General features: G+C 44.9%; 3 protein-coding genes and 1 long non-coding RNA gene across 5 annotated transcripts; all 4 read right to left on the bottom strand.

The window, feature by feature from the left end:
• Positions 1-10,604: 10,604 nt before the first annotated feature.
• Positions 10,605-12,461, bottom strand: LOC121544407 (protein transport protein Sec16A-like). The gene is made up of 6 exons (XM_045209012.1): positions 12,022-12,461; positions 11,385-11,602; positions 11,223-11,279; positions 11,019-11,118; positions 10,744-10,917; positions 10,605-10,624 (listed from the first exon to the last, which is right to left on the bottom strand). Exons 1-5 carry the CDS (start codon positions 12,269-12,271, stop codon positions 10,745-10,747), a joined length of 798 nt encoding a protein of 265 aa, XP_045064947.1. The 5' UTR covers positions 12,272-12,461; the 3' UTR covers positions 10,605-10,624; position 10,744.
• A 55-nt stretch (positions 12,462-12,516) lies between these two features.
• Positions 12,517-17,195, bottom strand: LOC121544406. 2 transcript variants are annotated; one of them, XR_005996099.2, is made up of 5 exons: positions 17,112-17,195; positions 14,500-14,814; positions 14,245-14,314; positions 13,975-14,080; positions 12,517-12,553 (listed from the first exon to the last, which is right to left on the bottom strand). It is a non-coding gene; the product is annotated as an uncharacterized LOC121544406 (long non-coding RNA). The 2 variants fall into 2 exon arrangements; XR_006657595.1 differs by having other exon boundaries at positions 13,975-14,314.
• A 32,085-nt stretch (positions 17,196-49,280) lies between these two features.
• On the bottom strand, positions 49,281-52,553 carry LOC121544488. The gene is made up of 6 exons (XM_041854414.2): positions 52,470-52,553; positions 51,938-52,024; positions 51,723-51,795; positions 51,467-51,536; positions 51,197-51,302; positions 49,281-49,901 (listed from the first exon to the last, which is right to left on the bottom strand). Exons 2-6 carry the CDS (start codon positions 51,950-51,952, stop codon positions 49,281-49,283), a joined length of 885 nt encoding a protein of 294 aa, XP_041710348.2. The 5' UTR covers positions 51,953-52,024; positions 52,470-52,553.
• A 4,732-nt stretch (positions 52,554-57,285) lies between these two features.
• On the bottom strand, positions 57,286-58,356 carry LOC121544405 (protein transport protein Sec16A-like). The gene is made up of 4 exons (XM_041854346.2): positions 58,025-58,356; positions 57,863-57,919; positions 57,658-57,758; positions 57,286-57,556 (listed from the first exon to the last, which is right to left on the bottom strand). Exons 1-4 carry the CDS (start codon positions 58,208-58,210, stop codon positions 57,514-57,516), a joined length of 387 nt encoding a protein of 128 aa, XP_041710280.2. The 5' UTR covers positions 58,211-58,356; the 3' UTR covers positions 57,286-57,513.
• Positions 58,357-60,812: the final 2,456 nt, after the last annotated feature.

The raw sequence follows: 60,812 nt of genomic DNA, 5'->3' as shown, positions 1-60,812 counted from the left end.
AAAGTACTCTTTACATTTTGAATGCTTAGCAGGACAGGAAAAGGGTCAAATTCACACAATTATCAAGAGAACATCCCTGGTCGCCCCTACTGCCTTTGATCGGGCGGACTCACTAAACACACATGCTTCATTTGTAAATGATGTCTGAGTGTTGGAGTGTGCCCCTGGCTTTCAATAAAAATAAAATAAAAAATTGTGCCGTCTGGTTTGCTTAATATAAGGGATTTGAAATGATTTGTACATTTACTTTTGATACTTAAGTATATTTGAGCAATTACATTTACTTACAATACTTAAGTATATTTAAAACCAAATACTTTTTGACTTTTACTCAAGTAGTATTTTGCTGGGTGACTTTCACTTTTACTTGAGTCATTTTCTATTAAGGTATCTTTACTTTTACTCAAGTATGAGCATTGGCTACTTTTTTTTTCCACCACTGGAAATAAATTCACTAGGCCCTAATCTATGGATTTCACATGACTGGGAATACAGATATGCATTTGTTTGTCAAAGATACCTTTAAAAAAATAAGTGGATCAGAAAACCAGTCAGTATCTGGTGTGACCACCATTTGCCTCATGCAGCACGACACATCTCCTTTGCATAGAGTTGATCAGGTTGTTGATTGTGGCCTGTGGAATGATGTCCCACTCTTCTTCAATGGCTGTGCGAAGCTGCTGGATATTGGCGGGACCTGGAACATGCTGTCGTAGATGTTGATCCAGAGCATCCCAAACATGCTCAATGGGTGACATTTCTGGTGAGAATGCAGGCCATGGAAGAACTGGGACATTTTCAGAATTGCATCATGGGCTGTGCATTATCATGCTGAAATATGAGGTGATGGTGTCGGATGAATGGCAAGACAATGGACTTCAGGATCTTGTCACGGAATCACTGTGCATTCAAATTGCCATCGATAAAATGCAATTGTGTTCGTTGTCTGTAGCTTATGCCTGCCCATACCATAACCCCACCGCTACCATGGGGCACTCTGTTGACATCAGCAAACCGCTCGCCCACACGATGCCATACATATGGTCTGCGGTTGTGAGGCCGGTTGGACGTATTGCCAAATTCTCTAAAACGTCATTGGAGTCGGCTTATGGTAGAGAAATGAACATTTAATATCTGGCAACAGCTCTGGTTAACATTCCTGCAGTCAGCATGCCAATTGCACGCTCACTAAAAACTTGAGACATCTGTGGCATTGTTTTGTGTGACAAAACTGCACATTTTAGAGTGGCCTTTTATTGTCCCCAGCACAAGGTGCACCTGTGTAATGATCATGCTGTTTAATCAGCTTCTTGATATGCCACACCTGTCAGGTGAATGGATTATCTTGGGAAAGGAGAAATGCTCACTAACAGGAATGTAAACAAATTTGTGCACATCATTTGAGAGAAATAAGCTTTTTGTTTGTATGGAACATTTCTGAGATATTTTATTTCAGCTCATGAAACATGGGACCAACACTTTACATATTGCGTTTATATTATTGTTCAGTGGAGAATATAATTGAATAACAATATACTCTATTCTATCCTATCGTGGCGCAGTGGTCTAAGGCACTGCATCTCAGTGCTTGAGGCGTCACTACAGACCCCCTGGTTTGATTCCAGGCTGTATCACAACCGGCCGTGATTGGGAGTCCCATAGGGCGGCGCACAATTGGCCCAGCGTCGTCCGGGTTTGGCTGGTGTAGGCTGTCATTGTAAATAAGAATTTGTTCTTAACTGACTTGCCTAGTTAAATAAAGGTAAAATAAAAAAATTAATTAATTATTTGATTTCTATAATATATTGTTTCTATTATATGTTGAAGTAATTTAAAATACAATTTTTTGGTGGTTTAAAATCAGAAAAACGTCCTGTTAACAGCCAAGTAACATTTTTCAGGGACCTTTATTTTGAAAAGCATCTGTATGATCACGTGACCTTAATGTAGCTAGTTTCACAATTCTGCACAGTAGCTAGCTATACATGGTAATGGCGCCCGCGTTGAACTCTAGCAAGAAGACAATTATCTAGCTAGCTAGACTAGTTCAGAAGACTTTAGTGTTTTTAAAAGACACAGGCCTACACACTAAAATATTTCTGGGTTTTAGACATTTGTCTTCAAAAACAAAAGGGATTGGAAGAAAATCGGATTATTATGACAGGGCCGAAGAAGAGTCGCAACGGAGAAGACATCACCGCATTTTATTCTAACTACGCTGCCAGTTGGTAGAATGGGCAGATTAGCTCACAAGCACAACTGAGCAGTACATTTAGCTAAATCGGCTTGTACCTTAACGTTAGCTACTGTAAATAACTATTTTAGTTAGGTAGCCAACATTAGTTAGGCGGCTAATGTTAGTATAATGCAACCTCATGCAAGGTTTTGATTCACCCGTCTCATAATCATAACGTCAATGTAAGACATATAGCAAGTGTCATCAGTGACTTAGCTAGTGTAGTGTGCAAGTTATTTCACAAGTTTTTCCCCACATTTTCCACCAAACAGACAATTGACCTGAACAACACTTTTACTTTAGATGCGCTTCAGTTTGCTGCAACTAACGTGATGTCTGTGCTTTGGTAGTCTCGCGTTGCCATACCTCCAAAATCACGTTGTTGTCACGCCTCCGTTTTAGGGAACGCCTCGATCACACCGACCGTGTCGTTCAATTTTGGTTACACCAGAAGTACATTCATTTCCAATGGAACGCTGCTTTTGCCTTGCAGCATTGCGTTTCATGCCTCGATCACACTGATAGTGTTTTTGGCGCACACATGACGCAGCATCATCTGGATATGTGTGCAACAAAAGTTCAACATTCACCTTCTGCTACCATTTCTGTCTAGCCGTCTACACATACGGTTTGATGCATACAGTTTGATAAATCTAACACAGAATGCACTGCAACTGCCTCTGCAACACAATGCTGCAAGGCAAACACAGCGTTCCATTAGAAAATAATGTACTTCTGGTGTACCAAAATGCAAGGCACTGTTGGTGTGATCGAGGCAAAAGAGGCAGTTGTAGTGCATTCTGTGTGGTGCATACATTGGATTTTTCGAACATACAGTTGAAGTCGGAAGTTTACATACACCTTAGCCAACTACTTTTAAACTCAGTTTTCACAATTCCTGACATTTAATCCTAGTGAATATTCCCTGTCTCAGGTCAGTTAGGATCACCACTTTATTTTATGAATGTGAAATAAATGTGAATAATAGTAGAGTGATTTATTTCAGCTTTTATTTCTTTCATCACATTCCCAGTGGGTCAGAAGTTTACATACACTCAATTAGTATTTGGTAGCATTACATTTTAGTCATTTAGCAGACGCTCTTATCCAGAGCGACTTACAGTTAGTGAGTGCATACATTTTTCATACAGCATTTAAAAAAAAAATTTGGGGGGGTGGGGTGGTTTGGGGTAAGGGGGGGGATAGAAGGATTACTTTATCCTATCCCAGGTATTCCTTAAAGAGGTGGGGTTTCAAATGTCTCCGGAAGGTGGTGAGTGACTCCGCTGTCCTGGCGTCGTGAGGGAGCTTGTTCCACCATTGGGGTGCCAGAGCAGCGAACAGTTTTGACTGGGCTGAGCGGGAACTATGCTTCCGCAGAGGTAGGGGAGCCAGCAGGCCAGAGGTGGATGAACGCAGGAAGAGCAGCTCCGTCTTGCCAAGGTTCAGCTTGAGGTGGTGATCCTTCATCCATACTGATATGTCTGCCAGACATGCAGAGATGCGATTCGCCACCTGGTTATCAGAAGGGGGAAAGGAGAAGATTAGTTGTGTGTCGTCAGCGTAGCAATGATAGGAGAGGCCACGTGAGGATATGACAGAGCCAAGTGACTTGGTGTATAGCGAGAATAGGAGAGGGCCTAGAACTGAGCCCTGGGGGACACCAGTGGTGAGAGCACGTGGTGCGGAGACAGCTTCTCGCCACGCCACTTGGTAGGAGCGACCGGTCAGGTAGGACACAATCCAAGAGTGAGCCGCGCCGGAGATGCCCAGCTCGGAGAGGGTGGAGAGGAGGATCTGATGGTTCACAGTATCAAAGGCAGCAGACAGGTCTAGAAGGACAAGAGCAGAGGAGAGAGAGTTAGCTTTAGCAGTGCGGAGAGCCTCCGTGACACAGAGAAGAGCAGTCTCAGTTGAATGACCAGTCTTGAAACCTGACTGGTTTGGATCAAGAAGGTCATTCTGAGAGAGATAGCAAGAGAGTTGGCTAAAGACGGCACACTCAATAGTTTTGGAGAGAAAAGAGAGAAGGGATACTGGTCTGTAGTTGTTGACATCAGAGGGATCGAGTGTTGGTTTTTTGAGAAGTGGTGCAACTCTCGTTCTCTTGTGTCACACTCTGGCTATGGACTCGAGTTGTTGTGCCAGGGTGTGTTTATTTCGGTGTGTTTTCGTTTTCTATGTTGGGTAGTCTAGTTGTTCTTTTTCTATGTGTACCTGAGTGACTCCCAATCAGAGGTAACGAGTGTCAGCTGTTGGCTCGTTGTCTCTGATTGGGAGCCATATTTAAACTGTCGGTTTTCCTTTGTGTTTTGTGGGTTCTTGTTTCGTGTTGGTTGTGTTTGACCGTTTACTGTCACGTTACCGTCTTTTGTTGTTTTGATCGCGTTTCACTAATAAATGAGTATGTTTGCCTGCAACGCTGCGCCTTGGTCTACTCCTTACCCTGACGTTCGTGACAGAAGAACCCACCTTAACCAGATCAAGCAGCGTGACGAGGAGAGAGGATGGACGTGGCAGGAGATGATTGAGAGTATGGCAAGAGGGAGAGAGGCCTTGGCCGCGGGGAGAGTCCCCCAGGAAATTTTTAGGGGGGGGCTCACGACGTCGGGGCAGCAGGTGTACGGGGTGGAGTGGTGCAAAGCGCTGGCAGAGAAGGCCGCCAGGTTATGGGGGCCACTGGGCACAGAGGAGAGGGAAAGTGTGGAGGCACGGCGAGAAGTACTGGGGTGTGTTACCAGTCCGGTCCGGCCCGTTCCTGATCCCTGCGTGGAGCCAGTGGTGTGTGTCCCCAGTACGGTCCGGCCTGTTCCTGCCATTCCCACCAAGTCAGTGGTGCGCGTCGTCAGCCCAGCCCGGCCTGTTTCTGCCATTCCCACCAAGTCAGTGGTGCGCGTCGTCAGCCCAGCCCGGCCTGTTCCTGCCATTCCCACCAAGTCAGTGGTGCGCGTCGTCAGCCCAGCCCGGCCTGTTCCTGCCATTCCCACCAAGTCAGTGGTGCGCGTCGTCAGCCCAGCCCGGCCTGTTCCTGCCATTCCCACCAAGTCAGTGGTGCGCGTCGTCAGCCCGGCCTGTTCCTGCTCTCCGCATCGAGTCTATGGTGCGCGTCGCCAGCCCGGTTCGGCCTGTTCCTGCTCCCCGCACCAGGCAGATGGTGCGCGTCGGCAGCCCGGCCCGGCCTGTTCCTGCTCCCCGCACCAGGCAGATGGTGCGCGTCGTCAGCCCGGCCCGGCCTGTTCCTGCTCCCCGCACCAGGCAGATGGTGCGCGTCGTCAGCCCGGCCCGGCCTGTTCCTGCTTCCCGCATCGAGTCTGTGGTGCGCGTCGCCAGCCCGGCCCGGCTTGTTCCTTATCCCTGCACCAAACCTGTGGTGCGCGTCGCCAGCCCGGTCCGGCCTGTTCCTGCTCCCCGCACCAAGTCTGTGGTGCGTCTCGTCAGCCCTGTCCGGCTCGTGCCTGCTCTCCGCACCAAGTCGGTGGTGCGCGTCGCCAGCCCATTTCGGTCCATTCCTGCTCCACGCACCAAGCCAGGGGTGTGTATCGTCAGCCCGGTCCGGTCCGTTCCTGTTCCACGCACCAAGCCAGGGGCGCGTGTCGTCAGTCAGGCTCCGGCCAGCGGGGCTAGACAGGACCAGGAGTACTTTGGGGGGTTGGAGAGGAAGTGGGGATCAAGCCCGGAGCCGGAGCCGCCGCCGAGGAGGAATGCCCACCCAACCCTCCCCTGTTTGCTCGTAGTTAGGCGCGGTCGCAGTCCGTGCCTTTAGGGGGGGGTACTGTCACACTCTGGCTATGGACTCGAGTTGTTGTGCCAGGGTGTGTTTGTTTCGGTGTGTTTTCGTTTTCTATGTTGGGTAGTCTAGTTGTTCTTTTTCTATGTGTACCTGAGTGACTCCCAATCAGAGGTAACGAGTGTCAGCTGTTGGCTCGTTGTCTCTGATTGGGAGCCATATTTAAACTGTCGGTTTTCCTTTGTGTTTTGTGGGTTCTTGTTTCGTGTTGGTTGTGTTTGACCGTTTACTGTCACGTTACCGTCTTTTGTTGTTTTGATCGCGTTTCACTAATAAATGAGTATGTTTGCCTGCAACGCTGCGCCTTGGTCTACTCCTTACCCTGACGTTCGTGACATCTTGAAGACGGAAGGGACATAGCCAGCGGTCAAGGATGAGTTGATCAGCGAGGTGAGGTAAGGGAGAAGGTCACCGGAGATGGTCTGGAGAAGAGAGGAGGGGATAGGGTCAAGCGGGCAGGTTGTTGGGCGGCCTGCCGTCACAAGTCGCAAGATTTTATCTGGAGAGAGAGGGGAGAAAGAAGTCAAAGCATAGGGTAGGGCAGTGTGAGCAGGACCAGCAGTGTCATTTGACTTAACAAACGAGGATCGGATGTCGTCAACCTTCTTTTCAAAATGGTTGATGAAGTCATCCACAGAGAGGGAGGATGGGGGGGGGGGGGGGATTCAGCAGGGAGGAGAATGTGGCAAAGAGCTTCCTAGGGTTAGAGGCAGATGCTTGGAATTTAGAGTGGTAGAAAGTGGCCTTAGCAGCAGAAACAGATGAAGAAAATGTAGAGAGGAGGGAGTGAAAAGATGCCAGGTCCGCAGGGAGTCTAGTTTTCTTCCATTTCCTCTCAGCTGCCCGGAGCTCTGTTCTGGGAGCTCGCAATGAGTCATCAAGCCACGGAGCTGGAGGGGTGGACCGAGCCGGCCGGGAGGATAGGGGACATAGAGAGTCAAAGGATGCAGATAGGGAGGAGAGGAGGGTTGAGGAGGCAGAATCAGGAGATTGGAGGGAGAAGGATTGAGCAGAGGGAAGAGATGATAGGATGGAAGAGGAGAGAGTAGCGGGAGAGAGAGAGAGAAGGTTGCGACGGCGCATTACCATCTGTGTAGGGGCAGAGTGAGTAGTGCTGGAGGAGAGGGAGAGAGAAAAGGATACAAAGTAGTGGTCGGAGACTTGGAGGGGAGTTGCAGTGAGATTAGTAGAACAACAGCATCTAGTAAAGATGAGGTCAAGCGTATTGCCTGCCTTGTGAGTAGGGGGGGACAGTGAGCGGGTGAGGTCAAAAGAGGAGAGGAGTGGAAAGAAGGAGGCAGAGAGAAATGAGTCAAATGTAGACGTAGGGAGGTTGAAATCCCCCAGAACTGTGAGGGGTGAGCCATCCTCAGGATACTGTGACAAGTAAACATCTTATCCCCTTTACTTTTGGTTTTGCGGTCGGCGCAGGGTCAATTTAGAAAAATCATGGGTGTTGTGTCATGATATTTTCATCTGATTGTCAAACAAATCACTTCAAAAAGTAGGCTACCTGCGCAGGTCGATACACCATAATAATTCCATAATAATGTAGCCTACTATAATTAATTTACTATAATTTACTATTAGCTACTTTCACCCCTAATTTAGTTTCTGCTTATAATATTATAATTTACGACATTGGGTAGGCTGTTTGTTTGTCAACTATAGTTTGATACATGCAGCTGCTCTTCTGTCATAACTTGTTGCCCCAGAAGACTAAATAAAGTAGTGCTCAAATTAATACATTAGTAATCTAGTTAACACCGGTAAAGTTGTCTGTTTTGTTTAGGGACCGGGGAGAAAACACAATAACTCCAAAACAGTGGAAAGCTTGGTGCTGTGCAAAATGTCCAAATGTCATCAGTTTTACCGGTTTTAAGGAATGAAAAGCTGAGAAAACGACTGAAACAAGACTTCAGTTCATCTTGGGTGCATATTTTATGTTGTTGAAATACTGTCTGCTTGCATAACAGTTTCAAAGATAACACATTACACGCACATTCACATTTATTCAAGAGATGCTGAAAGAAAGAAATCATATTTCTCCACTCCTGTTCCCGAGACAAAATTAACATTTGTTGTATAATTTCAATGCAAGAAATTCATAATTCTGCATGAGTTGATATTATGCTACGTGAGAGGTTCAGTTTAATTGTCATAATGACTCAAGTAACATTGAAAGTCACCCAGTAAAATACTACTTGAGTAAAAGTAAAAGTATTTGGTTTTAAATATACTTAAGTATCAAAAGTAAATGTAATTGCTCAACAATACTTAAGTATTAAAAGTAAAAGTATAAATCACTTCAAATTCCTTATATTACGCAAACCAGACAGAACAATTTTCTTGTTTTTTAAATTTACAGATAGCCTGTGGCACACTTCAACATTCAGACATCATTTACAAACAAAGCATGTGTGTTTAATGAGTCCACCAGATCAGAGGCAGTAGGGATGAACACCTGTTCTCTTGATAGAGGCATGTTCCGGTGTAGCTCAGTTGGTAGAGCATGGCACGTGCAATGTCAGGATTGTGGATTCGATTCCCACGTGGGACTAGCTCGAGCAAAGTATGAAAATGAATGCACTCACTACTGTAAATCGCTCTAGATACAAATGACTGAAATGTAAATGAATTGGACACTTTTCCTGTCCTGCTAAGCATTCAAAATGTAACGAGTACTTTTGCATGTCAGGGAAAATGTATGTAGTAAAACGTACATTATTTTCATAAGGAATGTAGTGAAGTAAAAGTTGTAAAAAAAATTGCAATATTAAAGAAAAGTACAGATACCACCAAAAACGACTTAAGTAAAAATACTTTAAAGTACTATTTAAGTACTTTACACCACTGGGAGGTTATAGGCCTACAGTCAGTGTCCGTATTTCAGTTACTATTCCATTTAACCTATATGAGTTTAAATGAGGAATATTCTGTTAATTGATGGAGCAGGCATACTCATGAGTGGGATATCAAAGGTGCATAAAAACAGCTTATCCCGAATAAGACCTTAAGCTGGATATGAGCAACTATTCGGAATACTGTGCACATTTAAATGTGGTCAGTGTCAGTCATTATTTTGGTGTATGGATGATTATGGTTAGAGTCTTATATTTATACTATGTTGAGACAGGATCTGATAGCTGTTACATACAAGGTTTTTGTAATGACGTAATAAAAAAAATATATATATAATAATTGAAAGATGACCTTCAGCTTTTCAACAGAGAATATTCTTATGAGAATACATGCAACAGTGAGCTCACAATGTTAAAGGCCCAGTGCAGTCAATCACATACACGTTTAACAGATATTATTGCGGGTGTAGTGAAAAGCTTGTGTTTCTAGCTCCCAACAGTGCAGTAATATCTAACAAATAATATCTAGCAATTTCACAACAATAAATGCAGTTTTTCCTGTGTTTTGTATCATATTGTACAACAGCTAATGAAACTAACACTGTAAAAGTTATTTCCTGATAGTTGCTGGTTGAAAACACAATCTACACAGGACCTTCTAATCAGCAGGTTTTGCATGGTTGGAGTTTTGGCTTGCCTGGTGACATCACCAGGTGATATAGGTTTATATAGACCAATAACAAAGAGCGTTCCAAACCTCTGCCAATAACAGCTAGTTTTCAGATTAAATATTCCCCCCCTCCCAACTCAGACCACTCCCAGATAGTCCTAGCAAAATTTTTGCCTGAGAAAGTTTATTTTACTAAAAAACGATTTGTTTCTTTTTGACCATTTTAATTGTAAACTATTACAGTAAGATACTTAATTGTTACCCAGAAATGATTTGATATTGAGATAAGAATGGCTGCATTGGGCCTTTAATGTTCTCTAAAATCTCTTTGGATGCATTTTCTGGGAATCAGACTCACTGTAATTTATTCATCTCACATTAATTTACTGCAGTGTTTGTATTGACCTGCTGTGTGTTATAAAATTGAAAAATGAATAAAAACAAATGGCCATATACACCAATGCTTGTGCTGTGACAGACTGGAGATTCAAATTCTCACAGTCATCTTTCAATGCTCAGTGCTATTCGGAATCCTTGGGACGTCCCTTACTCTAAACCCTAACCTTAACCCTTACCCTTACACTAACCTTAACCATAACCCTTACCTAACCCTAACCATTTTACATTTCAACTTCAATGGGGTAAGGACGTCCCAAGGAACCTGGATTGCACGGACCATCTCTCAATTGTGCTCACTCGCCTTGGCCTTTCAGCAATTAAAATCAACTGAGTTAACCTGTGTCTACAATCACCAACCATGTGCCCTCTGAATGAAAGAATAATATTGTTTCCAGTCAAGCAGATGAGTTACATTTCCTGAATCAACCAATGAGACAATAAAACCAGTGTCATTAGATGGGTTTGTTGTGTGTCAAATATACTTGTCTGTACAGTATGTAACGTAAAGCAATGCACAAGCAATGAGCATGGTAAATTATGATAGAACACATCAAATTAAATTGAACATGACGACCCGAAGGAGAGATATAATTAAAAGATGATCTTTTAATAAATGTTCAATGCTGACGTTTTTTTATGCTGAAAAATGTATGGTGAATTTGCCTGTTGGCCTGTTGGACAAAAAGAAAAATAGTTAACATCCGTGCTACTTCAGCCTTTTGCTATGTTAAAGTAAAAGCTCAGTTAATGATGAATGGATACATTTTGGAAGGATTTTCCAGATTCATACATCAGTAGGGTAGAGTGTCAGGTGGCACAATCATTGGTGCCATAAGGTCAAAGTGTGAGGGAGGGAGCAGGCCAGAGAGCTGTCGAGGAAGTGGTCCAGGCCCCTGGCTTGGAGGCTTTGAGTTGGTCCCATCAGTGTAATGCATTGTAGGGTATCTGCTGCCCCATAGACCTGCTGGTAGTGGGAAAGGTGTTAGCAGGAGATCACCAGGGAAAGCTAGGATTGGCTGACAGATTCTTGGAGTTAAACCACATGTAGTCTAAAACAATATTCACCTGCTTTCATGGAGTAAGGATTCACTCCTTTGGGGACACTGCCAGGGTTCCCCTGAAATCCATACATCCCCATCGGTGGAGTTGGTGGTACAAGCTTGTTCTGTAAAACACATCAACACATTTTCTAAATTGTTAGTAACATTAGCACAGTTGAAATACAATGGTCTTTCACTGCTTTTTATTGAATGTAATTTAAGTGTATACCTCAGCCTTGGGCTCAGTTTTGTCAACCCATCTGTGCAGAGTTGGATCCCAGACAATCTGAGGAAGAAGATATTAGCAATGTGAAGCAAGCCAAAAATGAAAAATGAATAATCCACCCAATTGTCTCTACATAGAATATACTGTAAATAGCAGGTTCCTTACAGATCTGTCTTTGTCCTCAGGTAGATGAACCTCCTTCTTATTAACTTGTCCACTCCCAAAGACCCAGCTGAGCCAGCTTCCACTGTTCTTGTGAACAGCAGGGGTCTCGGGCTCAGCCACCGGCCGGCTGCCAGTCTGGCACTGAGGGTTGGCCTCGGAGTGTTCTGGCTTGGTGATGGACATCATAGCAGGATGCTCAACATATCTAAGCCGGACATCTGTAATAAGTGGGAGAAGTCAGGCGACTCTGCTCATGTCACCATACAGAACAATCACTAGCTGACAGGTAGGAACGTCTTGCTCTGATACTCTGTTACAACCCAATCTTAACCTCCAAGCAGTCACAGGGATTACTGGAAGGTAATATCAGAAAAATCCCTGCGATATCCTGGAGAGATTGACTGGATTACGAAAATGTATGCACTCACTACTGTAAATCGCTCTGGATAAGAGTGTCTGCTAAATGACGAAAAATGTAAATAGAAAATAGAGCTAAACCTGTTTTATGTAGAAAATGCATGAAAGTATTACAGCCATACACTCACATGAGCCATACATACACATTTGGTCTGTCACAACTTATTCCCACGCTATCACAATGGCAATGTCTTTACTTATTAGATAAGGCTTAAATGACCTCTTCTCTTGGAATAGAAATCCACAGGTGGAGTACACACTCCACCATCCCATTTCCACAGTGGTGCCAACATGGGGATGATGGGAGGTGGTTGTGGATGATTGTTTCCATTCTCCACAGGGACACTGGCTGTGGGGAGGATCCCCTCCCTCTGTGCAGGAACACTGGCCTTTGGGAAGATCCACTCCCTGTGAGCAGGGACGCTGGCTGTTGGGAAGATTCCCTTCCTTTGCGCAGTGACACTGGCCATCAGGAGGATCAACTCCCTCTGTGCAGTGATGATGACTGCTGGGAGAATCCCTTCCCTCTGTGCAGGGACACTGGTTGATTGGAGGATCCCATCCCTCTGTGCAGGGATGAGGCCTGATGCTCGGAGGATCTCCTCCCTCTGCGCAGCAAAGTTGGCTTTTGGGAGGATCCCCTCCCCCTGCCCAGCGATGTTGGATGTTTCCCCCCCCCCCACTCTGTACAGCGCGATGTTGGATGTTTCCCCCCCCCCACTCTGTACAGCAACGTCGGCTGCTGGGATGATCTGCAGGTATAATATAGAACACATAGTAATTCCCTAAAATATCAACCACTTGCAATCTATAACATCATTGTCACATACACTGAGTGTGGAAAACATTAAGAACACCTGCTCTTTCCATGACATAGACTGACCAGGTGAAAGCTATAATCTATTATTGATGTCACTTGTTAAATCCACTTCTCAGTGTAGATGGATTGAGGTTAAAGAATAATTTTTAAGCCTTGAGACAATTGAGACATGGATTGTGTATGTGTGCCATTCAGACGGTGAATGGGCAAGACAACATTTTTAAGAACCTTTGAATGGGGTATGGTAGTAGGTGCCAGGCGCACCGGTTTGTGTCAAGAACTGCAACGCTGCTGGGTTTTTCACGCTGAACAGTTTTCCGTGTGTATCAAGATTGGTCCACCACCCAACTCAATATTATGAAGCTGTTCTTAATGTTTTGTACACTCATTGTAGATCAATCCCAAACATGTACATTCATTTGTACGTGTACTGATACTGTAAATACACAAATTACATTAATGTTATCTACAATATATTATAATACCGTAAGCCTCTTTGCTGCGGGGGATCTCCTTCTACAATTTTGAGTGGATGTTCTTCATTTTAGGCATATTCCGCTGTGTTTTGTATTTTTGTTTATTTAAAAAAATATGTGTTTGGAATGGCACTCTTAACTACAGGAGATGATGCTGTCATAAAGCATTTGATGTAAGTATGTAGGACAATTACCCATAATGCTCACTGACTGAACATTTAAAATTACCATGGCAATTATTGACACATTCACGTACTATCGGAAACTTGGAACCTCAGAGTTAAAATGAATATAAGTTATTTGCGTAGAGTTTCCTATTGGTTGATTCTGATACTTCACACGTGGGAAAATTGGGATCAGAAATGTCAGAGTTTCCTAGTTCCGACTTGCACTTGAACGCGACATATGGTGAGGGGCCTTCTATGATGTAGGGCAGGTCAGCAACCACATTATTTTACTGTGCCCAGTCGCACACAGACTTTTATGGTCCCACACGTTGCCACCAATGGATTCAAAATGAGTAGCCTAACAATTATTTACATGGCCCCAGTTACATTTGCAACCAAATTATTTTTCTGAGAGAAATCAATAATAGTTGCACACAAATGGTAACAGTGAGCAATTCACAGTGAGCAGTGAGCAAAATAACCATAGATGGGAAGTTGACAATAGCTTATTAGTAGCATAAATAAATTGTATTTCTATGGTTGCAGTCCTCAAAGATTGAATTGCATTGAACTGAATTAATCAGATCCAATGATTTACCGCCCGTAGGGTGGGGTACCGCTAGTCATCATTATTATAATCACCATCTCAATCATTATCACCATACCATCATATACTTATTCTTCTGTATCTCAGACTCATCTGGCACTACCTTAGATATGGCAGTCTGCAACTCAATACACTGCCCCTGCATGGTGTTCAGCTTCCCCTGCATGTGGTTAATCGACTGCTTAACATCGTTCAGCAGGATCTGAATCCTATAGGAAATCAGGTGGTTCAACATACTGAGGTGATGAGAGGCTTCAGACAATGCCCATTGGACCATCTTTAGGATTCTTTCTCACTTAACACCAATCTTATTAGGAATGTACCTTTGTGCAGAAGATGTTACTATAGTGTTATTTAGAAGAAAAAAGTGTACTTTGTCAGGTGCCGAAGGGATGACGGGATGTCTCCCTGCTCCAGTGAGCTCTGTTGGCAGGTCTTGTTCACTGTTGGAGGAACGTGAGCCAAATTAGAGGAAAAATATCTATGGTTGTTCAGCAATGAAACATTCATGGCATTTGGGGGATTGTTCTTCCCTGGGAAAAGAATAACAACAGCTGGGGTTTACTTTTTTTTACTAGATAAAGTGATACGATACAATCTTTAAACCCATCAGAAGTGTAGTGCTTACCTCCATGAAAACATTTATTTTGGGCAACATTGTCCCAATTTTGACCACTAGTTCCAACTTGTGATGCACAGATCTTGATGAAACGGTCAAGTCAACATTTTGTTAGACATTTCAGAGATAACATTAACAATTGTACATGAGACAGTGCCTCCAGATATTGCAATCCCAGTTGGTCCTTCTGAGGTATGTAAAAAATCTGGTGTGTGAGTACTCACATGAAAGGTATCCATGATTCTAGATTAAGCCAATCCTCTATGTGATAACCATCCGATGGGTCAGCAATGGAATGATTGCAGGCTACTTTATGTCTTGGGCCTTTATGAATCATTGAAATACAAGTAATATTGTGAATTTGTAATGCATAACTGCCATGGTAATATGGAATATTCCATCAATGAGCGTTCCAGTGGCCATGCTGTTTTTGGACTATGAGACCCTGGGCTATATACTATGATGAGCAAATAACATGCATAGATTTTGCATTACCCATTGAACGAGTCAGTGTCAACTGATTATTCGCAAAAATAGCAACTTTATATTCCTTCCTGGACACTGACTCGTGCAATGCGTAATGCATAATCTATGCTTGTTATTGTCTCATCATAGTATATAGCCGAGGGCAGGGGCGGTGTGTTCATTAGGGCGATATGGGCGACGCACTGCCAAACGGGAAAAGGAAGGGATTTTTTTTCTAATCAATTATATCACGGCAACAGTAGTTATCAGTGTTCTAATCTAGACGTCTGATCTGCCACTAAATGTCCAATCAGGCTAAAGTCGTGCTTCAAATGGCCCCGCCCCTTTTGGGGCGATTTCAGTCAGGTTGAAAATCACCCCAGAAGTATCTCATAGCCTGTCATGTAAAATCTTTTTTTTTTTCAATACAATCTCTATGGGTTTCTGAGGGCTTGCACTTACGCGCTTTCGTCATACGTAACATAACCATGAACGTAACTAAGAAAAGAGCGGGTAGCAGCGTCAATCAATTCACGTACTACTATCAAGATGGCTAGCGTTCAGTGCAACTCGATTGTCTCTTTGAAAGAAGTTCACATCAAAGACCATTCAAAACGAGCTACTGGAGTGTATGCTAGCGGTCATGAGGGAACATATTGTGGAGGAGGTGAAGTCGGCGAACTTCGTAGCTATCCAAGCTGACGAGACCACGGACGTTTCTACACAGACACAGCTGGTGCTTGTGCTGAGGTACATAGATAGCAACCACAAAGTGCAGGAGCGCTTTTTTGAGTTCCTTCCCATCTCGGAATCAACCTCAGTCTCAATCGCCAGTGTGCTTTTGGAGAGACTGAACGGTCTTTTTGCCGACGACGAGAAAGTCAAACTGTGGTGCACTGGCACTGTACCAGGTTCTCATGAGCTACAACCTCCAGGAGACGTTCTCTGAGACTGTGACTCTGTTGAACATCCTCATAACTACTCCCATGACAACAGCTGAAGCTGAGAGATGTTTCTCAACTTTGACACGAGTTAAGACATTCCTGCGAAATTCAATGGGCCAGGAACGTCTGAATGCACTGGCCATGCTTTCCATGGAGAGGGAACTAGTCCTCAGCATGCCTGATTTCAATGAGAAAGTCATTGACAACTTTGCTGCATTGAAAGAGAGAAGAGAACAGTTTCAGTACAAGTAATGTAGCCTCTCTCTCTCTTTGTCCCTCCCTGTCTGTCTCTTTAACACACACACGCCCAAATCAGTTCACAGTTGATGTTGTTTAAAAATAGTTATTTTTCATTTTTAAAAAAGTAAAAAAATAAATAATCTGTTCATGTTCATTTTTACAAATCTATACAATTGGCCAGAATATGGTTGTTCATATTTACAAATCTATACAATTGGCCAGAATATGGTTGTTCATTTTTACAAAGCCATACAGATAGCTGTGTTTACCTTTTCTATAAATTATTTTCAAATTCTGTTTTCAGGCAAAATGTCTATCACTGTTCATTTTCACAAATCTATACAAGAGGGCAGAATATGGAAGTCTATAAAAATTTCTTATTACCAATAACTTGCATCAATGTTTTCAGTAGCCTCTATCAAAAGCTCCTGCTTGCTTGTTGTGAATTATGCTCAGGTGCACATATTTCCAATTCAACCATGAGGCAAAAAATGTGGTAAAAGCTCTTGTTGATCCTGCAATCTGAACAAATACCAAGATGCTGTATTTTCAGCTGATATTTCATTTGTTTATGGAAATGCATATTGTTTATGCAGTGTTGAGGAATGTGAAAGAACACCCTTGATTATTTTAACTGTGATAACTTATTTTGCTTTTGTAAGCCAACACTTTTGAGATCAGTCAATAAATACTTCTGGCATTGACTTATATGCTGCCCCTGTCTTCATGTTGTTGCTGGACATATCTTTTTTTAAATGTGTGTAGGTCACCTAAATCATCAGAAAAATTGCCCCCCCTGAGAATTTTTTCAGGAGCCGCCACTGGCCGAGGGTCTCATAGTCCAAAAACAGCATTGGCCATTGGAATGCTCATTCAAAACAACTAATTTTTATGATTAATCACTTGACTTGAGTATTTTGAGTTCGGAACTAAAACATTAAAAGTAGGCTATAGCTTGACGCATATGCTTACCTTGGACAAGCGTATCCAAAAGGCCTATCCAGTCGTGCGTGAAGATACCGTTAGGCAGATAAAACCGCAGGACCGTTTGAGACACGCTCGGTAATGTGAATCTGTCAAACTGACGTAAAAGCACATTTTAATTTATATAATTCATACCGTTGAATGTCCTGCAAGCCAATCAGAATCGAGTTTTAAACAATAAGGGTTCCGTGGAACGTCACAAACATATTAGGCCACTTGCGTCACAGATTACAGTCAGGTGAACATGGGTTTAATAGAATGACTTTGTTTTTCCCCAGAGGAAACTTCAGGGAAATCTTATTTGGCTATATGTATATGCACATCGTATTGAATTGAGATTACATTTACTGCAACACTGAAACTATGTAGCATAATCCTATGAGGATCATATGTCAAATGTCAGAATCATGGCACATGAAAACATAATGAAACTGACTGTGTAACAGTTGTTAAAGTACTTTGTGAATTTCACAATGTTCATATATTAATATAGCATGTTGATTTGTTATTATGCATGCCTGCATCCTGGGAATAGGAGAGTGTGTACTTACGTTTTGCCCTGCGTGCTCAAATAATTTTTATGCACTTTGAGAGGTAGGCACGCTTTAGAAAAGTTAGATTCCTTCAAGCACAAAGTCATACACACAGTGTTTTGTTCATGAATAATGTTGTATATTTAGAGTTTACTCATGAGTGGATGGTATTGTTAAGATGCAATTGTAATTTTTAGGATGATATTAACATGGTTACTAGCTAGCTAAGGTATTGTATGTGTGAACATGGCTAGCTCCTCGACTGATCCCAGTCCTTTGTATTGTGCGTCTATGTTGTAGAAAGAGGCGACAATGGGCAGAACATATTTGTGCTCAACAAATATTTTGTCTTTTCTTTTGGATGCAGAGAGAATTCTGATTCATTAAAACAGCCTGATCTCCGAAGTCCACGTCTATAGTCCCAATCAATCACACACAACGCAGAGATACAGCCGTGCAGTACAGTGCCGGTTATGGGGCATTCTAGACCCGGATTCATCGTTGATCGACGTCAGCTCAATCACCGCTGCCCTGCTGCTCTAGAGACTCTGTTTACATCATTAAGGTACTCCTGCCGCCTTGTGGCAAAAAGCGAATCTGCAGTCTATATTCTCTCCTGTTTATTTCTTTTCTGAAAACGATGTATTGAGAGTGCTGTTTATGGTTAACTAATATAGAAGTGTGTTCATCAACAGAAATGTTAACATAACATTAGTGGTTTAGTGACATGGCATCTTTTAATGGTGATGATGAACCCAAATTCACTGCTGGGAAGGGGAGGTTTTTCTCATACCCTGATCAAACACCTGTAAAGCGTGTAGGTGCAGTAGGTTCCCCCATGTTTTGCTCCACTAAAAATACTGATGAAAGCCCTTCATCTAGTGTTAATCAAAATGCCCCTGTAGATGGTTTAGCTGAGCTGGTCACTCAGCTAGCCCAGGAAATAGGGAGCTCCATTAGGAGGAAATACAGAGTGGCAGGTCCAGCACTCATGAGCCACCAGTAAGTACAGAAAAGATAAGTGATCATCACTCAGAGTCAGCAGGATATGTAGACCTCAGTAAAATGAAGTTCATCATGCAATCAGATGTAAAGGAACCTCCTACATATAGAGGAGATGGTACAGACAAATGCTCCATTCATGAATGGGAGGAGTTGATGAGAATATACTTGAGGAGGAAGAGATGTCCTGTTGGGGAACAATCGGATGAGATGATTAGTCGATTATCTGGCAAAGCAAGAGACATGGTAAAGATAAATTTACGCAATGAGACAACTGTTAATCCTAAAGAGAAGCCAGAGATTGTATTTGACATTCTGAAACAGAATTTCAGCGAATTGGCCTACTCATGCATGCCTTTAGCTGATTTTTACAATACTAAACCTGTACCCGGAGAGGCTGTTATGGAGTATTGGGTTCGATTGAACAAGGCCGTAGATGTTGCTGACGAGGGTCTTAAGAGACAAGGTAAGAAGATTGACAGTTACAACTCAGATGTCGTCATGATGTTTGTAACATACTGCCCCGACCCCAAACTGGCAGCAGTATTCCAATACAAGTCTGCTGAGAAATGGACTGCGAAGTGAAGTACAGGAGAGAATGTATGAACATGAACGCCGCAGAAAGGCCACCATGTGTCATTCTACCGCTGTATCCTCAAAGCAAGTAACAGTACATCCCCAGACAACTCCATTTGAAGGTGGGGCCAATGCTGGTGCGTGCAGTGACACTTCTCTCACATCAAGCGCCAAACAAGATGGGCAGAGTGCAAGTATCGAGAGGCTCATTCACCTCCTTGAACGTACCTTAGAGAAGAGCATACCACCTGTTATGGTTTCACAGACACAGGCCAGGGCGCCATCTTTCCCCGCCCAGCCCTTCAGGCGTAGGGAATGCAGGGTTTGTGGCTCAACAGATCACTCCACTGTGATGCACTGTAGACATGAGAACCTGTGCTTCTGGTGCTTTTCCCCAGATCATTGGAAATCAAATTGTCCAAAACAGGGGGAACGCTATGCCAATCCCGGCGGTGAGAGACGCCCAACACAGCAGCAGAGAAACCCACTACAGCAGCAACCATTAAACTGACACGCCCACAGGTGAAGGGGGGAAATGTGGTTGTTCAACTGTCTACCCCCAAGAAAGAATCTGATGATCTTGAGAAAACATATGAGATGTTGTGCTCTGATGCGAAAGAAGGAGAGAAAATTGTTATGTTAGGTTCACAAGAGGTTGAGGCTTTTTCAGATTTGTTTTACACCTCTGTGTCTGTACATGGGAAAGTGCAGCTTAAGGGCATGCTTGACACTGGGTCTATGGCCTGTACATTGAGTGAACCTACTGAGCAGAGACTTTTGGAAGCAGGTGCCCTTCTCAGCAATATCAGCCTCCTAAAGAGTTAGTGTTAGTGGGTTGTGGGGGAAGAAGGCCTCACCAAAGTGTTTCTATGGGATTGATGTTAAAGTGCCCACCCTAGTTGTTCCTGGACAGCGTGATGATCTTATCCTGGGATCGAACGTCATTAAGCATCTATTGCATGAGATGAAGGGCACTGACGAATACTGGAAGCTAGTCAACAACATGGATGGCCAGACTCACTCACCAGAGGGTGAGCAGTTTCTGCAGATGATGACAAGTGTCACAAGATGGAAGGGACAGCAGGTTGATGGCAAGATTAGGACCGTGAAGCTCACTCAAGCTGTGACTCTTTTTCCCAAGACTGAACCTTAGTTTGGGGTAAACTTCCTAAAAATGTGGCATTGTCTCCAGGCAGCACTGTAATAGTCGAGCCTACCAGGTCAAAGGTCATGCCCAGAAACATACTTGTGGGTAGAGTTATTACGCCCATGTGGGGAGATGGCTTGGTCACTTTAAAGGTAGTAAACTGTTCAGATAAACATCTCACTCTAAGACGTAACATGAAGCTGGCCGATGTGTCTACATGCTTGGCTGTTGAGGATGCAACAATTTTTCAGGGCCTTCATGAGGTGAGGAAAACCCCAGTGGAACAGAAGCAGGATGACAATGGCTGCCACAACCTGAAACAAAGACTGTCTGATCTAGGATTAGGAGACATCGACATTGATGGATGCCAAGTGACTGACCAGTGAAAGGAGAAGCTTGTGAATACCATCACAAAATATGAAGACATCTTCTCAAGACATAATCTGGACTGCGGAGAAGCCAGGGGTTATGTTCACCGTATCCATCTGGTTGATGACAGACCCTTCCGCCTACCATACAGAAGGGTTCCGCCTGCTCATTACCTGAAGCTGAGGAAGGTATTAACAGATATGGAGGAAGTAGGCCTTATACGCAAGTCGGTTAGTGAGTATGCCTCCCCTTTAGTCATGGTATGGAAGAAAGACGGGAGTCTGAGGTTATGCACTGACTTCAGGTGGATGAATGCACGAACGGTGAAGGACGCTCATCCCCTTCCTCATCAAGCAGATTGCCTCGCAGCCCTTGGTGGCAGTGCATTTTTCAGCACCATGGACTTGACCTCAGGATTTTATAACATTCCAGTTCATGAAGAGGACAAGAAGTACACAGCCTTTACCACACCGATGGGACTTTGAGTACAATCGCATGCCACAAGGTCTGTGTAACAGCCCGGCCTCTTTCATGAGAATGATGTTAAGTATATTTGGGGACCTACATTTCTCAAATCTCCTTTGTTACCTAGATGACTTGTTGGTCTTTGCACCCACCGAGGAACTGGCTCTGCAGCGACTTGAAGTTGTGTTTAGCCGTCTAAGTGCCAACAATCTCAAACTAGCACCAAAGAAATGCCACTTCCTACGAAGAACAGTGAAATTCCTCGGACATATAATTAAAGAGGACGGTGTGTCAGTGGACGCTGAGAAGGTGGAGGCCATTGCCAAGATGAGCCAAGCTCATCTTGGCAGCTCTGCTGCTAAGGCCACCTTCTACCACTCTAAATTCCAAGCATCTGCCTCTAACCCTAGGAAGCTCTTTGCCACATTTTCCTCCCTCCTGAATCCTCCCCCCCTCTCTCTCTCTGTGGATGACTTCGTCAACCACTTTGAAAAGAAGGTTGACGACATCCGATCCTCGTTTGTTAAGTCTAATGACACTGCTGGTCCTGCTCACACTGCCCTACCCTATGCTTTGACTTCTTTCTCCCTCTCTCTCCAGATAAAATCCTGCGACTTGTGACTGCAGGCCACCCAACAACCTGCCCGCTTGACCCCATCCCCTCCTCCCTTCTCCAGACCATCTCCGGTGACCTTCTCCCCTACCTCACCTCGCTGATCAACTCATCCTTGACCGCTGGCCATGTCCCTTCCGTCTTCAAGAGAGCGAGAGTTGCTCCCCTTCTCAAAAAACCAACACTCGACCCCACTGATGTCAACAACTACAGACCAGTATCCCTTCTTTCTTTTCTTTCCAAAACTATTGAGCGTGCCGTCTTTAGCCAACTCTCTTGCTATCTCTCTCAGAATGACCTTCTTGATCCAAACCAATCAGGTTTCAGGACTGGTCATTCAACTGAGACTGCTCTTCTCTGTGTCACGGAGACTCTCCGCACTGCTAAAGCTAACTCTCTCTCCTCTGCTCTTGTCCTTCTAGACCTGTCTGCTGCCTTTGATACTGTGAACCATCAGATCCTCCTCTCCACCCTCTCCGAGCTGGGCATCTCCGGCGCGGCTCACTCCTGGATTGCGTCCTATCTGACCGGTCGCTCCTACCAAGTGGCGTGGCGGGAAGCTGTCTCCGCACCACGTGCTCTCACCACTGGTGTCCCCCAGGGCTCGGTTCTAGGCCCTCTCCTTTTCTCCCTATACACCAAGTCACTTGGCTCTGTCATATCCTCACATGGCCTTTCCTATCATTGCTACGCTGACGATACACAACTAATCTTCTCCTTTCCCCCTTCTGATAACCAGGTGGCGAATCGCATCTCTGCATGTCTGGCAGACATATCAGTATGGATGACGGATCACCACCTCAAGCTGAACCCTGGCAAGACGGAGCTGCTCTTCCTCCCGGGGAAGGACTGCCCGTTCCATGATCTCGCCATCACGGTTGACAACTCCGCTGTGTCCTCCTCCCAGAGTGCGAAGAGCCTAGGCGTGACCCCTGGACAACACCCTGTCGTTCTCCGCCAACATCAAGGCGTGACCCGCTCCTGCAGGTTCATACTCTACAACATTCGGAGAGTGCGACCCTGCCTTACACAGGAAGCGGCGCAGGTCCTGGTCCAGGCACTTGTCATCTCCCCGTCTGGACTACTGCAACTCGCTGTTGGCTGGCCTCCCTGCCTGTGCCATTAAAACCCCTACAACTCATCCAGAATGCCGCAGCCCGTCTGGTGTTCAACCTTCCCAAGTTCTCTCACGTCACCCCCCTCCTCCGCACACTCCACTGGCTTCCAGTTGAAGCTCGCATCCGCTACAAGACCATGGTGCTTGCCTATGGAGCAGTGAGGGGGAACGGCACCTCTGTACCTTCAGGCTCTGATCAGTCCCTACACCCAAACGAGGGCATTGCGTTCATCCACCTCTGGCCTGCTGGCTCCCTTCCTCTGCGGAAGCATAGCTCCCGCTCAGCCCAGTCAAAACTGTTCGCTGCTCTGGCACCCCAATGGTGGAACAAGCTCCCTCACGACGCCAGGACAGCGGAGTCACTCACCACCTTCCGGAGACATTTGAAACCCCACCTCTTTAAGGAATACCTGGGATAGGATAAATTATTCCTTCTAACCCCCCCAAATTGTAAAGTGGATTATCCCACTGGCTATAGGGTGAACGCACCAATTTGTGAGTCGCTCTGGCTAAGAGCGTCTGCTAAATGACGTTAATGTGCCCTTGAGCAAGGCACTTAACCCTAATTGCTCCTGTAAGTCGCTCTGGATAAGAGCGTCTGCTAAATGACTAAAATGTAAATGTAAGCTCAGCTATCTCCCGATTGGTGCAGTGGTCTAAGGCACTGCATCGCAGTGCTAGCTGTGCCACTAGAGATCCTGGTTCGAATCCAGGCTCTGTCGTAGCCGGCCGCGACCGGGAGACCCATGGGGCGGCGCACAATTGGCCCAGCGTCTTCCAGGGTAGGGGAGGGAATGGCCGGCAGGGATGTAGCTCAGTTGGTAGAGCATGGCGTTTGCAACTCCGGGGTTGTGGGTTTTATTCCCACGGGGGCCAGTATGAAAAAAAAAATATATAATAATAATGTATGCACTCACTAACTGTAAGTCGCTCTGGATAAGAGCGTCTGCTAAATGATTAAAATGTAAATGTGTACTCCCTCTGCTCGGAGACTGAAATCCTTCTTGGGGATGGTATTATATTACCAGCACTTCATTCCTGATTGTTCCTCCATAGCCAAGCCTTTGTTTGCACTCACTTGGGGTCAAAAGAGAAGAGGAAGAGATGGGAGGAAGAAGGGCAACAGTGGGATTTTCTGGAAGCTGATGCTTTCGGATTGGACTGAGGAGTGTGTCATTGCATTCCAGAAGCTGAAGGATGCTCTTCTGAATTGTGTCGTGCTGGCTCACCCTGATTTTGAGAGGCCGTACATTCTCTTCACTGACACTTCTTTGGATGGTCTCGGGGCTGTGCTTTGTCAAGTGCCTGAAGGTGAAGATAAAGCAAGGCCCATAGCATTCGCGAGCAAGACCCTGAGTAAGTCGCCGAGAAGGTATCCGGCACACAGACTTGAATTTCTAGCACTGAAATGGAGCGTGTGTGAGAAATTCAGTCACTGGCTTAAGGGGCACGAGTTCACTGTCTGGACAGATAGTAACCCGTTAACGTACATCATGACAAAACCCAAGCTGGACGCTTGCGAGCAAAGATGGGTTGCCAAGCTTGCGCCGTACAACTTCGATTGAAGCGTATCCCAGGCAGCAAGAATACAGTTGCAGACGCACTGAGCCGCGACCCCTTCGCAGTGACTGCCGCGCGGAGACTTATGAGGGAGTCCTACCTAGCACTTCTGTCTGAGGCTGTTGGGACGCCAAATGATGATGTCCAAGATGCCTTCCGGTGGGCTTCTTATCCCCAAGAGATAACCTCCTTGACCACTGCTGAAGTGAAAGCTATATGTCAGCTCCATATCGACTGGGAATGTTCAACGGAGATGCAAGCAATCCAGCTTGGTTCCAACATCCAACAGCTGCTTTCTCCTGGTATTGACACTTTGCCTGAACTCTTGCATGAGGAACTTCGAGGTCTCCAGCTGCAAGACTCTGTGGTTTCCAAGGTCATCCCTTTCGTCTTCAATAAGAAACGGCCCACCAGACGAGACCGATATGATGTTTCTTCTAAAGTGTTGTTGCTGATGAAGCAGTGGGACCGCTTGATCCTAAGAGAGGGAGCTCTGTATCGTGTCATTAAGAGAGTCACACAAACCGGAGAAAAATTCCAGTATGTCTTACCAGAGGTGTTGCGACTCAAAGCAATGACCGGCATTCACGACCTTGCAGGACATCAAGGCCAGGCTAGAACTCTAGCCCTGGCAAGACAGAGGTTTCTCTGGCCTGCAATGGAGAGAGACATCAAGAAGTATGTACGCTGCTGCCAGAGATGCATTCTAGCAAAGACTCCAGAGCCAGCGGCTAGAGCCCCGTTAGAGAGCATCAAAACCTGCTCTCCCGTGGAGTTTGTTTGTTTGGATTTTTGAACAGCGGAAGACAGTAAGAAGAACTCAGTTGACGTTCTGGTGGTGACTGACCACTTCACTAAACTTGCCCGTGCATAGCCATGCAGAAACCAGACAGCCAAGCAAGTAGCTCGTAAACTGTGGGATCATGTCTTCTGTGTCTATGGATTTGCTGCAAGGATCCATTCTGATCAGGGCGCGAATTTCGAGAGCGAGTTAATAGCAGAATTGCTTAAGCGCTCTGGTGTCCAAAAGTCAAGAACCACGGCATATCACCCTATGGGGAATGGAGAGACTGAACGCTTCAACAGGACTTTAGGCAGCATGCTCAGGAGTCTACCCCTGAAAACCAAGGAACATTGGCCTGAACAAATCCAGTCATTGACATTCACCTATAATGCCACTGTTCACGAGACCACGGGCTATGCTCCATTCTTTCTCATGTTTGGTAGGGTTCCTCGGCTACCAGTGAATGTGATGTTCCACAATGTCTTGGACGACTCCAGTGTTGTGGATTGCAACAAGTATGTCGAGACGCTGATCACTGGGCTGAAGGAAGCTATGAGTGTTGCCCAAAGGCACACTGACAAGCAACAGAGACGACAAGGTCGGGAGTACGACAAGGTCGGGAGTATGACAAGGTCGGGAGTACGACAAGCGGGTTAAAGGCATCAGTTTGTCCATGGGGGATCGTGTCCTCATCACCAACAAGGATGAAAGGGGCCGTCGCAAGTTGGCTGACAAGTGGAATCCCGAGATTTTCACAGAGACTTCAGTCAATCCACTTACTCACACATACAGAATCCAAGGCCGCGATGGCAGAGAGAAGGTGGTTCACAGAAATCTACTGCTGCAGGTGAACTTCCTGCCATTTGAAATTTATGATTCAGAGTACTTCAATGACAGTGATGCTGCAGGACTTTCGATCCATGTAGATGCAGAAGAGGCAACGCATTCTGGTGATGGATTGGACAGGGAAGACATGGAGGACTCTGGGGAGAAAAGCGCATCTTGGATGGCGGAGGAGTCAAGCGATTACTCCGAGCTGAGGACATCGGATGCAAAGACAGAACCAGAAGAACCTCGCCTGCCTGAGGAAAATGACCTGGGAAGCACTTCTGAGATCCTGGAGCTGATTCCTTCAAACCCTCCTCTGATCAATGATCTAAGGCCAGAACCACTGTTAGTCACCATGGCCCCTAGCCCAGTGGTGGGTCACACAAGGGCAGGGAGGGTAGTTAAACCTGTCAAGAGACTAATTGAGTCAATCCCCCAGAAGGTGCAAGTTGAACATAGTACAGAGATATAGTACAGAATTACAGTTTATTTTACGGCTAAGAAGGTAGATATAGTGTAAGAGGCACTATGCATCTGTTAGGCCTACTGCTGCTAGGTAGCTCTCTCTCTGCTCTCTCCCTCCCCTCTGTCTGTCCTTGATTGCAGGAGTGAAGTCTGGTGTGCGGGAGTCAGGGTTCCAGCTGCAGCTCATTCACCATAATCACCTCAGCCTTTAACACCCGGTCAAACTTACCACTCATCGTCAGATCATAGTCAAGACGACCATGTTAGTCTCGCTGCCGACTCAACCTGTTTATTTTTGCTCTTTGTGTTTTGGCCTGTTCTATTTACTTTTTCTCCTGTGCCACAGATATTTGGAACCTGACTCCTGCCTCCGCTTCACTCCTGCCACCACCATCCTGCTCTCCACTACCGGACCTCTCTTTTGGACTCACCACGGACACTAGGACATTACGGTACCACACCTGCCCTGACCTGGATCTGTTACCCTCCCTGTAACCTGGACTTGCTCTTCCCCTATTATTGGAAACCTGGACTATTGAACATTTTAAATAAACCTGTTAAACCTTCTCTGGCTTGGTGTACTTGTCTGCATTTGGGTTCTAATACTGGTAAATCATAACAGTATGATCTGACCAAACGATGAGCCCAGCAGACAGTAGCTTGGATACCACCCCAGAGTGCACTCAAATTTGGACTGCCATAGCCAATCAGGGCATTTTACTTGGCCAACATGATACCCTGTTTAAGACGATTGCTGAGGACAGTCAGGTGCTGCTTAATCAGGTTCAATTACTCACCAATCAAGTGTCTGCCCTTACTACCCCTTCAGCCCAGATCAGAGAGCCTTTTGTTCCTGCTCCAGAGCGCTATGACGGGAACATGGGAACCTGTGGCGATTTTTTTGACTCAATGCTCGTTAGTGTTTGAACAACAGCCCCTCACCTACGCCTCAGAAAGAGCCCGTATTGCCTACCTTATCAACTCTACTAGCGGTTCCGCTCGTGCCTGGGGATCCGCGGTCTGGGAGAGTCAGTCGGACATTTGCAACGCTTACGTTGCCTTCACCACTGAGATGAGGAAGGTTTTTGACCACCCCGTACGAGGCAAGGAGGCTGCGAAACGGTTGTTTTCTCTTCGGCAGGGGGCTCGCAGTGTGGCGGAGATGGCAGTGGAGTTTCGGACTTTAGCAGCAGTGAGTGGTTGGAATGACGAGGCATTACAAGGAGTGTTCATCAATGCTTTGTCTGAGACTTTAAAAGATGAATTGGTGTCATATGATGAATCGCCTACGCTGGATAATCTTATTTCACTCACCATCAGGTTGGATAATCGGATTCGGGAGCGCCGCCGGGAGAGGAGTGTTAGTTCCAAGCAACCTGTCTGTCATCAACAAACTCCTCCCGCATCTTCCCTACGGAGAAAGCCGTGTCTTCCCGAGTCGATACGAGGAGCACTGAACCCGAAGCCATGGAGGTGGGTCGTGCACGGTTGTCCTCAGAGGAGCGTGCACGTCGCATTCAGGCTCGGGTCTGCCTGTATTGTGGAGAAGCTGGTCATTTCGTTCCTTCCTGCCCAGTTCGTCCGGGAAAAGGGCCGGCTCATCATTAATGGGAGAAGTTTTGGTGAGCCGAGCAGCGGATTCTTCCTCTTCTCCCCGCATTCTGCTCCAGGCATCCCTCCAGTGGCAGTTCCAGAATCTCTCTCTGTTAGTGCGCTGATTGACTCTGGTGCAGACGAAAGCTTTTGGATAGAGAGTGGGCTCAACAAATGGATTTGGAGACTGTTCCTATGGACTGTCCGCTGCAGGCTAAGGGTCTGAATGGACAATTGTTGACCCATATTACCCATCAGACTGTTCCTGTTTGTCTTAGAGTGTCGGGAAATCATCAGGAGAACATTCAATTCCATATTATCGACTGCCCACAGACCCCTCTGGTCCTTGGTATCCCCTGGCTCATAAGACACAATCCACACATTGATTGGGTGACAGGTAGAATTGTTTCATGGAGCACATTTTGTCATGTGAATTGTTTGTGTTCTGCTCTGACTCCTGCCAGTACTGTGCCTCGACCTCCACTGGAGTCCATGGATCTTTCTAATGTTCCTGACGTGTATCATGACCTGGCATCCGTTTTCTGCAAACACAGAGCTACTTCTCTTCCTCCTCACCGGCCTTACGACTGTGCCATTGACCTCCAGCCAGGAGCCCCGCTCCCCAGCAGTCGCCTGTACAATCTCCCGGCCGGAGACGGAGGCTATGGAGAACTACATTCGGGACTCCTTGGCGGCAGGTATTATGCGTCCTTCCTCGTCACCTGTAGGAGCGGGATTCTTTTTGTTGCTAAGAAGGATAAGACCCTCAGACCCTGTATTGATTACCGTGGACTTAACAACATCACCATTAAGAACAAGTATTCTCTGCCTTTGATTAATTCTGCTTTTCCCCTCCTTCATGGTGCTACCATCTTTACGAAACTGGATCTACGAAATGCGTATCACCTGGTGCGCATTCGTAAAGGTGATGAATGGAAGACTGCCTTCAACACACCCTTGGGACATTTTGAGTATCTGGTTATGCCTTTTGGGTTGTCTAATGCCCCTGCTGTTTTTCAGGCACTAGTCAATGATGTCCTTCGGGACATGTTGAATCGGTTTGTTTTTGTCTATCTGGATGATATCTTGATTTTCTCAGAGTCCTCCCAGGAACATGAACTGCATGTGCGCCAGGTGTTGCAAAGGTTGTTGGAGAACAAACTGTTTGTGAAGATGGAGAAATGTGAATTTCATGTGTCTGAGACCTCTTTTTTGGGTTACATCATCGCTCAGGGGGAGTTGCGGATGGACCCAGCTAAGATCTCTGCTGTCACGGACTGGCCAGCCCCCTCTACCCGCAAAACAACTTCAACGATTTCTGGGGTTTGCGAACTTCTATAGGAGGTTCATCAAGGACTACAGCCGCATTGCGGCGCCTACTCACCGCTCTCACCTCCATCTCACGACCGTTCGCTTGGAATGAAGGGGCCGAATCAGCGTTCGAAGAACTGAAACATCGCTTCGCCTCGGCTCCCATTCTGATGCAGCCGGACCCCGACCGCCAGTTTGTCGTGGAGGTGGATGCATCCGACACTGGGGTAGGTGCGGTGTTGTCTGGCGTTCTCCTGAAGATAACAAACTGCATCCCTGTGCTTTTCTCTCAAGGAAACTTTCTCAGGCAGAGAGGAATTATGATGTTGGCAATCGTGAACTGCTCGCCGTTAAGCTGGCTCTCGAGGAGTGGCGACATTGGTTGGAGGGGGCGGAACAACCCTTCATCGTTTGGACGGATCATAAGAATCTGGCTTACCTCCAGTCAGCGAAGCAGCTCAACCCCCGTCAAGCCAGGTGGGCACTATTTTTTGGGAGATTCAATTTTTCTCTGTCTTACCGTCCTGGGTCACGTAACGTCAAGCCTGACGCCCTGTCTCGTGTTCATTCGGCTGTTGATACTGGTAGTAACCCTGAACCCATTTTGCCTCCTACCTGCAGTATTGCGGTCGTCACATGTGACATCGAGGGGATTGTTAGACAGGCTCAACATCATCAAGCTGACCCTGGGAGGGGTCCTCCTAACGGATGTTTGTCCCTGAGTCTGCTCGCTCCCAGGTACTTCAGTGGGCTCACTGTCTCCCCTTACCTGTCACCCTGGAGTTTCGCGGACCCTTGACTTTGTGCGACGGAAGTTCTGGTGGGCCACGATGGAGGCGGACACTCGAGCCTTCATTGCTGCTTGTACGGTATGTGCACGAAGTAAGAACTCCACCCAGGCCAGCGCTGGTCATCTACGACCTCTACCTATACCCAGCCGGCCCTGGTCGCATATCGCTATGGATTTTGTCACTGGACTTCCCCCCTCGTCTGGAAAGACTGTAATTCTTACGGTGATTGATCGTTTTTCGAAGTTCGCTCATTTTTTGGCCCTACCTAAACTGCCCACTGCCAGAGAGACGGCTGATATTTTGGTTGAACATGTGTTCCGCTCTCATGGTCTACCCACGGATATTGTCTCTGACAGGGGTCCCCAGTTTGTCTCCCAGGTGTGGAAAGCTTTCTGTAAAGCTTTGGGCATTACATCCAGCCTGTCCTCTGGATATCACCCCCAGACCAACGGGCAAGCCGAGAGAGCGAACCAGGAGATGGAGACCGCTCTTCGCTGTGTCACAGGGTCTAACCCTGGGTCATGGAGCTCCATGCTCCCCTGGGTGGAATATGCTCATAACACCTTGACTAACGCTTCCTCTGGTTTGTCTCCTTTTTGTGTGCTCTGGGTTATCAACCTCCCTGTTCCCTTCTCAAGAGAGGGAACTGGCGGTACCCTCGGTGCAGTCCCACATGCGCCGCTGCTTCAGGGTCTGGAGGAAGGCCAGGGTAGCTCTGTCCCGAGCTTCGGCGTACATGCAGAGGCAAGCCAACCGTCACCGGTCCCAGGCTCCCGGTTACTCTCCTGGTCAAGAGGTATGGCTGAAGTCACGGGACCTTCCATTGAAGGTGGAGTCTAAGAAGATGGCGCCTCGTTTTATAGGACCGTTCAAGATACTGTCTATTGTTAACCCCCTGCGCGGTTAAGCTACAGCTTCCTGCCTCCCTACGGGTTCATTCCACCTTTCATGTTTCCCAGATTAAGCCTGTGTCGGTTAGCCCTCTGTGCCCGCCCTCTCGTCCCCCTCCTCCGCCCAGGATCGTGGGTGGGGTCCGGTCTACACTGTCCGGCGACTTCTGGATGTTCGCCGCCGTCGTGGTTTCCAGTACCTGGTGGATTGGGAGGGTTATGGTCCTGAGGAACGTTCCTGGGTGCCCAGGAGCTTCATTGTGGATCCTGCTCTGGTCCAAGAGTTTCTGGAGGTTACATCCCGATAAACCCCGTCGGCCGCCAGGTGGCGTCCGTAGAGGGGGGGTACTGTTAGGCCTACTGCTGCTAGGTAGCTCTCTCTCTGCTCTCTCCCTCCCCTCTGTCTGTCCTTGATTGCAGGAGTGAAGTCTGGTGTGCGGGAGTCAGGGTTCCAGCTGCAGCTCATTCACCATAATCACCTCAGCCTTTAAGACCCGGTCAAACTTACCACTCATCGTCAGATCATAGTCAAGACGACCATGTTAGTCTCGCTGCCGACTCAACCTGTTTATTTTTGCTCTTTGTGTTTTGGCCTGTTCTATTTACTTTTCTCCTGTGCCACAGATATTTGGAACCTGACTCCTGCCTCCGCTTCACTCCTGCCACCACCATCCTGCTCTCCACTACCGGACCTCTCTTTTGGACTCACCACGGACACTAGGACATTACGGTACCACACCTGCCCTGACCTGGATCTGTTACCCTCCCTGTAACCTGGACTTGCTCTTCCCCTATTATTGGAAACCTGGACTATTGAACATTTTAAATAAACCTGTTAAACCTTCTCTGGCTTGGTGTACTTGTCTGCATTTGGGTTCTAATACTGGTAAATCATAACAGCATCTACGGGCAGTTGAAGTTCTGACCAACTTTCACTTGCCCTGAACCCTATGGGTAGCTTTGAGCTGAATTCAGAATTATGCCTTGAGCTTGGTAGATTATTTTGTTTCGTTTTACAAGGTTGGTGAAATTCAGGAGGGGTGAATGTAACAGTTGTTAAAGGACTTTCTGAATTTCACAATGTTCATATATTAATATAGCATGTTGATTTGTTATTATGCATGCCTGCATCCTGGGAATAGGAGAGTGTGTACTTACGTTTTGCCCTGCGTGCTCAAATAATTTTGATGCACTTTGAGAGGTAGGCACGCTTTAGAAAAGTTAGATTCCTTCAAGCACAAAGTCATACACACAGTGTTTTGTTCATGAATAATGTTGTATATTTAGAGTTTACTCATGAGTGGATGGTATTGTTAAGATGCAATTGTAGCTTAGTGGGTAAGAGCGTTGTGCCAGTAACCGAAAGGTCGCTGGTTCTAATCCCCGAGCCGACTAGGTGAAAAATCTGTCGATGTGCCCTTAAGCAAGGCGCTTAACCCTAATTGCTCCTGTAAGTCGCTCTGGATAAGAGCGTCTGCTAAATGACTAAAAAATTTAAATGTAATTGTACTTTTTAGGATGATATTATCATTCTGAATTCAACATGTGGTTACTAGCTAGCTAAGGTATTGTATGTGTGAACGATGGCTAGCTCCTCGACTGATCCCAGTCCTTTGTATTGTGCGTCTATGTTGTAGAAAGAGGCGACAATGGGCAGAACATATTTGTGCTCTACAAATATTTTGTCTTTTCTTTTGGATGCAGAGAGAATTCTGATTCATTCAAACAGCCTGATCTCCGAAGTCCACGTCTATAGTCCCAATCAATCACACACAATGCAGAGATACAGCCGTGCATAACAGTGCCGGTTACAACTGCAGATTATAAAATTCACTGTGACACAATAAACCCACTGGGCATCAAAGTTGTTTCCAACGTGGAATAGAAGTTGAATTGACTTATGTGCCCAGTGGGAAGAGATCAATTCAAAATTACGGAATACATACAGTATTACAAAGAAAGAGATACAAAAAATTGCTTTGAAAAGTCTAATTTCCCTGGGCCACCCATACTTAAAATGTATGCACTCATTACTGTAAATCGCTTTGGATGAAAGCGACTTTTAAATGGCATATTATATTATATTATATTCCAGTTTCAAACCTCTGACTCTCACACATAATTACATTCTTGCGATATTTATTTCTGGAGCGTTCACATTTGTGGGATTTTGTGAAGCAAATGATGCACAGTTTAGCTCCTGGAAATCAGCGACATTGACGGGTCCAAATCGAGCAATAATTTTCAAATTAAAAGTCCTCCGTTTACTTGAAACTTGTTGTATATTTTCCTGTTTCAAGATGAGTTCTGTTTCTCTGATCCTATGGAAACCGTATTGGAACAACAGTGTCTGTCGTGTAACTATTATTTCAAAGTTCAAATCCAGAAATAGAAAAGGTCTCTTCTACTGAAAAAGACAGAAAAGGACAGGAGAAATAATGAAATGTCAACACCTCCCCCACTCAATGATGAGCTCTGTACTGACTATAAAAGTGCAGGATGGCAAAGAAAGAAAACAGTCTTTCAGTCTTCAGGACTGTCCAATTGGAGGGCAGAGGGACACATAGAAAAGACAAACAAAAGCATGAGCATGGTTCAGCAATTACACAAATATGAGAGTCAGTTTGCAATGCATGGATGTGTATGTTGAAACAGCATGTTACAGTTGAAGTCGGAAGTTTACATACCCCTTAGCCAAATACATTTAAACTCAGTTTTTCACAATTCCTGACATTTAATCCTAGTAAAAATTCCCTGTCTTAGGTCAGTTAGGATCACCACTTTATTTTAAGAATGTGAAATGTCAGAATAGTAGCAGAGAGTAGGATTTATTTCAGCTTTTATTTCTTTTATCACATTCCCAGTGGGTCCGAAGTTTACATACACTCAATTAGTATTTGGTAGCATTGTCTTTAAATTGCTTAACTTGTGTCAAACGTTTCGGGTAGCCTTCCACAAGCTTCCCACAATAAGTTGGGTGAATTTTTGGCCCATTCCTCCTGACAGAGCTGGTGTAACTGGAGTCAGGTTTGTAGGGCCTCCTTGCTTTCGCGCACGCTTTTTCAGTTCTGCCCACAGATTTTCTATAGGATTGAGGTCAGGGCTTTGTGATGGCCAGTCCAATACCTTGACTTTGTTGTCCTTAAGCCAATTTGCCACAACTTTGGAAGTGTGCTTGGGATCATTGTCCATTTGGAAGACCCATTTGCGACCAAGCTTTAACGTCCTGATTGATGTCTTGAGATGTTGCTTCAATATATCCACATCATTTTCCTTCCTCATGATGACATCTATTTTGTGAAGTGCACCAGTCCTTCCTGCAGCAAAGCAACCCCACAGCATGATGCTGCCACCCCTGTGCTTCACGGTTGTAATGGTGTTCTTCGGCTTGCAAGGTACCCCCTTTTTCCTCCAAACATAACAATGGTCATTATGGCCAAACAGTTCTATTTTTGTTTCATCAGACCAGAGGACATTTCTCCAAAAAGTACGATCTTTGTCCCCATGTGCAGTTGCAAACCGTAGTCTGGCTTTTTTATGGTGGTTTTGGAGCAGTGGCTTCTTCCTTGCTGAGCGGCCTTTCAGGTTATGTCGATATAGGACTTGTTTTACTGTGGATATAGATGCTTTTGTACCTTACCTGTTTCCTCCAGCATCTTCACAAGGTCCTTTGCTTTTGTTCTGGGATTGATTTGCACTTTTCACACCAAAGTACGTTCATCTCTAGGAGACAGAACGCGTCTCCTTCCTGAGCGGTATGACGGCTGCGTGGTCCCATGGTGTTTATACTTGCGTACTATTGTTTGTACAGATGAACGTGGTACCGTCAGGCATTTGGAAATTGCTCCCAAGGATGAACCAGACTTGTGGAGGTCTACAATTTTTTTTCTGAGGTCTTGGCTGATTTCTTTTGATTTTCCCATGATGTCAAGCAAAGAGGCACTGAGTTTGAAGGCAGGCCTTGAAATACATCCACAGGTACACCTCCAATTGAGGTTAAATATTCCCCCCCTCCCAACTCAGACCACTCCCAGATAGTCCTAGCAAAATTCTTGCCTGAGAAAGTTTATTTTACTAAAAAACCATTTGTTTCTTTTTGACCATTTAAATTGTAAACTATTACAGTAAGATACTTAATTGTTACCCAGAAATGATTTGATATTGAGATAAGAATGGCTGCATTGGGCCTTTAATGTTCTCTAAAATCTCTTTGGATGCATTTTCTGGGAATCAGACTCACTGTAATTTATTAATCTCACATTAATTTACTGCAGTGTTTGTATTGACCTGCTGTGTGTTATAAAATTGAAAAATGAATAAAAACAAATGGCCATATACACCAATGCTTGTGCTGTGACAGACTGGAGAGCCAAATTCTCACAGTCATCTTTAAATGCTCAGTGCTATTCGGAATCCTTGGGACGTCCTTACTTTAAACCCTAAACTTAACCCTTACCCTTACACTAACCTTAACCATAACCATAACCCTTACCTAACCCTAACCATTTTACATTTCAACTTCAATGGGGTAAGGACGTCCCAAGGAACCTGGATTGCACGGACCATCTCTCAATTGTGCTCACTCGCCTTGGCCTTTCAGCAATTAAAATCAACTGAGTTAACCTGTGTCTACAATCACCAACCATGTGCCCTCTGAATGAAATAATAATATTGTTTCCAGTCAAGCAGATGAGTTACATTTCCTGAATCAACCAATGAGACAATAAAACCAGTGTCATTAGATGGGTTTGTTGTGTGTCAAATATACTTGTCTGTACAGTATGTAACGTAAAGCAATGCACAAGCAATGAGCATGGTAAATTATGATAGAACACATCAAATTAAATTGAACATGACGACCCGAAGGAGAGATATAATTAAAAGATGATCTTTTAATAAATGTTCAATGCTGACGTTTTTTTATGCTGAAAAATGTATGGTGAATTTGCCTGTTGGCCTGTTGGACAAAAGAGAAAATAGTTAACATCCGTGCTACTTCAGCCTTTTGCTATGTTAAAGTGAAAGCTCAGTTAATGATGAATGGATACATTTTGGAAGGATTTTCCAGATTCATACATCAGTAGGGTAGAGTGTCAGGTGGCACAATCATTGGTGCCATAAGGTCAAAGTGTGAGGGAGGGAGCAGGCCAGAGAGCTGTCGAGGAAGTGGTCCAGGCCCCTGGCTTGGAGGCTTTGAGTTGGTCCCATCAGTGTAATGCATTGTAGGGTATCTGCTGCCCCATAGACCTGCTGGTAGTGGGAAAGGTGTTAGCAGGAGATCACCAGGGAAAGCTAGGATTGGCTGACAGATTCTTGGAGTTAAACCACATGTAGTCTAAAACAATATTCACCTGCTTTCATGGAGTAAGGATTCACTCCTTTGACACTGCCAGGGTTCCCCTGAAATCCATACATCCCCATCGGTGGAGTTGGTGGTACAAGCTTGTTCTGTAAAACACATCAACACATTTTCTAAATTGTTAGTAACATTAGCACAGTTGAAATACAATGGTCTTTCACTGCTTTTTATTGAATGTAATTTAAGTGTATACCTCAGTCTTGGGCTCAGTTTTGTCAACCACTTTTACTTGAGTCATTTTCTATTAAGGTATCTTTACTTTTACTCAAGTAGAAAATAATGTACTTCTGGTGTACCAAAATGCAAGGCACTGTTGGTGTGATCGAGGCGTCAGAGGCAGTTGTAGTGCATTCTGTGTGGTGCATACATTGGATTTTTCGAACATACAGTTGAAGTCGGAAGTTTACATACACCTTAGCCAAATACATTTAAACTCAGTTTTCACAATTCCTGACATTTAATCCTAGTAAATATTCCCTGTCTTAGGTCAGTTAGGATCACCACTTTAAGTATTTTGTTAAGTATCGTGAATAATGATGAGTGAGAACGTTACAGAGGGTCAAAGATCATACCCCCAAGACATTCTATTACCATTACCAATAACAAGGGAAATTAGCATGTCTTGGGTGTAGTATCTCAGCCTATGCTGCAATAGTCTATGTGCCGGGGGGCTAGGGTCAGTCTGTTATATCTGGTGTTATTCTCCTGTCTTATCCGGTGTCCTGTGTGAATTGAAGTATGCTCCCTCTAATTCTCTTTCTCTCCCGCTCTCCCTCCCATCCCGGAGGACCTGAGCCCTAGGACCATGCCTCAGGACTACCTGGCCTGATGACTCCTTGCTGTCCCCAGTCCACGTGGTCATGCTGCTGCTCCAGTTTCCACTCTTCTGCCTGCGGCTATGGAACCCTGACCTGTTCATTGGACGTGCTACCTTGTCCCAGACCTGCTGTTTTCAACTCTCTCTCTCTACCGCACCTGCTATTTCAACCTCTAAATGCCCGGCTATGAAAAGCCAAATGACATTTACTCCTGATGTACTGACCTGTTGCAACCTCTACAACCACTGTGATTATTATTTGACCCTGCTGGTCATCTATGAACGTTTGAACATCTTGTAGAAATATCTGGCCTTAATGGCCATGTACAGTCGTGGTCAAAAGTTTTGAGAATGACACAAGTATTGGTCTTCACAGTTTGCTGCTTCAGTGTTTTTTGATATTTTTGTCAGATGTTACTATGGTATACTGAAGTATAATTACAAGCATTCCATAAGTGTCAAAGGCTTTTATTGACAATTACATTAAGTTTATGCAAAGAGTCAATATTTGCAGTGTTGACGCTTCTTTCTCAAGACCTCTGCAATCCGCCCTGACATGCTGTCAATTAACTTCTGGGCCACATCCTGACTGATGGCAGCCCATTCTTGCATAATCAATGCTTGGAGTTTGTCAGAATTTGTGGGTTTTTGTTTGTCCACCCGCCTCTTGAGGATTGACCACAAGTTTACAATGGGATTAAGGTCTGGGGAGTTTCCTGGCCATGGACCCAAAATGTCGATGTTTTGTTCCCAGAGCCACTTAGTTATCACTTTTGCCTTATGGCAAGGTGCTCCATCATGCTGGAAAAGGCACTGTTCGTCACCAAACTGTTCTTGGATGGTTGGGAGAAGTTGCTCTCGGAGGATGTGTTGGTACCATTCTTTATTCATGGCTGTGTTCTTAGGCAAAATTGTGAGGGAGCCCAATCCCTTGGCTGCAGAGCAACCCCACACATGAATGGTCTCAGGATGCTTTAATGTTGGCATGTCACAGGACTGATGGTAGCGCTCACCTTGTCTTCTCCGGACAAGCTTTTTTCCGGATGCCCCAAACAATCGGAAAGGGGATTCATCAGAGAAAATGACTTTACCCCAGTCCTCAGCAGTCCAATCCCTGTACCTTTTGCAGAGTATCAGTCTGTCCCTGATGTTTTTCCTGGAGAGAAGTGGCTTCCTCGCTGCCCTTCTTGACACCAGGCCATCCTCCAAAAGTCTTTGCCTCACTGTGCGTGCAGATGCACTCACACCTGCCTGCCATTCCTGAGCAAGCTCTGCACTGGTGGTGCCCCGATCCCACAGCTGAATCAACTTTAGGAGACGGTCCTGGCGCTTGCTGGACTTTCTTGGGCGCCCTGAAGCCTTCTTCACAACAATTGAACCTCTCTCCTTGAAGTTCTTGATGATCCGATAAATGGTTGATTTAGGTGCAATCTTACTAGCAGCAATATCCTTGCCTGTGAAGCCCTTTTTGTGCAAAGCAATGATGACGGCACCTGTTTCCTTGCAGGTAACCATGGTTAACAGAGGAAGAACAATGATTTCAAGCACCACCTTCCTTTTAAAGCTTCCAGACTGTTATTCTAACTCAATCAGCATGACAGAGTGATCTCCAGCCTTGTCCTCGTCAACACTCTCACCTGTGTTAACGAGAGAATCACTGACATGATGTCAGCTGGTCCTTTTGTGGCAGGGCTGTAATGCAGTGGAAATGTTTTTGGGGGATTAAGTTCATTTTCATGGCAAAGAGGGACTTTGCGATTAATTGCAATTCATCTGATCACTCTTCATAACATTCTTTAGTATATGCAAACTGCCATCATAAAAACTGAGGCAGCAGACTTTGTGAAAATTAATATTTGTGTCATTCTCAAAACTTTTGACCACGACTGTACTGTTATAATCTCCACCCGGCACAGCCAGAAGGGGATTGGCCACCCCTCAGAGCCTGGTTCCTCTCTAGGTTTCTGCCTAGGTTTCTGCCTTTCTAGGGAGCTTTTCCTAGCCACTGAGCTTCTACATCTGCATTGCTTGCTGTTTGGGGTTTTAGACTGGGTTTCTGTATAGCACTTTGTGACATCTGCTGATGTAAAAAGGGCCTTATAAATACAATTTGATTGATTGATTGATTGATTGATTGATCTTTAACCCTCTAACTCATCATTGTTCACGATTCATTCAGGAAAATCCATAATCATGGTAGAATCCACATGAATGTAGAAATGTTTAGAAACATATTATATTCTTATTTACAACACAACTGACTCTTCTGCTAGTATTGGAGCCTATTCATTGTTTCAAAACGTATTTGCTTTCAAATAGATCGTAATTTAATCTCTGGTCAATGTGATCGTTCAAGACTACTATAATTTGCAGCTTAATAATACATTTAAATGGATTGCAATATATTCCTCTTTTATTAGGCACATGGAGGATAGGATGAGTCCTGTGGATAGGTCTTATTAACTTCCCAGAGTGGTACTGCTCTGAATAAATGACGTTTACATGCACACCAATATCCCGTTATTATTCAGGATACTCAAGTATTCTGTTTTTGAGTTGACGAACATAAACATTATATCCCATTTACAATAACCCGAAAAAGATTATTGTTATATCTAGCCTAGTTGTAAAAGAACGGACATCTGCACAGTTTCACATTGAACATCACTCTGTCGTTTAATGACATGTGCCACGCATTCTGACAACCCATTCATCCGTAACGCAGCACACTGTCGTAAACCATAACAACGTACAGTACGACGTACAGCACGTCGTACCATACATAACATTTCCCCCCCCTTTCCAAAACCAGGGACTGGTACCATATATAAAATGTCCATAGGGCAAGAACCTAGAATGATACCTGTAAGAAATAAACATTAACCCTTAAACGGATGGACTCTCCAAACTAGCCAGTTCAGTCCATTAACCTGGAGGTTGACTAAGACACCTAACGGAGCCTAAGAATGAAAAGAGGTTAAGTAGTCCCCCAGATAAGCAGGGCGAGTTCGTGCCCGCATAGGCCTTTCTTCCACCGTCACCGCATGTGGCTCTGGCCCTTGGGGAACCCACAGAGGCTGGGGCTCAGGTGGTAGTGGTGGAGGAGGTCCATCCGGTGGCGTCTCTGGCCTGCATGTCTGTTTTGTGTGCCTTCGTGTTCCTTGAGGGGCAGGGACTTTTCTGAGGCGGCTGGCGTGCCAGCGTGATCCATTGCTCATCATGAATGTGGCGGGCCCCAGTTGTCGACTGACCTGCAAGGGGTCCGACCAGAATGAGGCCATTTTGTTGCACCGCTGAGGCCGTCGGGCTCGGACCCAGTCTGACACTTGAATGATCGACTTCTTCACCCTGTGTGCCTTGTCAAAACGCTGTTTCATTGCTCTTTGGTGCCCGGTCACTGCCTGCTGTTCTTGGGTGCACCTAGTCGCCGGTTCTGCTACTCTCTGTGTTCTGAGTCTGTCCAGTGGCAGTTCCATCTCACGACCTAGCATGAGGGATGCCGGGAGACCTGTGTTGTTGTGTGTTTGCTTGCTCTGTAGTGCATTAGCGTTTGATTCAAAGCAGTTTGGAACGTGCACCCCTGGACCAGGTGCGCTCTGATGCCGTTCTTCAGCGTTTGGTTGAAGCGTTCCACCCCTCCGTTAGCTTGTGGGTTGTAGTAGGCCGTGCGGATGTGTTTGATTCCCTTGTTGCTGAGATATGAGGAGAACTCGGCAGAGGTTAGCTGGGGCCCATTGTCCGTGGTAAGGGTGAGGGGTAGGCCCCACCTTGTGAACAGGCTGTCTAGGATGTCCACGATGGCCTGTGCTGTGACAGTTCCGACAGGAACCACTTCTGGCCACTTAGAGTGGAGGTCATACACCACCACCAGGAAGCGCTGATGGTGAGGGACTGCGTGTCCATGGATCTCGCCACAGATGTCCAGTTGGATGTGCTCCCAGGGGTGGGACGGCCATGCGAGAGGCTGCAGGGGGGTGGGGCGGACTGTCCTGTTTTCCCCACTGAGGAGGCATGCAGCACAATCCCTGACCAGGGCTTCAATGTCGTGGTCGATGCCTGGCCACCACACAAGGTCTCGACATCGCTGTTTGACCTTGACTATGCCCAAGTGACCCTCGTGCGCCATGGATAGAACACGCGCACGCAGGCCACTCGGGACCACAGTGCAAAACCCTCGAGAGACACAGACTTCTTCCCAGCAAGAAAGTTCGTGCTTCACTCTGGCGAAAGTCGCCAGCTCTTCCGGCACATGTGCTGGCCATCCAGTGCGTATGTAGGTGCGCAGGGTAGACAGTGTGGGATCCTGTTCCGATGCTTGCTTCAGCTCCTCCAGTGAGACGACTGACTGAAGAGGAGCGTGAGAGCATTTGTACAAGCTCTGTTTCGTTGTCGTCTGGCAAGACGGTTGGAGTAGGAGCGTCAAAGGAGCGTGAGAGGAGGTCTGCCAACACGTTATCCCTCCCCGGAGTGAACTTCAGCTGATAGTCATACTGTCTGAGGCGGTCGGCCCATCTGTGCAGCCGAAGTGGCTTGTGGCCAGTTCCTGATGCTGACAGTAGCGTTGTGAGGGACTGGTGGTCGGTTCGGAGTGTGAACAGACGGCCATATAGGTAGAGGTGCCACCTTCGCACGCCCAGACACAGGCCAGTGCTTCTCGTTCGCCCACAGAGTACCGTTGTTCTGTGGGGCTCAGGGCCCCTTGAGGCGAAGGCGACGGGCCTCTCAATGCCATTCTGCAGCTGTGAGAGGACAGCTCCTAGTGCTCCAGCTGAGGCGTCACATGTGACAATGGTGTGGCAGACGGGGTCAAAGTGAGCCAAGACTGGGGCTGTGGTGAGCTGGCTCTTCAGTGAGCGGACCGCGTCTGAGCAGGCTGCCGTCCAGGCCCATGGCTCATCCTTCTTGAGGAGCTGGCGAAGGGGCGCTGTGGTCTGAGAGTAGTGGGGCAGAAACCGAGGTAGTAAGCTGTCATGCCCAAGAATGAGGCCACCTGAGAGGCTGAGGTCGGTTCCGGGATCCGGTGGACGGCTTCAATGTTCGACATGAGTGGGGCAATGCCTTTGGCCGACAGGCGGAAGCCCACAAACTCGACGGCTGGAGCTGTAAAGGTGCACTTTCCACCGTTCAGGGTCAGGTTGTTCCGCAGTAGAGCACTGAATACTCTGTGGAGTCGATAATCATGGATGTGGAGGTCAGGGCCGTGGACCACGATGTCATCCAGATAGACCGCCACCCCAGGTATTCCAGCGAGGATGGTGCTCATCACCTTCTGGAAGCAGCTGGGGGCGGAGCTAAGTCCAAAAGGCATGCGTGTATATCTGAACACGCCAGCGTGTGTGACAAAGGCCGTGAGGTCTCTGCTAGCTGCATGGAGGGGTACCTGAAGATAACCCTGACGAAGGTCAAGCTTCGTGAAGATCGTGGAGCCATGGAATTGTGCGGTCAGCTCCTCAGCTGTAGGCAAGGGGTACTTATCCGGGACAACGGCCTTGTTCACAGCACGGAGATCCACACAGGTCCCGGATTCCACCGGACTTTTTGGTTGCAATGACCAAGTTTGAAATCCAGGGGGCAGCGTTGACTGGCTCAATGATGCCTGCATCCAACTGTGACTGGAGATCTTTTGTGACATCATCACGCAGTGCAAAGGGGAATGCGCCGCAGGGGCTGCATGACTGGGGTCACTTCCGGATTCACTAGGGGCCTGTGAGTAAAGGCTGTGAGGCAGCCCAGTCCATCAAACAGAGTCGGCCAGTTCTGTTGCCATGTGCAGGTAACCTGGTAGATAGCTGACCCACTGTCATCTCTCAGTGTGAATCCCAAGCCTGTGAAGAGGTCGAGGCCCAGGAGGTTGGCACCCCGCTTTGCAACATGAAATGTGAATGATGGCAGATGTTTGGTGCCGTAGTGTACTGGGACCTGGAGGGTGCCTACAATGTCTATCTTAGATCTACCGTACCCACACAGGGCAGTGGAGGGCTGTTGGAGTGGTAGGTGACTGAAAAACTTGTAGTAAGTGGCAAGGTTGAGCAACGACACCGCAGCGCCAGTATCCAGCAGCAAAGGCAAACCCACCTCACCCAGCTGCACAGTGCATGTCCTGAATGACACATGGTTGGTGGAGACGGTTCGGATTTCCGTGTGTTCATGTTGAGAGTGAGATGAAACGAAGGGCCTGTTCTGGGTGGAGCTAGTAGCAGGGGCAGAACGACACACTTTCGCAAAGTGATTGTATTTTGAACAGTTCTTGCATATTTTCCCACGGGCTGGGCAGTTTGAAGCCCTTGAATTGTGAGAGCTAGCCCCACAGTTGCCACAGCTACTTCTGTTTGTTTGTCTGTGTGCCTGCTGCACGGGCATGTTGGTGTCTGTGTCCATGCAGCTATCGACGCGGGAGGGCGTGCGCAGCGCGTGATCGTTGTAGTGCGCCTGCTCGGGCTGAAGCTGCTGTGTGAGAATGGCTGGGGGCCGAGTGTATGCTGCAGAGCTGTCTGTTAGCATAGAAGAGCATTCCAACGCCGCTTCAACCTGGAGTGCTATTTTAATAGCTCCATCTAGTTGTAAATTATCCGATTCCAAAAGCAGTTTCTCCCTTGTCTTTTCACATAACGTCCCCTCTATCAACTGATCCCTGATGATCTCGTCCTGAAGTGTCCCGTAGTTACAAGAGCTAGCCAAATCCCTCAGATTAGCGACGTAGCTTTGAATGGACTCACCCGGCCGTTGGTGTCTCTTCCGTAGCCGGTAGCGTCGGAGGAGCACTCGCTCTTTCCCGGCGAAGTGGTTCCGTAAGAGGCTGACTGCAGCAGTGAATGTAGGAGCCGATCCAAGCGCTCTGAAAATCCTCTGTCCCTCTGTACCAAGGCAGTGACGGAGCAGTGCTGTCCTCCGCTTGTCGGAGATTGTAGAAAAGTCCATAGCTTCTAAATAAGTGTTAAAACTATCAAGCCAGTTATTCCACGGGACTGGAGGTTCGCCAGGCACGGCGAGGAATGGTGCTGGCGGTGGTAAACTGAATTCAGCCATCTTCGTCGCCAATGTTATATCTAGCCTAGTTGTAAAAGAACGGACATCTGCACAGTTTCACATTGAACATCACTCTGTCGTTTAATGACATGTGCCACGCATTCTGACAACCCATTCATCCGTAACGCAGCACACTGTCGTAAACCATAACAACGTACAGTACGACGTACAGCACGTCGTACCATACATAACAATTATACCCCGGTTATGAGAAACCCGGATAAGATGCCTGGGATATGCTGATCTAAGATGGGATACTGTGACAAGTAAACATCTTATCCCCTTTACTTTTGGTTTTGCGGTCTGCGCAGGGTCAATTTGGAAAAATCATGGGTGTTGTGTCGTGATATTTTCATCTGATTGTCAAACAAATCACTTCAAAAAGTAGGCTACCTGCGCAGGTCGATCCACCATAATAATTCCATAATAATGTAGCCTACTATAATTAATTTAATATAATTTACTATTAGCTACTTTCACCCCTAATTTAGTTTCTGCTTATAATATTATAATTTACGACATTGGGTAGGCTGTTTGTTTGTCAACTATAGTTTGATACATGCAGCTGCTCTTCTGTCATAACTTGTTGCCCCAGAAGACTAAATAAAGTAGTGCTCAAATTAATACATTAGTAATCTAGTTAACACCGGTAAAGTTGTCTGTTTTGTTTAGGGACCGGGGAGAAAACACAATAACTCCAAAACAGTGGAAAGCTTGGTGCTGTGCAAAATGTCCAAATGTCATCAGTTTTACCGGTTTTAAGGAATGAAAAGCTGAGAAAACGACGAAACAAGACTTCAGTTCATCTTGGGTGCATATTTTATGTTGTTGAAATACTGTCTGCTTGCATAACAGTTTCAAAGATAACACATTACACGCACATTCACATTTATTCAAGAGATGCTGAAAGAAAGAAATCATATTTCTCCACTCCTGTTCCCGAGACAAAATTAACATTTGTTGTATAATTTCAATGCAAGAAATTCATAATTCTGCATGAGTTGATATTATGCTACGTGAGAGGTTCAGTTTAATTGTCATAATGACTCAAGTAACATTGAAAGTCACCCAGTAAAATACTACTTGAGTAAAAGTAAAAGTATTTGGTTTTAAATATACTTAAGTATCAAAAGTAAATGTAATTGCTCAACAATACTTAAGTATTAAAAGTAAAAGTATAAATCACTTCAAATTCCTTATATTACGCAAACCAGACAGAACAATTTTCTTGTTTTTTAAATTTACAGATAGCCTGTGGCACACTCCAACATTCAGACATCATTTACAAACAAAGCATGTGTGTTTAATGAGTCCACCAGATCAGAGGCAGTAGGGATGAACACCTGTTCTCTTGATAGAGGCATGTTCCAGTGTAGCTCAGTTGGTAGAGCATGGCACGTGCAACGTCAGGATTGTGGATTCGATTCCCACGTGGGACTAGCTCGAGCAAAGTATGAAAATGAATGCACTCACTACTGTAAATCGCTCTAGATACAAATGACTGAAATGTAAATGAATTGGACACTTTTCCTGTCCTGCTAAGCATTCAAAATGTAACGAGTACTTTTGCATGTCAGGGAAAATGTATGTAGTAAAAAGTACATTATTTTCATAAGGAATGTAGTGAAGTAAAAGTTGTAAAAAAAATTGCAATATTAAAGAAAAGTACAGATACCACCAAAAACGACTTAAGTAAAAATACTTTAAAGTACTATTTAAGTACTTTACACCACTTGGAGGTTATAGGCCTACAGTCAGTGTCCGTATTTCAGTTACTATTCCATTTAACCTATATGAGTTTAAATGAGGAATATTCTGTTAATTGATGGAGCAGGCATACTCATGAGTGGGATATCAAAGGTGCATGCAAACAGCTTATCCCGAATAAGACCTTAAGCTGGATATGAGCAACTATTCGGAATACTGTGCACACTGTCATTATTTTGATGTATGGATGATTATGGTTAGAGTCTTATATTTATAGTATGTTGAGACAGGATCTGATAGCTGTTACATACAAGGTTTTTGTAATGACGTAATAAAAAAAATATATATATAATAATTGAAAGATGACCTTCAGCTTTTCAACAGAGAATATTCTTATGAGAATACATGCAACAGTGAGCTCACAATGTTAAAGGCCCAGTGCAGTCAATCACATACACGTTTAACAGATATTATTGCGGGTGTAGTGAAAAGCTTGTGTTTCTAGCTCCCAACAGTGCAGTAATATCTAATAAATAATATCTAGCAATTTCACAACAATAAATGCAGTTTTTCCTGTGTTTTGTATCATATTGTACAACAGCTAATGAAACTAACACTGTAAAAGTTATTTCCTGATAGTTGCTGGTTGAAAACACAATCTACACAGGACCTTCTAATCAGCAGGTTTTGCATGGTTGGAGTTTTGGCTTGCCTGGTGACATCACCAGGTGATATAGGTTTATATAGACCAATAACAAAGAGCGTTCCAAACCTCTGCCAATAACAGCTAGTTTTCAGATTAAATATTCCCCCCCTCCCAACTCAGACCACTCCAGTGTTTGTTACTGCAGTGTTTGTATTGACCTGCTGTGTGTTATAAAATTGAAAAATGAATAAAAACAAATGGCCATATACACCAATGCTTGTGCTGTGACAGACTGGAGATTCAAATTCTCACAGTCATCTTTCAATGCTCAGTGCTATTCGGAATCCTTGGGACGTCCTTACTCTAAACCCTAACCTTAACCCCTACACTAACCTTAACCATAACCCTTACCTAACCCTAACCATTTTACATTTCAACTTCAATGGGGTAAGGACGTCCCAAGGAACCTGGATTGCACGGACCATCTCTCAATTGTGCTCACTCGCCTTGGCCTTTCAGCAATTAAAATCAACTGAGTTAACCTGTGTCTACAATCACCAACCATGTGCCCTCTGAATGAAAGAATAATATTGTTTCCAGTCAAGCAGATGAGTTACATTTCCTGAATCAACCAATGAGACAATAAAACCAGTGTCATTAGATGGGTTTGTTGTGTGTCAAATATACTTGTCTGTACAGTATGTAACGTAAAGCAATGCACAAGCAATGAGCATGGTAAATTATGATAGAACACATCAAATTAAATTGAACATGACGACCCAAAGGAGAGATATAATTAAAAGATGATCTTTTAATAAATGTTCAATGCTGACGTTTTTTATGCTGAAAAATGTATGGTGAATTTGCCTGTTGGCCTGTTGGACAAAAAGAAAAATAGTTAACATCCGTGCTACTTCAGCCTTTTGCTATGTTAAAGTAAAAGCTCAGTTAATGATGAATGGATACATTTTGGAAGGATTTTCCAGATTCATACATCAGTAGGGTAGAGTGTCAGGTGGCACAATCATTGGTGCCATAAGGTCAAAGTGTGAGGGAGGGAGCAGGCCAGAGAGCTGTCGAGGAAGTGGTCCAGGCCCCTGGCTTGGAGGCTTTGAGTTGGTCCCATCAGTGTAATGCATTGTAGGGTATCTGCTGCCCCATAGACCTGCTGGTAGTGGGAAAGGTGTTAGCAGGAGATCACCAGGGAAAGCTAGGATTGGCTGACAGATTCTTGGAGTTAAACCACATGTAGTCTAAAACAATATTCACCTGCTTTCATGGAGTAAGGATTCACTCCTTTGGGGGACACTGCCAGGGTTCCCCTGAAATCCATACATCCCCATCGGTGGAGTTGGTGGTACAAGCTTGTTCTGTAAAACACATCAACACATTTTCTAAATTGTTAGTAACATTAGCACAGTTGAAATACAATGGTCTTTCACTGCTTTTTATTGAATGTAATTTAAGTGTATACCTCAGCCTTGGGCTCAGTTTTGTCAACCCATCTGTGCAGAGTTGGATCCCAGACAATCTGAGGAAGAAGATATTAGCAATGTGAAGCAAGCCAAAAATGAAAAATGAATAATCCACTCAATTGTCTCTACATAGAATATACTGTAAATAACAGGTTCCTTACAGATCTGTCTTTGTCCTCAGGTAGATGAACCTCCTCCTTATTAACTTTTCCACTCCCAAAGACCCAGCTGAGCCAGCTTCCACTGTTCTTGTGAACAGCAGGGGTCTCGGGCTCAGCCACCGGCCGGCTGCCAGTCTGGCACTGAGGGTTGGCCTCGGAGTGTTCTGGCTTGGTGATGGACATCATAGCAGGATGCTCAACATATCTAAGCCGGACATCTGTAATAAGTGGGAGAAGTCAGGCGACTCTGCTCATGTCACCATACAGAACAATCACTAGCTGACAGGTAGGAACGTCTTGCTCTGATACTCTGTTACAACCCAATCTTAACCTCCAAGCAGTCACAGGGATTACTGGAAGGTTCCTCAAGGATGCTGCGATCACATTTTTGTTGTTGTTTCAAAATCAACAAATCCCGGCATATTATGTGAGGGCTTGCAAATTTGCCAATCGCCGCATTATTTCAATGTAAATGTATTTCGGCATAAAACAGTCAAATCATCGCAATATTATCGCATAGAACTGACCCATTAACATATTACAAAAAGCACATTTACTGCATAATAAGGTTCAATCAAGCCACACGTCAACAAATGTTTCCCTTGTCAGATCATTTTCGCAAGAATTGCCGCAGCAAAATCTAGCATATTTGCCTGCAAATATCACAAAAATCCCTGCGATATCCTGGAGAGATTGACTGGATTACGAAAAGTATACACTCACTACTGTAAATCGCTCTGGATAAGAGTGTCTGCTAAATGACGAAAATGTAAATAGAAAATAGAGCTAAACCTGTTTTATGTAGAAAATGCATGAAAGTATTACAGCCATACACTCACATGAGCCATGCATACACATTTGGTCTGTCACAACTTATTCCCACGCTATCACAATGGCAATGTCTTTACTTATTAGATAAGGCTTAAATGACCTCTTCTCTTGGAATAGAAATCCACAGGTGGAGTACACACTCCACCATCCCATTTCCACAGTGGTGCCAACATGGGGATGATGGGAGGTGGTTGTGGATGATTGTTTCCATTCTCCACAGGGACGCTGGCTGTGGGGAGGATCCCCTCCCTCTGTGCAGGAACACTGGCCTTTGGGAAGATCCACTCCCTGTGAGCAGGGACGCTGGCTGTTGGGAAGATTCCTCCCTTTGCGCAGTGACACTGGCCATCAGGAGGATCAACTCCCTCTGTGCAGTGATGATGACTGCTGGGAGAATCCCTTCCCTCTGTGCAGGGACACTGGTTGATTGGAGGATCCCATCCCTCTGTGCAGGGATGAGGCCTGATGCTCGGAGGATCTCCTCCCTCTGTGCCGTGATGATGGCTGCTGGGAGAATCCCTTCCCTCTGTGCAGGGACACTGGTTGTTTGGAGGATCCCATCCCTCTGTGCAGGGATGAGGCCTGATGCTCGGAGGACCTCCTCCCTCTGCGCAGCAAAGTTGGCTTTTGGGAGGATCCCCTCCCCCTGACCAGCGATGTTGGATGTTTCCCTCCCCCCACTCTGTACAGCAACGTCGGCTGCTGGGATGATCTGCAGGTATAATATAGAACACATAGTAATTCCCTAAAATATCAACCACAATCTATAACATCATTGTCACATACACTGAGTGTGGAAAACATTAAGAACACCTGCTCTTTCCATGACATAGACTGACCAGGTGAAAGCTATAATCTCTTATTGATGTCACTTGTTAAATCCACTTCTCAGTGTAGATGAAGGGGAGGAGTGAGGTTAAAGAAGAATTTTTAAGCCTTGAGACAATTGAGACATGGATTGTGTATGTGTGCCATTCAGACGGTGAATGGGCAAGACAACATTTTTAAGAACCTTTGAATGGAGTATGGTAGTAGGTGCCAGGCGCACCGGTTTGTGTCAAGAACTGCAACGCTGCTGGGTTTTTCACGCTGAACAGTTTTCTGTGTGTATCAAGATTGGTCCACCACCCAACTCAATATTAGGAAGCTGTTCTTAATGTTTTGTACACTCATTGTAGATCAATGGATGTTCTTCATTTTAGGCAAATTCCGCTGTGTTTTGTATTTTTGTTTATTTAAAAAAATATGTGTTTGGAATGGCACTCTTAACTACAGGAGATGATGCTGTCATAAAGCATTTGATGTAAGTATGTAGGACAATTACCCATAATGCTCACTGACTGAACATTTAAAATTACCATGGCAATTATTGAAGCATTCACGTACTATCGGAAACTTGGAACCTCAGAGTTAAAATGAATATAGGTTATTTGCGTAGATTTTCCTATTGGTTGATTCTGATACTTCACACGTGGGAAAATTGGGATCAGAAATGTCAGAGTTTCCTAGTTCCGACTTGCACTTGAACGCGGCATATGGTGAGGGGCCTTCTATGATGTAGGGCAGGTCAGCAACCAAATTATTTTACTGTGCCCAGTCGCACACAGACTTTCATGGTCCCACACGTTGCCACCAATGGATTCAAAATGAGTAGCCTAACAATTATTTACATGGCCCCAGTTACATTTGCAACCAAATTATTTTTCGGAGAGAAATCAATAATAGTTGCACACAAATGGTAACAGTGAGCAATTCACAGTGAGCAGTGAGCAAAATAACCATAGATGGGAAGTTGACAATAGCTTATTAGTAGCATAAATAAATTGTATTTCTATGGTTGCAGTCCTCAAAGATTGAATTGCATTGAACTGAATTAATCAGATCCAATGATTTACCGCCCGTAGGGTGGGGTACCGGTAGTCATCATTATTATAATCACCATCTCAATCATTATCACCATACCATCATAGACTTATTCTTCTGTATCTCAGACTCATCTGGCACTACCTTAGATATGGCAGTCTGCAACTCAATACACTGCCCCTGCATGGTGTTCAGCTTCCCCTGCATGTGGTTAATGGACTGCTTAACATCGTTCAGCAGGATCTGAATCCTATAGGAAATCAGGTGGTTCAACATACTGAGGTGATGAGAGGCTTCAGACAATGCCCATTGGACCATCTGTAGGATTCTTTCTCACTTAACACCAATCTTATTAGGAATGTACCTTTGTGCAGAAGATGTTACTATAGTGTTATTTAGAAGAAAAAAGTGTACTTTGTCAGGTGCCGAAGGGATGACGGGATGTCTCCCTGCTCCAGTGAGCTCTGTTGGCAGGTCTTGTTCACTGTTGGAGGAACGTGAGCCAAATTAGAGGAAAAATATCTATGGTTGTTCAGCAATGAAACATTCATGGCATATGGGGGATTGTTCTTCCCTGGGAAAAGAATAACAACAGCTGGGGTTTACTTTCAAACTTTTAGATAAAGTGATACGATACAATCTTTAAACCCATCAGAAGTGTAGTGCTTACCTCCATGAAAACATTTATTTTGGGCAACATTGTCCCAATTTTGACCACTAGTTCCAACTTGTGATGCGCAGATCTTGATGAAACGGTCAAGTCAACATTTTGTTAGACATTTCAGAGATAACATTAACAATTGTACATGAGACAGTGCTTCCAGATATTGCAATCCCAGTTGGTCCTTCTGAGGTATGTAAAAAATCTGGTGTGTGAGTACTCACATGAAAGGTATCCATGATTCTAGATTAAGTGATAACCATCCGATGGGTCAGCAATGGAATGATTGCAGGCTACTTTATGTCTTGGGCCTTTATGAATCATTGAAATACAAGTAATATTGTGAATTTGTAATGCATAACTGCCATGGTAATATGGAATATTCCATCAATGAGCGTTCCAGTGGCCATGCTGTTTTTGGACTATGAGACCCTGGGCTATATACTATGATGAGCAAATAACATGCATAGATTTTGCATTACCCATTGAACGAGTCAGTGTCAACTGATTATTCGCAAAAATAGCAACTTTATATTCCTTCCTGGACACTGACCCGTGCAATGCGTAATGCATAATCTATGCTTGTTATTGTCTCATCATAGTATATAGCCGAGGGTCTCATAGTCCAAAAACAGCATTGGCCATTGGAATGCTCATTCAAAACAACTAACTTTTATGATTAATCACTTGACTTTAGTATTTTGAGTTCGGAACTAAAACATTAAAAGTAGGCTATATCTTGACGCATATGCTTACCTTGGACAAGCGTATCCAAAAGGCCTATCCAGTCGTGCGTGAAGATACCGTTAGGCAGATAAAACCGCAGGACCGTTTGAGACACTCTCGGTATTGTGAATCTGTCACACTGACGTAAAAGCACATTTAATTTATAATTCATACCGTTGAATGTCCTGCAAGCCAATCAGAATCGAGTTTTAAACAATAACGTGGGTTCCGTGGAACGTCACAAACATATTAGGCCACTTGCGTCACAGATTACAGTCGGTGAACATGGGTTTAATAGAATGACTTTGTTTTTCCCCAGAGGAAACTTCAGGGAAATCTTATTTGTCTATATGTATATGCACATCGTATTGAATTGAGATTACATTTACTGCAACACTGAAACTATGTAGCATAATCCTATGTGGATCATATGTCAGAATCATGGCACATGAAAACATAATGAAACTGACTGTGTAACAGTTGTTAAAGTACTTTGTGAATTTCACAATGTTCATATATTAATATAGCATGTTGATTTGTTATTATGCATGCCTGCATCCTGGGAATAGGAGAGTGTGTACTTACGTTTTGCCCTGCGTGCTCAAATAATTTTGATGCACTATGAGAGGTAGGCACGCTTTTTCTGTCGTCTTTAGAAAAGTTAGATTCCTTCAAGCACAAAGTCATACACACAGTGTTTTGTTCATGAATAATGTTGTATATTTAGAGTTTACTCATGAGTGGATGGTATTGTTAAGATGCAATTGTAATTTTTAGGATGATATTAACATGGTTACCAGCTAGCTAAGGTATTGTATGTGTGAACATGGCTAGCTCCTCGACTGATCCCAGTCCTTTGTATTGTGCGTCTATGTTGTAGAAAGAGGCGACAATGGGCAGAACATATTTGTGCTCTACAAATGTTTTGTCTTTTCTTTTGGATGCAGAGATAATTCTGATTCATTAAAACAGCCTGATCTCCGAAGTCCACGTCTATAGTCCCAATCAATCACACACAATGCAGAGATACAGCCGTGCAGTACAGTGCCGGTTATGGGGCCTTCTAGACCCGGATTCATCGTTGATCGACGTCAGCTCAATCACCGCTGCCCTGCTGCTCTAGAGACTCTGTTTACATCATTAAGGTACTCCTGCCGCCTTGTGGCAAAAAGCGAATCTGCAGTCTATATTCTCTCCTGTTTATTTCTTTTCTGAAAACGATGTATTGAGAGTGCTGTTTATGGTTAACTAATATAGAAGTGTGTTCATCAACAGAAATGTTAACATAACATTAGTGGTTTAGTGACATGGCATCTTTTAATGGTGATGATGAACCCAAATTCACTGCTGGGAAGGGGAGGTTTTTCTCATACCCTGATCAAACACCTGTAAAGCGTGTAGGTGCAGTAGGTTCCCCCATGTTTTGCTCCACTAAAAATACTGATGAAAGCCCTTCATCTAGTGTTAATCAAAATGCCCCTGTAGATGGTTTAGCTGAGCTGGTCACTCAGCTAGCCCAGGAAATAGGGAGCTCCATTAGGGAGGAAATACAGAGTGGCAGGTCCAGCACTCATGAGCCACCAGTAAGTACAGAAAAGATAAGTGATCATCACTCAGAGTCAGCAGGATATGTAGACCTCAGTAAAATGAAGTTCATCATGCAATCAGATGTAAAGGAACCTCCTACATATAGAGGAGATGGTACAGACAAATGCTCCATTCATGAATGGGAGGAGTTGATGAGAATATACTTGAGGAGGAAGAGATGTCCTGTTGGGGAACAATCGGATGAGATGATTAGTCGATTATCTGGCAAAGCAAGAGACATGGTAAAGATAAATTTACGCAATGAGACAACTGTTAATCCTAAAGAGAAGCCAGAGATTGTATTTGACATTCTGAAACAGAATTTCAGCGAATTGGCCTACTCATGCATGCCTTTAGCTGATTTTTACAATACTAAACCTGTACCCGGAGAGGCTGTTATGGAGTATTGGGTTCGATTGAACAAGGCCGTAGATGTTGCTGACGAGGGTCTTAAGAGACAAGGTAAGAAGATTGACAGTTACAACTCAGATGTCGTCATGATGTTTGTAACATACTGCCCCGACCCCAAACTGGCAGCAGTATTCCAATACAAGTCTGCTGAGAAATGGACTGCGAGTGAAGTACAGGAGAGAATGTATGAACATGAACGCCGCAGAAAGGCCACCATGTGTCATTCTACCGCTGTATCCTCAAAGCAAGTAACAGTACATCCCCAGACAACTCCATTTGAAGGCGGGGCCAATGCTGGTGCGTGCAGTGACACTTCTCTCACATCAAGCGCCAAACAAGATGGGCAGAGTGCAAGTATCGAGAGGCTCATTCACCTCCTTGAACGTACCTTAGAGAAGAGCATACCACCTGTTATGGTTTCACAGACACAGTCCAGGGCGCCATCTTTCCCCGCCCAGCCCTTCAGGCGTAGGGAATGCAGGGTTTGTGGCTCAACAGATCACTCCACTGTGATGCACTGTAGACATGAGAACCTGTGCTTCTGGTGCTTTTCCCCAGATCATTGGAAATCAAATTGTCCAAAACAGGGGGAACGCTATGCCAATCCCGGCGGTGAGAGACGCCCAACACAGCAGCAGAGAAACCCACTACAGCAGCAACCGTTAAACTGACACGCCCACGGGTGAAGGGGGGAAATGTGGGTGTTCAACTGTCTACCCCCAGGAAAGAATCTGATGATCTTGAGAAAACATATGAGATGTTGTGCTCTGATGCGAAAGAAGGAGAGAAAATTGTTATGTTAGGTTCACAAGAGGTTGAGGCTTTTTCAGATTTATTTTACACCTCTGTGTCTGTACATGGGAAAGTGCAGCTTAAGGGCATGCTTGACACTGGGTCTATGGCCTGTACATTGAGTGAACCTACTGAGCAGAGACTTTTGGAAGCAGGTGCCCTTCCTCAGCAATATCAGCCTCCTAAAGAGTTAGTGTTAGTGGGTTGTGGGGGGAAGAAGGCCTCACCAAAGTGTTTCTATGGGATTGATGTTAAAGTGCCCACCCTAGTTGTTCCTGGACAGCGTGATGATCTTATCCTGGGATCGAACGTCATTAAGCATCTATTGCATGAGATGAAGGGCACTGACGAATACTGGAAGCTAGTCAACAACATGGATGGCCAGACTCACTCACCAGAGGGTGAGCAGTTTCTGCAGATGATGACAAGTGTCACAAGATGGAAGGGACAGCAAGTTGATGGCAAGATTAGGACCGTGAAGCTCACTCAAGCTGTGACTCTTTTTCCCAAGACTGAACACTTAGTTTGGGGTAAACTTCCTAAAAATGTGGCATTGTCTCCAGGCAGCACTGTAATAGTCGAGCCTACCAGGTCAAAGGTCATGCCCAGAAACATACTTGTGGGTAGAGTTATTACGCCCATGTGGGGAGATGGCTTGGTCACTTTAAAGGTAGTAAACTGTTCAGATAAACATCTCACTCTAAGACGTAACATGAAGCTGGCCGATGTGTCTACATGCTTGGCTGTTGAGGATGCAACAATTTTTCAGGGCCTTCATGAGGTGAGGAAAACCCCAGTGGAACAGAAGCAGGATGACAATGGCTGCCACAACCTGAAACAAAGACTGTCTGATCTAGGATTAGGAGACATCGACATTGATGGATGCCAAGTGATTGACCAGTGGAAGGAGAAGCTTGTGAATACCATCACAAAATATGAAGACATCTTCTCAAGACATAATCTGGACTGCGGAGAAGCCAGGGGTTATGTTCACCGTATCCATCTGGTTGATGACAGACCCTTCCGCCTACCATACAGAAGGGTTCCGCCTGCTCATTACCTGAAGCTGAGGAAGGTATTAACAGATATGGAGGAAGTAGGCCTTATACGCAAGTCGGTTAGTGAGTATGCCTCCCCTTTAGTCATGGTATGGAAGAAAGACGGGAGTCTGAGGTTATGCACTGACTTCAGGTGGATGAATGCACGAACGGTGAAGGACGCTCATCCCCTTCCTCATCAAGCAGATTGCCTCGCAGCCCTTGGTGGCAGTGCATTTTTCAGCACCATGGACTTGACCTCAGGATTTTATAACATTCCAGTTCATGAAGAGGACAAGAAGTACACAGCCTTTACCACACCGATGGGACTTTGAGTACAATCGCATGCCACAAGGTCTGTGTAACAGCCCGGCCTCTTTCATGAGAATGATGTTAAGTATATTTGGGGACCTACATTTCTCAAATCTCCTTTGTTACCTAGATGACTTGTTGGTCTTTGCACCCACCGAGGAACCTTACACTAACTTTAACCATAACCCTTACCTAACCCTAACCATTTTACATTTCAACTTCAATGGGGTAAGGACGTCCCAAGGAACCTGGATTGCACGGACCATCTCTCAATTGTGCTCACTCGCCTTGGCCTTTCAGCAATTAAAATCAACTGAGTTAACCTGTGTCTACAATCACCAACCATGTGCCCTCTGAATGAAAGAATAATATTGTTTCCAGTCAAGCAGATGAGTTACATTTCCTGAATCAACCAATGAGACAATAAAACCAGTGTCATTAGATGGGTTTGTTGTGTGTCAAATATACTTGTCTGTACAGTATGTAACGTAAAGCAATGCACAAGCAATGAGCATGGTAAATTATGATAGAACACATCAAATTAAATTGAACATGACGACCCGAAGGAGAGATATAATTAAAAGATGATCTTTTAATAAATGTGCAATGCTGACGTTTTTTTATGCTGAAAAAAATCAATTTATGGATATGGGCAAATTCACTCTTGGTGAATTTGACTGTTGGCCTGTTGGACAAAAATAAAAATAGTTAACATCCGTGCTACTTCAGCCTTTTGCTATGTTAAAGTAAAAGCTCAGTTAATGATGAATGGATACATTTTGGAAGGATTTTCCAGATTCATACATCAGTAGGGTAGAGTGTCAGGTGGCACAATCATTGGTGCCATAAGGTCAAAGTGTGAGGGAGGGAGCAGGCCAGAGAGCTGTCGAGGAAGTGGTCCAGGCCCCTGGCTTGGAGGCTTTGAGTTGGTCCCATCAGTGTAATGCATTGTAGGGTATCTGCTGCCCCATAGACCTGCTGGTAGTGGGAAAGGTGTTAGCAGGAGATCACCAGGGAAAGCTATGATTGGCTGACAGATTCTTGGAGTTAAACCACATGTAGTCTAAAACAATATTCACCTGCTTTCATGGAGTAAGGATTCACTCCTTTGGGGGACACTGCCAGGGTTCCCCTGAAATCCATACATCCCCATCGGTGGAGTTGGTGGTACAAGCTTGTTCTGTAAAACACATCAACACATTTTCTAAATTGTTAGTAACATTAGCACAGTTGAAATACAATGGTCTTTCACTGCTTTTTATTGAATGTAATTTAAGTGTATACCTCAGCCTTGGGCTCAGTTTTGTCAACCCATCTGTGCAGAGTTGGATCCCAGACAATCTGAGGAAGAAGATATTAGCAATGTGAAGCAAGCCAAAAATGAAAAATGAATAATCCACTCAATTGTCTCTACATAGAATATACTGTAAATAACAGGTTCCTTACAGATCTGTCTTTGTCCTCAGGTAGATGAACCTCCTTCTTATTAACTTTTCCACTCCCAAAGACCCAGCTGAGCCAGCTTCCACTGTTCTTGTGAACAGCAGGGGTCTCGGGCTCAGCCACCGGCCGGCTGCCAGTCTGGCACTGAGGGTTGGCCTCGGAGTGTTCTGGCTTGGTGATGGACATCATAGCAGGATGCTCAACATATCTAAGCCGGACATCTGTAATAAGTGGGAGAAGTCAGGCGACTCTGCTCATGTCACCATACAGAACAATCACTAGCTGACAGGTAGGAACGTCTTGCTCTGATACTCTGTTACAACCCAATCTTAACCTCCAAGCAGTCACAGGGATTACTGGAAGGTAATATCACAAAAATCCCTGCGATATCCTGGAGAGATTGACTGGATTACGAAAATGTATGCACTCACTACTGTAAATCGCTCTGGATAAGAGTGTCTGCTAAATGACGAAAAATGTAAATAGAAAATAGAGCTAAACCTGTTTTATGTAGAAAATGCATGAAAGTATTACAGCCATACACTCACATGAGCCATACATACACATTTGGTCTGTCACAACTTATTCCCACGCTATCACAATGGCAATGTCTTTACTTATTAGGAAAGGCTTAAATGACCTCTTCTCTTGGAATAGAAATCCACAGGTGGAGTACACACTCCACCATCCCATTTCCACAGTGGTGCCAACATGGGGATGATGGGAGGTGGTTGTGGATGATTGTTTCCATTCTCCACAGGGACGCTGGCTGTGGGGAGGATCCCCCTCCCTCTGTGCAGGAACACTGGCCTTTGGGAAGATCCACTCCCTGTGAGCAGGGACGCTGGCTGTTGGGAAGATTCCCTTCCTTTGCGCAGTGACACTGGCCATCAGGAGGATCAACTCCCCTCTGTGCAGTGATGATGACTGCTGGGAGAATCCCTTCCCTCTGTGCAGGGACACTGGTTGATTGGAGGATCCCATCCCTCTGTGCAGGGATGAGGCCTGATGCTCGGAGGATCTCCTCCCTCTGCGCAGCAAAGTTGGCTTTTGGGAGGATCCCCTCCCCCTGCCCAGCGATGTTGGATGTTTCCCTCCCCCCACTCTGTACAGCAACGTCGGCTGCTGGGATGATCTGCAGGTATAATATAGAACACATAGTAATTCCCTAAAATATCAACCACTTGCAATCTATAACATCATTGTCACATACACTGAGTGTGGAAAACATTAAGAACACCTGCTCTTTCCATGACATAGACTGACCAGGTGAAAGCTATAATCTATTATTGATGTCACTTGTTAAATCCACTTCTCAGTGTAGATGAAGGGGAGGAGTGAGGTTAAAGAAGAATTTTTAAGCCTTGAGACAATTGAGACATGGATTGTGTATGTGTGCCATTCAGACGGTGAATGGGCAAGACAACATTTTTAAGAACCTTTGAATGGGGTATGGTAGTAGGTGCCAGGCGCACCGGTTTGTGTCAAGAACTGCAACGCTGCTGGGTTTTTCACGCTGAACAGTTTTCCGTGTGTATCAAGATTGGTCCACCACCCAACTCAATATTAGGAAGCTGTTCTTAATGTTTTGTACACTCATTGTAGATCAATCCCAAACATGTACATTCATTTGTACGTGTACTGATACTGTAAATACACAAATTACATTAATGTTATCTACAATATATTATAATACCGTAAGCCTCTTTGCTGCGGGGGGATCTCCTTCTACAATTTTGAGTGGATGTTCTTCATTTTAGGCATATTCCGCTGTGTTTTGTATTTTTGTTTATTTAAAAAAATATGTGTTTGGAATGGCACTCTTAACTACAGGAGATGATGCTGTCATAAAGCATTTGATGTAAGTATGTAGGACAATTACCCATAATGCTCACTGACTGAACATTTAAAATTACCATGGCAATTATTGACGCATTCACATACTATCGGAAACTTGGAACCTCAGAGTTAAAATGAATATAAGTTATTTGCGTAGAGCTTCCTATTGGTTGATTCTGATACTTCACACGTGGGAAACTTGGGATCAGAAATGTCAGAGTTTCCTAGTTCCGACTTGCACTTGAACGCGGCATATGGTGAGGGGCCTTCTATGATGTAGGGCAGGTCAGCAACCAAATTATTTTACTGTGCCCAGTCGCACACAGACTTTCATGGTCCCACACGTTGCCACCAATGGATTCAAAATGAGTAGCCTAACAATTATTTACATGGCCCCAGTTACATTTGCAACCAAATTATTTTTCTGAGAGAAATCAATAATAGTTGCACACAAAGGGTAACAGTGAGCAATTCACAGTGAGCAGTGAGCAAAATAACCATAGATGGGAAGTTGACAATAGCTTATTAGTAGCATGAATAAATTGTATTTCTATGGTTGCAGTCCTCAAAGATTGAATTGCATTTAACTGAATTAATCAGATCCAATGATTTACCGCCCGTAGGGTGGGGTACCGCTAGTCATCATTATTATAATCACCATCTCAATCATTATCACCATACCATCATAGACTTATTCTTCTGTATCTCAGACTCATCTGGCACTACCTTAGATATGGCAGTCTGCAACTCAATACACTGCCCCTGCATGGTGTTCAGCTTCCCCTGCATGTGGTTAATGGACTGCTTAACATCGTTCAGCAGGATCTGAATCCTATAGGAAATCAGGTGGTTCAACATACTGAGGTGATGAGAGGCTTCAGACAATGCCCATTGGACCATCTTTAGGATTCTTTCTCACTTAACACCAATCTTATTAGGAATGTACCTTTGT

The sequence above is a fragment of the Coregonus clupeaformis genome, chromosome 29, assembly GCF_020615455.1.
Source record: "Coregonus clupeaformis isolate EN_2021a chromosome 29, ASM2061545v1, whole genome shotgun sequence".
NCBI lineage: Eukaryota > Metazoa > Chordata > Actinopteri > Salmoniformes > Salmonidae > Coregonus > Coregonus clupeaformis.
This window is presented reverse-complemented; position numbering and strand designations above follow the sequence as displayed.

Coding starts and splice junctions, on each gene's coding strand:
- LOC121544407 (XM_045209012.1), bottom strand. CDS start 12,271: ATGGCCAGTGTCACTGCGCAAAGGAAGGGAATCTTCCCAACAGCCAGC. Junction 11,280..11,384: donor CTGAGGACAAAGACAGATCT/GTAAGGAACCTG, acceptor CTTCTTCCTCAG/ATTGTCTGGGATCCAACTCT. Junction 10,918..11,018: donor TCCTTACTCCATGAAAGCAG/GTGAATATTGTT, acceptor TCCCACTACCAG/CAGGTCTATGGGGCAGCAGA.
- LOC121544488 (XM_041854414.2), bottom strand. Junction 51,537..51,722: donor AAATAAATGTTTTCATGGAG/GTAAGCACTACA, acceptor TTCCTCCAACAG/TGAACAAGACCTGCCAACAG. Junction 51,303..51,466: donor TCCCTTCGGCACCTGACAAA/GTACACTTTTTT, acceptor GATTTCCTATAG/GATTCAGATCCTGCTGAACG.
- LOC121544405 (XM_041854346.2), bottom strand. CDS start 58,210: ATGATGTCCATCACCAAGCCAGAACACTCCGAGGCCAACCCTCAGTGC. Junction 57,920..58,024: donor CTGAGGACAAAGACAGATCT/GTAAGGAACCTG, acceptor CTTCTTCCTCAG/ATTGTCTGGGATCCAACTCT. Junction 57,759..57,862: donor AAACTGAGCCCAAGGCTGAG/GTATACACTTAA, acceptor TGTGTTTTACAG/AACAAGCTTGTACCACCAAC.